The 72,089-nt window shown below is 42.4% G+C and overlaps 1 protein-coding gene across 1 annotated transcript; it reads left to right on the top strand.

Moving 5' to 3' along the window:
- The first annotated feature begins 47,805 nt into the window (after nt 1–47,805).
- On the top strand, nt 47,806–66,380 carry ASPH (aspartate beta-hydroxylase). Its single transcript, XM_034762990.1, is given in 6 exon segments — nt 47,806–48,220; nt 52,830–52,883; nt 52,886–52,978; nt 53,482–53,526; nt 55,094–55,162; nt 65,252–66,380. Coding segments are annotated over 6 exon segments (519 nt in total). The 5' UTR covers nt 47,806–48,204; the 3' UTR covers nt 65,494–66,380.
- The last annotated feature ends 5,709 nt before the right edge of the window (nt 66,381–72,089 follow it).

Raw genomic sequence — 72,089 nt, 5'->3', positions numbered from 1 at the left:
GGGATGGGGGGATAAAAATCTCCGATTAAAAGGAATTAAGGTCTTTTTATGCTGCTTGGTCTCTTAGGGGCAAAGATTCCTGAACACAAGCAAGAGGTCCCTAGCAGCTCTATCACCATCTGAAACCTAAGACTGCATGCTATTTGTGTGTGTTTGTCTGTTTTAACCTTGTAAATAACTCTTATTTCTTTTTCCTAGTTAATAAACCTTTAGTTAGTCTATTTGCTACAAGCATTGTCTTTGGTGTGAGATCTGAGGTGCAAATTGACCTGGGGTAAGTGACTAGTCTTATGGGACCAGAAGTAACCTGAATATTTTGTGATCTTTGGTGTAATGTGACCTTCTATCATAGAGTCAAGCTTACCTGGGTGTCAAGATAGACCAGAATGGTCAATGGGACTGTTTGCAGCTCCATGTTAAGGCTGAATAGTGCCTGAGAATTATACACTTGTTACTTGGTTGGTGAAATCTAGTTATAGAACTCACAACCAATTTGAGGTTTGTGCCCTGCTTCTTAACAGTCTGCTTTGAGGTTGATATTCTCATTTGTGAGCCACTCCAGTCAGCATGACAGGATACATTTACTGTAGGAGACAGAGTGAGCAGGTAAAGGAGAAGTGCCCCCACACTTGGACAGCATTGCCAGGAATGTAGCAAATTAAAATATTTTAATAGTGTGTTCAAGAGTAGAGAAAGCACTCAAAAAGATTCAGTCAGACTTGTACAAGACAGGAATGGCACATCAAACAGTAGTGATGACATCATGACTCTTTCCTTGAGTCTGAGAGCATATCAGGTTGGGGCTGTCCGAACAGGAAAGCAACAAGGGACAATAGCAAATTCGTGCATGCAATAGTGTTAACGGGGAAATGCCCTTTGTCATTTCAGCTGGATAGTGAGGCCTACAATGTCATACATTGAGGTGAATTGGACTTAAAGACAACCATTACAAGCAGCAGGCACAATGTACAATGAGGGTATAAAGCAGACCATAAGAAAATGTGACCTCGCGGTAATTAACTCCAAAAATAACAGAGGGTACAAACCAAAGTGTGTGTGTGTGTGTGGAGTGGGGGTGGTAAGCACCACTTGTGGATTACAGCCGTACAAACTATGGATCTGGTCAGGGTGCAGCATCAGAATTTCATAGCTACAGTGAAAGAAATAAGAGGGAGTCCCATGGCCAATGGAGACAATTTAAAAAGATATGGGATGTTTTCAAAGGCAATGGATGACTCGATGAAAACCTGTGACTGGAAGAACTCAAAGAGGAACCTGTGTGCTTACATGAAGGAAAATTCCAGTGGCAACACATAATCCAGTATGCAAGGAGCTCAAAAGTCTGAAGAACAAAGGTATCATAGCACCTGTAGAAGCCAGTACAACCTGTGTAAGCAGAATTGTGGTTAAAAAAAAAAATCTATCAGGCAAATTACATATCTGCCTATGCCCAAAGCCACTGAACTGGGCACTGAAAAGATGCCACCATCCACTGCCCACAATCTTGTCAGAAATTTTCAGCACTAGAATCTTTACAGTCTGTGAGGAACAGGTTTTGGCACAAACCCTGGATAAAAATCCAACACGTTGACAACCTTTGCAACACCGTTTGTTTGCTACAGATGGCTGTGAATGCTGATGGGCATAAGGCCAGCACCAAAGAAGATTCACCCAAGCATTGGAAGGACTGCCTGGGGTGAAAATAATTGCATTGTAGGTGAAGAGAGTGATGATACCGAAGCTGAATGAGACCATGACAGAAAACTACAAGCTTTTCTACAGTGATGCAGGGACAAGAACATAAAACTCAAGCCCGAAAAAATGTGACTCAGACAGCAGGAGAAGACATACATTAGACATATGCTCACAGCAGAGGGACTGAAAGCAGATCCCAACAAGATCAAGGCAGTCAGAGACATGCCAGCTCCAGTGGATGTGAAAGGAGTACAGTGCTGCATAGGAATGATAATTCTACAGAAACAGAATTCTGAAATTCAAACAGAAAAAGAATTTTTTTGGCTGTGATATTTGGAGTGGAGTATGCCCATGGCCACCCAGCAATAGTGCAATCAGATCACTAATTCTCAGAGACGATCATGACAAAACCCCTTCTTAATGCTCCAAAGAGACAGCAATGCATGTTGACAGCAAAGTAGAGCTACCAGGTAGAGATCAGATATTGTCCAGAATGACTAGTGATGTGAGTTGACATCCTGAGCAAGGCATATTTCCCCAGCATCAGAGAGCTGGGGGAAGAGGATCAGGACACTGAATCCATTAATACACTGCATTCTCTCCCAGTTTCAACAATGAAGCTGATAAGGCTGTGTGTATTATCATATAAACCCTGTGGAGATAAACACCACAGGAAGTACCATCTTGGAAGGTCAGACTGACATGTTCCCTCATTGGTTCAGGCACCCTATTTAAACTGAGAAGGAGTTCCAGGAAGTGTCCATGCAACAAGGTTATAAAGCCCCTGCCAGTTATAGTGATGCATCTGCCTTTTGGCTTGCTCTTGGATTCCTGACCTTGGCTTTAACTCCTGGTTCCTGGATCTGGCTTTGACCTTTGGAGCAGTTCCTCACCTTCTGATCGCCACTGCCCTGACCACTAGGCATGACCACCCAAGCCCTAGTCATGACATAGAGTGCCAAAGTTTGAGTTTATTATCATTCTCGTTATTGAGCTGGTAATAGACCAATGCTAGTCTTAGGGTCACAACCAGTGGATAAAGGCAGGGAGTGCCTGCAGTACCATCCTTGGCCTTATAGGGTGGTGCTACAGAGCAGCCCCACCTGCCACAACTAGCAACCTTAGGCTGAAGGGACACAGGTGGGACTCTGGGCATTAATTATTTGTTTTTAATGTTTATATATTAGAATGTTTGTTAAAAAGGGAAGATAACTAATGATCAGTGGGATTGGAATCAGAGGGCCCATGTTCCCTGGAGGGACTGCTAATGATGGGACAGTACGAAAACAGGGAATGTGGGTTAGGTTGGAGGCAGCTCAGTCACATGGACAGAGCAGTTCACTGGGTTTAATAAAGTTCCACTTGTTCAACTTAATCTGCATTCAAGCGTCACTCTTTGCAAATGAAATAATCATGGGATAGTATAATTATTTATAAACAAATTTCAGTATTGCTGTGACAAAGAATCTGGCTGGTGACCAGAACTGTCCTTTCATAGGACAGAACTAGAACCAGGCTTGACCAAATAAGACAGTTGGAAGGCATGTGTAAATGCAGACAGGGCCTAAGAGCATCACACAGTTTGTGTGCAAGCCTAGTGCTCACCCAAGTTCAAAGTAAATTATTAACATCAGGGCCGGTGCAAGGATATTTTGCACCCTAGGCGAAACTTCCACCTTGTACCCTTCCTCCCCTCCCTCTCCTCTGGAGCATCGCTTATTATAAACTTTCAACAATGAATACTGCATAATGTGGCATTGTTCATTAGAATTAATACAAGGGGGTCAGAGGAGATGATCACAATGGTCCCTTCTGGCCCGGGGGAACCTATGAGCAAGGAGGAGGCTGAGAATGTCCCCAGCTCACATGGTCTCTAAACGTTCCCAGGCTCTGAGTACTTCGCCCTCTGGGGGGACCCAGGGGCAAGGAGGGCAGAGCCGGGCTCTCCCAGGGAGCAGGTGAGGATCTCCCTGGGGATCAGGGCTGGCTCCCCACATGGGTGGGGGGGGGGGCGGTGTTTGGAAGCGGCACCTGCGCCAGCCCTTTCCCCTCTGTTGCGCTGCAGGGTTTAGTTTCACTTTCCCTTGCCCCAGGAGGCGGCTGTGCCCGGCCCCAGGTGCGTCACCTGAGCTCAGGACCGCGTCCTGCCTCCCCCAACGGCTTCGTCCCTCAGCCGCGCTGGTCGCCACGCCCGGCCGGCTGTCTCCTCCTTGCTCTGCCGCAGACTCCCACTGACCATCCTGCGCAGCGCCCCTCGCTGTGGGGGCAGATTTGTTATGGAGGCCTCGCTCCCTGCCCTGTCCCACTCACCTGACTCCCGTGATGCCGGACACCACTTTTTGGCGCCCCCAAATCTTGGCGCCCTAGGCGGCCGCCTAGTTCACCTAGTGGTTACACCGGCCCTGATTAACATTAAACATTATCTTTTGAATGTCACGCTTTACCCAGTAACTTATCAACTCTTATCTCTTTTAGAAGAGATCTCTTCTCTCCTCCCCTTACTTCTCTTATCAACTCTTATCTCTTTTAGAAGAGATCTCTTCTCTCCTCCCCTTACTTCTCACATAGTAACACCAGCAAACCACACTCAGCCCCAAAAAGACGTTTTCTCACGCTGTAGCAACTTTTCATATGGAAATTAGCTACAGAGGCACTTCAAAAACTATCTGCAAAAATTTGCAGCTAGAGCTAAGGTTTATGAAACATATTTCACCATTCACAAATCTCTTTAACAAGACTGGAAACTAAGCATTTTGCAAAACATTAATTACACGTTTAGAATTTTTGCCAGTTAAAGTACAAAACAATGCTGCCTTTCTGTCTGTTACTTGACTATGTTTCAAAGTCTGGACCTCATTATAGAATTGCTTCTTAGTGCTCATCAGTAAACAATTCTTTCTGACCAGGCCTTAGTCTGTTATTTAGGTCAGTAGCAAGTAGTATAGTAACGTTGAAAAGAGTTTCCTCCATTCTAGATTTCTTTTTCAATAGTTCATAATATTTACAAATATTTCTTTTGAACTGAAACTTCACATTCATGGTGTGATGCTGTATGGAATATGGTACACACTTTATGATATTGCTGATACCAAAATTAATAAATTGCAACAGATATGCTGTGTGAGGTATCTGCGAAAATGTTATAATTGGCCAAGTATGATGATCTTGTTCATATGTTTGTATCACCTTTGTATTATGAGTTATAGATACATAGGGTATATCTGTATTTCCAAACTTGTGCTGTGTTTCTGGGTGACACCCCCAGACAGATTGGCTTCAGCACTAAGCCTGCTTGAGGCCCCATCAAGGGACATCAACTCTACAATGAAGTTGAAAGGGCCAGGGACTACACCTTATGACTAAGGCTGCGAGTTTGTCATGGAAGTCACAGATTCCGTAATTTTTTTTTAACCTTTATGACTTCTGCAGCGGCTGGTATGCCTGGCTTATACCTATGGAGAGAATTCTAAGGTCTTTCAATGCCTGTGCTACAAGTTTGTGTTTGAAATAAAGGAAGTACCAGACACATGGCAAAAGGACTATAAAGGGCAGCTGTATCATCTCCATTTTCTCTTTAGTCCTGCTTGTCTTCATTCCTGCTTCTTATCTCTGTAGTAATCTTTCTACAAACAAAGCTTTGAACAAAAGACTGAATGACCCATCCAAGCTGTGGATGTGTTCCAGAGGGACTTTCTTCAAGCCAGCAAACCCACCAATACTGCTAAGAACCTGATATATGGACTTTGAAGTCTTTGTATGTACACCTCTACCCCGATATAACACGGTCCTCGGGAGCCAAAAAATCTCATCGCCTTATAGATGAGACCGCATTATACCGGGTATGGTCCGGTATGGCATACCAGCAAGAGCCGGTATGCCATGCTGGACTCGACCAGCTTCCCTGGTGGTGATTTAAAGGGCCTGGTGCTCCAGCTGCTGCAGGGAGCCCAGGCCGTTTAAATCCCTGCCGAAGCCCCGCTGCCTGAGCTCCGGCGGTGATTTAAAGGGCTGCGGGGAGCACCGGGCCCTTTAAATCCCCACCTGAGCCCCACTGCTGGAGCTCCGGCGGTGATTTAATGGGCCCAGGGCTCCCCACAGCGGCTGGAGCACCGGGCCCTTTAAATTTCCAGCAGCCGGGCTCGGGCGGTGATTTAAAGGGCCAGAGGCTCCAGCTGCTGCGGGGAGCCCGGGCCCTTTAAATCCCCACCCAAGCCCCACTGCCGGAGCTCCGGCGGTGATTTAAAGGGCCCCGGGCCCTTTAAATTTCCGGCAGCCGGGCTCAGGCAGTGATTTAAAGGGCCAGAGGCTCCGGCCCGTGGTTCCAACCGAATTTGGATATAACGCGGTAAAGCAGCGGAGCTTGGGCAGCGCTTTAAAGGGCCCGTGGCTTCCCACTGCTTTACCGCGTTATATCCAAATTCGTGTTATATCAGGTCGCGTTATATCAGGGTAGAGGTGTATGTGATTGCTTTACCATTTAACAACTCTCTACTTGTTCTTTCTTTTTTCTTTATAATAAACCTTTAGTTTTAGTCACTAAAGGATTGGGTGGCAGGGTGGTATTTTGGGTAAGATTCAAACCTATACTGACCTGGTAACATGGCTGACCCTTTCGGGTCAGAAGAACATTTTGTATATGTGAGCAGAGCATTTTGAATAACTTCTCACTTTACTGGACCTATGTGTTGACTGGGAGCCAGAGAACTCGAATGCAGTAAAGGGGCCTGTTTGATTTCTTTTTTTGCTTCTTGATAACCAGCGTGGGAGATCAGAAACACAGTTTGTGATTGGTTGGGGAGTTTAACTACAGTGTTACCTAGCAGTCTTGGGAGTATCTGCTCTCCCTTTTGCAGCCTGCCCTGACCTTGGCATTTCCAGTGAGAGCTGCCCTAGGCACACCGGGTCACACATGGTCTTAGCCCAAATAGGATTTTTTTTTTTTTTTGGATGGGTGAGTTCATTTGTTTTTATGCCAGTCTGTTCATAGGCACTGACTTCCCCTCTACCTGGTGGGTACTCGACACCGCTCCTCCGCCCAGTCCGCGCCCCCACTCCACCCCTTCCCTCAAGCCCCCACCCCACCTCTTCCTGCCCCTGCTCCGTTTGCACCCCGCCCCCACTCCACCCCTTCCCTCAAACCCTGCCCAGCTTCTCCCTGCCCCTGCCCTGCCTCTTTCCGTCCCCTCCCCTGAGCATGCTGCATTCTCCATGTGCTCTTCCCCCTCCCTCCCGGAGCTGACCTACACACCATGAAACAGCTGTTTCGCGGCAGGTGGGAGGCGCTGGGAGGAGCGATCAACAGGGACGCCGGCAGGGGAGAGGCGCTGGGGGGTGGGGGAGAGAGGGGGAGCTTGGCTGCTGGTGGGTGCTGAGCACCCGCTAATTTTTCTTCATGGGTGCTCCAACCCTGGAGCACCCATGGAGTTGGTGCCTATGAGTCTGTTATTCAAGTATGTTTTTCTCCAGATCAGTAACTGACCAAAAAGAAAATCTCACATTAAGACAAAGGAATTTCCATTAAAAAATACAGATTTATTTTATTACTGGCTACTGGAGGGATTTTTTTCTCCGCTGTTTGAATTACTTTTACAAACTATTTCAGAGTTAATTTGGGGATAGGTCAATACTTTAAAATGCTCCTTCACCCCAAAGGGTGTTATTTGATGGACTGCTTGTGGACTACTTGTCTCCCATAGTTTGGGGACTCCAATATCCCCAGCTAAGAGAGTAAATTAATAGCAAATTGGACAAACCAGTTTAAGAAACATAACAAAACACTTCAAACAAAATCCTAAGCACTTGAAGAATGTGTGTTTATAGCCTGCATTTAGCTGTCTTTTTTTGCATAAAAGGTCTATTTTTGTTCTCACTGAAGTCTATGATAAAATTTCCATTGACTTGGTGGGTTTAGGTTCATATCCAGAGTAATGAGGCCCCAAGGGAAAGAGCACTGAACTGAAACTCAGAAGTTCTATTCCCAGCTCGGCTACTGGCTTACTGGGTGACCTTGGGCACATCATGTTACCACCATGCCTCAGTAACCCTATCTGTAAAATGGGGGTATTGATACTGATATCCTTTGTAAAGGGCTTTGAGATCTACTGAAGAAAATGTCTGTATAATTTATTATTATTATATACTTACATAGGACATTTATAATGCTGCACAATCTTGTAATTTAAAAAGAAAAAAAATCATTATTTTCTATGCACATAATGTTGGATAACGGTGCGACATGTTCTATTAATATTTATTTCACGGAATCCAAAAATGTGCTTGGTGCCTCACAGTACAGATAAACAACATAAATCCCTGCACCGAAGAGCTGAAAATTAATGATTTGGTGCATAATTCTGTGGGCTGGGGGACAACTTTCTGGTGAGCTTCTCCGAATGTACCTCACTGACTGAAAAAGTGACAGATCAAAGGAAAGCTAATTACTTTCCGAGTATATCTGTGAAAAAGGAGCCTCTTTCCCCACTATACTCCAGGTCCCCACTGTGAAGTAAGAACTAATATTGTCACACATCTATGGCCGTTGCCCGGATCTTCACTATGCTGCATATCCTAGCCAGTGGCACAAGGAATGGCATTTTAGTCTCCTGCTCCAGTAGCACAAACTCCTACTACTTGCACATCCTCAGCGGGGAGGGGATTATAAGACACTAAAAACTTAAGTCAACTTATGTCGGTATATAGCTGCAGCAGCAATTACACTGCTTGTGCATATCTACACTTCGCTTCTTGTGTCAGCAGTGAGTATCCTCACCAGGAGCATTTGTGTCAGTTGCACTATCAGCATGGGGCAGCTTGTGAAAGTCAGTAACAGCAAGTAGGCATTTTAGCACTCAGGGTAAGCAAGCATATTTGCACCCCCTACCATTTTTTCCCATCATTTTCCTGCCCCACTTTTCCTCCCCCACAGCTTTGCACCTTGAGTAACTGCCCCACTTACCCCACCCTGGTTACAGCCCTGGACTTAAGCAACACAATGTCTACACTGACACTGTGTCAACCTAACTACATCGACCTTGACTCCACGCCACTTGTGGAGGTAGCGTTATTAAGTCAGGGTAATGGGGCAATTAGGTCAGCAAGAGCAAAATTTAAGCGTAGCTACTTCCTTAGTTAGTTCAATGTAAGCTACTTTGTATGGACCTAACTCTGTAGTGTACACCACACCTGGGTGTACAGTAGCAGACAGCATTAGCCAGTTCTAATACTTCTTATGGCATGATTGCAAGCTGCTTTTTGCACAGATAACTAAGCACTGTCCCTTTCCTATAAGTAGAGAAACGGAGGCACAGGGGTCACTCAGCAACCCAAGTAGGTGAGCATGCAGCTGAGATCAGGGTAACGCCGCAAGCTCTGGCTAAACAACCCTACACTGAGCACAGCCACAAGCGGCCACGCCAGGTCTGCAGCCCACCGCCCCTCCAAGCAGCCTTGCCCACGTGCCCCTCGCTAACAGCGCGCGCTTCTCCCACTGAGTCGGAAGCTGAATCCTCGCGAGAGCGCTCGCTCCATGTTGCCACGTTCCAAGCGGCCGGTTTCGGGGAGGTGAGGAGAGAAAAGCGCAACGTGTCCCGCCCAGTCCTCGTGTCTACACCAATAAGACACAAGTGATGTCCCTCCCATGCCGAGGAGAGCACTAGGATTGGCGGAGGTGGCTGTCAGTCGGTATCCGGGGCGCGTCCTGTGGCTGCAGCTGCTACACACGCAGGGTCAGGCAGCAGCCACTGCTGTATCCTCGCTCAGGCCCTGGGAGCCCGCTCCTCCCCCTCCATCCCCTGACAGACGGTGACATGGCTCCGCGCAGGAACCCCTCCAAAGGCGCCGGCAGCAGCCCCAGCCAGGGGGCCAGGAGAGGTCAGTGCTGCCCGCGAGCGGAGCTGGGGCAGGCCCGGCCCACCAGGTGCCCCACTCCTGCGCAGGGGCTGGGATCGTGCAACAAGCTGGGGCGGAGCCGACGGGGCGCGCCGGGCAAGGGGGTGGCGGGGGCCCGTCGAGCCAGTCGGCTGCCAGTTCCGCGCTGGGTGCCTGTAGGGGAGACGCTTTGCAGCAGTCTCGGCCCCTTGTTTCCGGGGGGACGGGTGTCCTGGGCCCCGGGTACCCCGCGGGAGGGGGCCGCCTGCTGCATTTCGAAGTTGCCGCGTTCTTGAGTTTGTGGCTCCCGTGGCGGGGCGCAGGGCGCGCCTCGCCGCACACCGGGCTCCTGCGGGGCAGGAGGTGAAGGCGGGGTAGTGGGTGCGGGGAAGCGCCCGGCAGCGGGTGTGTGTCTGCCTCCCTCTAGCTGCCTGGTCACCTTCAGCCTCCTCCTTGTGTTTACGTGTCAGCTCAGCTCTTGGAGGGCGGGGAGGTAGGAACAGATGGTTTAAATCTGTTACTCAAATTTCATTTATTCCCCTTTTTTTGCTAGAGTTGAAATGGAGGAAAAGCTTAGAGTCTGGCTGAGCAAACAGAGAGATTCTAAATTACAGAGGATTAATAATGAGTAGAGCTAGATGTATCCCTAGGTGTGCTTTGGCAACCAAGTTTATAATTACTGGCCTAAGAGAGGCTTGTAAATCCATGTGTGACTTAAATTCCCCTATAAAAAAAACAGTCTGATTTTTAAAAAGGTGCTGAGCATTGCAGTTACTGGAAAATATGTCAGTTTGGCACCTTTTTAAAATCAGACTGCTTTTAGTCAGCTGTCCAGATTTGGATTTGAGATTTGGATTTGAAGCAACCACCTTTGAAAACTCATTATTAATATGTAGGCTTCTTACTTAAATGTAAATGCAGTATGAAAAATGCAGATATAAAGGCAGACTTATTTTCAGAGAGTAAAACATATGAACAACTTGAAACTGGGTCAACGAACCTAATCATAGAAGTAAATTAATAAATGTTTACAGTAAACTGTAACACAACAAAGCTGATCTCAATGGATGGAAAGTACTTGTCAGGGGAAAGTACATGAACTCCTTTCTGGCAGTTGTATAACTGTACAGATTGTAAGGGTCTGATCTCTTTAGCTTTACAGTGAACAAGTTTTCTGCCTGTACATTGTTAGCTCTCTGGAATTTTAATTTCTCAGTTTCATTTAACATCACTGGCACAGATGTGATGTGGACCATGCATTTCATGTATGTGATATCACACATGTGCATAGTACTAGTAGAGCTCACAGTGCGCATCCCATATAGAATCTTGAATGCTACAGAGAACTCCAACATAGATAATACTTAATATTTCAAATTAAACAAAGCAAAACCTCTTGATCAGAGTTTGAAAAATCCATTTACCCATGATGAGTAAGAACCTTTCCCAGGAATGTACAGTGCCGATGAGAAGCAAAATCGGAAAGTAACTAAAATATTTCTCTGATGGATTATATCTACAAAGAGACAACCTATCCTAAATCCTCAATTACTGAGGGGCAATCTACACTCATTCCTATATTTGCTTTCAACAACCAACTTTGTCTATAACTTTTAATGAGTGATGTACCTGAGTATTCAGATTCCAATATCTAAACTGTATCATCAAATTTACTTCAATTTGGGTTATTGTAGATTATGTACTATATGTATTTTAAGAGTTTTTTTTTTAACAAACTTTGTATTTGTGGATAATCTAAGCACTGTACCCAGATGTACAAACACTCTTTTCGCAACCTGTGTATTATATAATTTTAACATTAGCTTTAACAAAATTTTTGACCTCTGCAAAATCTGTCCTTTTATTTTAAAAAGGTCTGGCCTCTTTGCTTGCACAGGGAACCTTCCAGTTGTGAACAGTGTAAACAGAAGCGGGACTGCCTAAATGAGCAGTACAATCCCAAGATGAAGCAGAGTAAATGATTGGGGAGGAAGGATAGCTCAGTGGTTGGTGCATTGGCCTGCTAAACGCAGTGTTGTGAGTTTAATCCTTGAGGAGGCCATTTAGGAATCTGGGGCAAAAATCTGTCTGGGGATTGGTCCTACTTTGAGCAGGGGGTTGGATTAAATGACCTCCTGAGGTCCCTTCCAACCCTGATATTCTATATGACCAAAGTATTGTCATTTACAGCGTTCTGATTAGGAGTAGTCAAAAGTGACAAATCTCAGGTCAGTTTCTTGCTGCTGCTTGAAAAAACCAAGAAGTAGCAGAGGCAGGCACTGGACAATAGCTGCTCAACAGGAATGAACGTGGAGACTCCTTACATTGCATTAGCAACTAGGTCTCTTTGGAGACAGAGTGAGAGAAAGCTCCTCACTCCAGCTCCCAGAAAAGAGAGGTGTGAAGTGGTGCGGAAATAAAGTTGTCATTTGCAACATGAGGGTATGAAAGATAGAGCCCTCTGGTTTGGGGCAACCCCTGGGAGAGATTCCAGCTATCCTTCCTTTTCTCAGCAGCTAATGGAGGAAGACTTGGCTTCCTACCTAGCATTGCCCATGGACAGTGGAGCCAATGAAGTCAGTAGGAACTGCAAGTACTGTTGAACATCAGGACATTTATTTAGGAACTTATGTTTAGGTACAAAGGTCTGACTGACCATTTGGCATTAGTCTCACAAGTAGATGAAATCTGAAACAGTCTGAGTTCCTGAAATTGTTAAACAGAAGTTGAAATTGGTATAGACTTTGAAATTTAAACCACAATTTAAAATTGACTTTAAATAGCATGTGCTTTTAAGACTACAAATAAAACTCTACCCATTTTATTCATTTTACTGTTCTGAAAATTCAGATGTTAAAGTATCTTTTAACGTAGTTGTAATGCGTTAGTTTTTTCTTTCATAAATATTTACAATTTGAGTTGCCTACAATTGTTGGTGGTGATCTTGCTGAAAAGTGACACTTAGGTTAGCATGGGTGCAAGTTTCTATGTAATTCAGTGCATTGGGGTGAAGTCAGGGCAGACCTTACCCCAAGCAGTTTTGGGGCTTAATCTCTCCTGGAACAGAATGGAGCAGCTTTTACTATCTTAAAACAAACAAAACAGTGTCTTATTTCCCACTACTAACTAATCGTCATTGCCAGGGGACCCATTGAGAAATGCATGCCTTTTGAAGAGGGACAAGGTGTATTTCCAAGTTTTACGTATAGGGTGTTGATTCATGATTTAAATCTAGCTATTTAACATTTGTATAAAGCATCATTGTGCATGATGCTTTAAGAAGAGAGACAGTGACTGCCCTGAGGAACTTAAATGAAGTTTGAGAAGCAATATAGCAGGGGTGGCCAGATTTACTGACCCTCTGAGCCGCATACAACAATCTTCAGAAGTTGGAGAGCAGGGGTGCACCTGCGGAAGTGTCTGGGCTTCAGCCCTGCTCCTGCTGAAGTCCTGAGCCCTGGCTGGAGCCCTGAGACCCCCTTCTCCGCTGGGCAGAAGCCCCTACTCCACCACCCTGCTGCAAGGCAGATGTCCCAAGCTCCCCGCTGCCCCCAGTCTGGTGGATGGAGAATGGGGAGGGGCATGAGAGGCTCTGCAAGCTGCACTTCAATGGTAAAAGAGTCAGGTGTGGCTTGTGAGCCACAGTTTGGCCATCCCTGCAATATAGTTACATGGTATGGGCAGAGGATAGGAAACAAGTAGGGGATGAAGAGGCTTATATAAATTAATCTGAGGTTGATTTGTTTTACGAGGGATTCATTAAGTGAGTTTCTTTGTCTGTACATTTTGGAATTGCCATAGGGGTCATTACTGACTGCTTCAGATCTTACTATGAAGTAACTGAATGCTATGTTTCTTACACTGAGAAATTACGGTGGCTTTCCCCCAAATTTTTGAAATTGAAAGTTGGTACAAATATATGCTGGTAGTATTCCATACAAACTTTCACTAGAGCAAGACTTAATTTTGCTCTTAATAGCTGATAGACTTTGTACTCTGTTATATATTTAAATACAGCCAGTAACTTAGTGAATAAAACAAAATGTTGTCTTAGATATGTAACTGATAACTTCAAATTGTTTTGGGCTCGCTAACTTCTACATTGTGAAACTGAATAGAAGTCTAACTCAACATTAATAGTAGTATGACACTATCCCTATAGATATTATCAAGTCACATTGTATATGTAAGTCAATTAGAAAGCTTTGACCTTGAAATGGAAAGGAAGACATACTGTAGTTATTCTTTTTTATTAAGAATGATGTTTGCCATGTCCAAAAGAAAATGCCACTTGTTATAAAAACTTTTGTATTAGCGATGCACTTCAGTAGTGAAATGCATTAGATATAGAAGATTTGCTGTAAAGGTTAGCATTTTCATTATGTCAGAATATACATATTGAGGGTTTGTGGTACATATACTAGGCCTGCTGTATCTCAGAGCAGAAAAATTATAGTGTCTATTTGTGAGTAGCCTGTTAGATATTTTATTTAAAAAAAAAAAATCTTTATCAAACATTTGCAGCTTTCCCTGAATTATAACTGTTGTCTTACTTATCAGAACAATATTCCATTTATTCCAGTATCCTGTGTGTGACAGTGGCTTTAGGAAAAAGGTTCAAGAACCTCCCTAATGGCCAGTTACATATAACCTGGGAAGTATCTTTCTAACCCATGTCAGTTGGTGGCTGGCTTAAACCCTTCACATTTCAGTGTATATATGCCTTATAAAACTTTGTTTAGTATGTGTCTACAGTAGAGCCCAGACTCCCCAATGAGAGATTGGTGCTCTATTTTTCTATGCACTGCGCGCACACACACAACAAAAGACAGTGTCTGCACCAAGTTACTTACAATTTAAGTATATTAGATAAGATCAGGGATATCCTGTTGCAAAAGTTCTGGGGGTTGCTGTTTGTGAGGAGGTTAATGGGTGGTTCCATCTTGGAGGAGGGTGAGGGGGTAGCATTTCAGTCCTGTCCTGGAGAATGTGTAGGTGGGGGTGGGAGGAGGGTGGGAGGCAGTGGTGGACAGGAGAGTGTCTTTCAATGATGGCTGGCCCAGGGCAGGGATTTGGGCCCGGTTAACTCTGTACTCAGCTCTTTTCTAGGCTGTGGCTGCTTCCTGCCCATCTGGGGGCAGAGGGGATGACGTTGACAGTGTGGTGATTAGGATCCCCTTCCCCCTACAGGCCTGGAGGAGACACTTGAGCATCTGCTGGCAAGGAGTTATGAAAAGTTTTGGGGTGGCCAACTCTAGGGGTGGGGGAAGCTACTCCCCTTTCTCATTGCAAATGATGCTCTTGGACAAGAGAGACCTATTTATTTGTGTGTGGATGTTCAATCATCTGCCTTTCAATAGTCCTCTGAAGATCAGAGGAGGATTCTCCAGTTACTTTGGAGTAGTGGAGTGATTAGTTTTGTCCTCTCTCTCTTTCTCTAGGACCCTGCAAAGTTCTTTTAAAGGCAAAATTGGGTCCAGCAGGAGACCTTTATCTTCTCTTTAATTTTATCTCTTATTGCAGAACTACAACCTGTATGTAGTATGTAAACTGTTGCTGAAGCAAGGCTCTGTACCAAATGACTGGAAGGTAGCTAATGTAACTCTGACTTAAAAAGGGCTCCAGAGGTGATCCTGGCTATTAGAGGTTGGTGAGCCTAATTTCAGTACCAGGCAACCTGGTATAAACTGTAGTAAAGAACAGAATTATCAGACACGCAGAGAAACACAATATGTTGCGGAAGAGTCAACATGGCTTTGGTAAAGGAAAGTCATGCCTCCCCAATCAATTAGAATTCTTTGAGGGTGTCAACAAATGTGGACAAGGGTGATCCAGTTGATATAGTGTACTTGGACTTTTAGAAAGCCTCTACAAGATTCCTCACCAAACACTCTTAAGGAAACTAAGTAGTCAAGGGATAACAGGGGTCCTGTCGTGGATCAATAACTGGCTAAAAGGGAGGAAACAAAGGGTAGGAGGAATAAAAGTTCAATTTTCACAATGGATAGAGGTAAACAGCAGGGTCTCACAAGCATCTGTTCTGAGACCTGTGGGTTCAACATATTCATTAATGATCTGGAAAAGGGAGTGAACAGTGAAGTGGCAAAGTTTGCAGGTGATACAAAATTATTTAAGGTACAGTTACAGAGGGATCTCACAAAAGTGAGTGACTGGGCAACTAAATGAGAGGTGAAATTCAATGTTGATAAATGCAAAGTAATGTACATTGGGAAAATAATCCCAGCTACGCATACATAATGATGGGGTCTGAATTAGCTGTTACTACTCAAGAAAGAGATCTTGGAGTCACTGTGTATAATCTTTTGAAAACTTCATCTCAGTGTGCAGCAGTGGTCAAAAATGCTAGCAGACTCTTAAGAACTATTAAGAAAGGGATAGAAAATGAGACAAAATATCATCATCCCACTATGCAAATCTATGGTATGCCCACACCTTGAATACTGTGTACGGGTCTGGTTGCCTCATCTCAGAAAGGACAAGGTTCAGAGAAAGGAAATGAAACAAAGATGACCAGTGGTATGGTATGGCTCCCATAGGAGGAGAGACTTAAAAAGATTAGGCCTGTTCGCCTTAGACAAGAGATGACTAAGGGATGATATAATAGAGGTCTATAAAATCATGAATGTTGCCAAAAAAGTGAATAGACACTTGTTTACCCTTTCCCACAATACAAATACCAGGGGTCACCAAGTGAAATTAAAAGAAGGGTTAATACAAACATGAGGAAGTACTTTTTCACACTATGCACAATTAACCTGTGGAACTTGTTGTCTTGGGATGTTGTCATAGATAAAACTATAACTGGGTTTTTAAAAAAACAAACTAGATAAATTCATGGATAATAGGTTCATCAATGGCTATTACTCAAGATTGTCAGGAACCATCCTAAACCTCTGACTGCTGAAAGCTGGGATGGGAAGAGGAGTAGATCACTCTAACTGCCCTGATCTGTGCACTTCCCTGAAGCTCATACAGGCCACTATCAAAGGCCGGATATTGGGTTTAGATGGGCCATTTGTCTTACCCAGTATGGCAGTTCTTATGTTCTCACTGTCCTCCTGTATTTTTCTGAGGTCTCCATGCTTCTCTCTATCTCAAATACTGTGATTTATCAACTCGGTTATTACTCTCATCCTCCTAATTTACCATAATCCCTCTTCATTTCCTCCTTATCAATTGCTCTCCTCTTCTCTTTCCTATCTGCATTCATGCTTATCTTGAAGAAATTCTGATCTATACATTTTTTTGTGCTGTTTTAACTATTTTGGTTAGGGTATTATTGCATGTCTCTTTTAACCAAACAATATTAAATCAATACAACTTTTTGTGTGGCTGCAGTTATACCAGTATAAAGGTGCCTTGTACTGGTACAGCTTTCCCCCTTAAATTTTTGGGACTAAGCTATCCTAAGAGAAGCACCTTCATACTATACTCCTGGGGGAATTCTGCTCCACTGTGTGCATGCTTAATTAACGAGCTGCACATTTTTAATTTTTTTTGCGCAGAAAAAAGCTTCTGCCTGAAAGTTGCAGCAGTTCTGCCTTCTGCCCACCAGAGGGCACTGTGATGATAGAACAGAGTAGCAGCTTCCGGCCAGGTAGAGAAGAGAGAGAGCCTGCCTTGTTCACAGCGCCTGTTGGGCCAGGTCAGGAGACGGGGGCTATGGGGAGACAGACAGCATGGGGCTCCTGGGGGGTCAGCTAGGGGCTCATACAGGCTACTGGGGGAGGAAAGACTGAGGCAGGAGCTGAATGGGAGTGGAAGTGCAGCGCCACATATGGACAGGAGAGTGGCTGAGTGGGGGCACAGACACATGGGGACGGGGAGGGGGTGCAGGGCCACATGGGGTGGAGGAGAGTGGGTGTCTGTGTGGGCATCTGTGTGGGGGTGGAGGGACACATAGGGACCGGGGGTTCAAGGACACGTGAGGTTGCAGGGATACATGGGGACAGGGGCAGATGTGCCTGATTAATGGGAGAGGCTAGGGGTCAGCCAGGGTTTGCATGGGGGATTATATACTTTTCCCACCCATGTTCAACAACCCTCCAAGTTCTAGGCTCCTTCCCTTTTCCTCAGCTCCTCCATTACCCCCATCTCTCTAAGCCTTTGCACTGCTTCTGAGGGGTGTGGGAAATACGGTTCTTTATTGTAGTTTAAATAAATTATTACTCAGAGTTCTGCATTATATGCCTAGTAAGGAATCTATTTGTCAAAAAACATCTCCTGAATCTTTTTGGTTGTCTGTATTGTTACAGACAGAATACTGACAGGTATTTTGAAATAAATTACCAAAAATAATTGAAACTGGTGTGATTATATTGTGTTTTGATAAATAAAATACGCAGATTTTTGCAGAATTTTTATTTTTTTGGCACAGAATTCCTCCAGGAGTAATACTAGTTTAGCTGCATCCATATTAGTATGATGTACTACCTTAATTATATCTATTTGAAACTGGCAATAAAGTGGTACAAAACTGTGCAAACAAGTCCGGTTTCTCTCTGCCTCAATTCCCTTTCCTGTTTTCTCCAAGGTCTTCAAAGAAGCTGAATTTTTCCAGTGCCTTTGACTTGCTCTTCCGTCAAACTCCTTGTCCTCTCCTCCAGTGCTTTGTGCGGGTCTGCCCCTGCCTACATCTTATCTGGCTTAGCCCCTTGATCTCAGTTGTGCTCTGCTCACCCTTTTCCTCTCATTTCCTCCTCCTAATCTCATCTAAATGCTCTTTCACTCTGCTCCCTGCTTCTGGAATGGCATCCTCCTTTTCTTTAAGCATCCTCATTCGTTCCTCCTTGAAATCCCTCCTGACGCCTGCTTTGTTGGCTTACTTTATATCACTGACTTAAACTCCTATACTGCATCGCCTCTTCTTTCCCTATTTTGATCCCTCTACACTTTCCTTTGTCGACTTTAAATTGTAAATTCTTGCAGGAAGGGATATTTTTTTTTAAGAACTCTGTAAAGTTAGTGCTATGTAAGTGTTTGGGACTTTAGATCAGTCCAAACACTTATTAGCAATGTGCCTCACCCTATTTCTAAATGTTGATGTGCCAGAATTAATTGTACTATTAAATTAAATCAGTTCTTTAATTTCACTTTTAGGTCAAGATGAAATCTCTGCTTCACAATTTCCAGTAGCAGTTATTCCAAAATATGCAGATCTTATTTTGCTTTCTTAGCACATTTTAGATAGATGTTACATGACCATGACAGAATACTTACTATTTGTACTTCACTAGTTGAACTACTCAGGCCTTTCCATGATACCAAACTGCATTATGGGAGTTTTGAAACATCGATTTTAAATTCTGCAAATTCTTGAGAGTGAAGAGATGGATACTGGATTAACAAGCTACTAGCTGGGCCTCTGATCAAATTGCCACTTAATGTGGGCCTCTAGCTATATTTTTAACACTACTAATTGATCAAAATACTTGGGTTTGGTGCAGGTAACCTTAAACTACCAAATATGCTTTTTGATTTTCAACATTGCCTTTCTAAACCAATTCATCCAAAAAGATAGATTGTAATTCGTCTGGCTGATGCTGACATGTTCTGCCTGGTTCTGAAAGTCAGTGACTTAGACATTACTAGCCACTGGTAAAGCAATGTGATTTGTGGAGCAGCTTGTCGCAGTGATAAAGGTCTGATTGTTTCTGCTACCTATACTCCAGTGTATGACTTTTAGCGTTTGAGGACTTCTGTACAAAAATTTTAAAGCAGAAAGCAAAATAATAAAACTCCTCACATAACAGGCCTCTCTATGGACTCACCATGGATGGCTGGGCTGGCTTCATGTCGTTCTTTGGGGTTAATTTTTAATCAAATTTACAGTTCAAGATCAAATTTACAGAGGACACTAGAAGTGGAGGGTGATCAAACTATACTGCAAAATAGCCAGAACAGTTTAGAGCAGAAACTGCTCCTCATCATCCTGCAGGTTAGTGACTGCAGTGTCACCACACATCCATGACCTGTAGGCTTTATTATTTAACACATTCTACTTCAGAATAAACTTGATGTTTTTTCTTGCTTTCTTTTCCTTCCTTTTTTTTAAGCAGCTAGTCAGATTTGCAGATCCAGAGTACATTACCACCACAATGTTTGCTTCTCTTCTTTGGCTTCTTGTATATGGTATCAGAGTCCATATTTCAGACCTCATCTTTGAATCCATGAGACTGTTCCAGGTTATTGAAGAGCCAGTCAGAGGCTCTCTCTCAGACTGCTGCCTGGGTCACCTGTGACCAATTGGAAAAAAATGAACTGTCAACCTAAAGTGTGGAATTTGTGTGTGTAAGAGATGGAGCTTTCTCAGCAACTAGCCCATGACTGGAACTCTCACCTGAAAGATATTGAAATAACCATGAACTTCTGTGCCTTCAGAACAAAGTGTAGCCTAACTTCCCCCAGTAACTGCACCAAAACCAGATATTAAAAAACAAAACTCCCTATGAAATGGAGAAGAGAGCTCATCTTGTTCTTAAGAGAGAGTGCAGTGATGGGTGTGGTGTAAGAATGTAGAACTAATAAATGTAGAGGATCCACAAACAGCTGTGAAATTGGGAAGTAACCAAGCAGCTGTACCCATTGTATTAAAGTTTTTCTCCTTAATACTGTCCTTCCTGTACTCCTTTTCTACTCTTGCAGTTAATGGGCTAATTAGCTCTACCAGACCAGGCTGATCTAGTAATTAGTCATTTCTTCCCTCAGGCCCTCTCTGAGGGAACTAATTGGATTTACAGTGATCAGAGTGCTGGTTCAGTTGCTTGTTCTCAGCACTCTGTCACAGTCGGACTGGATTTGCCCAAGCTCTAGATATTCCATAGACAGATCCTTTCAATTGAGGATTTATTTATGCTCAAGTAAATGTGTTAGTCTCTAAGGTGCCACAAGTACTCCTCGTTCTTTTTGCTGATACAGACTAACATGGCTACAACTCTGAAACCTATCAACTGAGAATGCTTTGTCCCCAGCTCTCATACTTCATCATGGTCTTTGTCTGAATTGTTCCAGAGGAGCACAACTATTTTGGCAGGTCATAAATAGAAATTCTATCCTTCATATAGCTTCTGTTTGATCCATTATTATTTTATTATTTCAGTACTTAAACAACTCAGGCAGGAACGTTGCCAGCCACCTACAAAATAGTTCCTTTCATCCCTTAATCATTCTGATAAACATACTCTCAGCGCTTTCCAAAAACCACATCCAATAATTGCTTTGTAGATTAGGACCCAAGGCCTCTAATTACAATTTGAAACTGACTGAGAGCCAGCAGAGGGACTTGAGCATGATTCTTGAGTTCTCTTGGAAGCCTAGATCACTGGCTCTCAATCTTTCCAGACAACTCTACTCCTTTCAGAAGTCTGATTTGTCTTGGGTACCCCAAGTTACACCTCACTTAAAAACTACTTACAAAATGAGACCCACAAATACACAAGTGTCACAGCAAACGATTACTGAAAAATTGCTTACTTTCTCATTTATATCATATAATAAAATCAATTGGAATATAAATATTGTACTTAAATTTTAGTGTATATAGAACAGTGTAAACAAGTCAATATCTGTATGAAATTTTAGTTTGTACTGACTTCGCTAGAGCTTTTTATGTAGGCTGTTGTAAAACTAGGCAAATGCTAGATGAGTTGATGTACCCCTGGGGGTACACATGCCACTGGCCTAGATTATGGAGGAGTTGGGCAACCATATTTGGAACCTTTGCATTGTCTTCACATTTTAGCTTCAGACACAAGTGAATTACAGCGTGAAGAGGACACGTGCATGGATCAGTATGGTTTGCTTCTCATCTAGGGGGAAAGAGTGAAGTTTCCTAGTGACCTGGAGATAAAGTTCTTTTTAAACACTGATACCTGGTTATCTAAGCTTAGTGTGGAGTTTCAAAGGATCCTGAGTAGAGCTGTACAAATACATGATTTTTTGATTCACAGGCAATTCTGAACATTTTTAAAGAAGTTGTTTTGTGTTGACCTAAAATTATTTTTTTGATGTTTTTGTGAATCTAAGTAAGAAAAATATTGTTTCAAGCACTTTTTAACACTTTTTTTTAATTGAAGGGCATTTCTAAATGAACCATTTTGATTCAGAATGGACACTTTTAAAATGAAGTATTTAAGTTTCTTTGGCATTTTTAGTGCTCCTGTCAAGGCTGCTTCCCCACTCTGAACTTTAGGGTACAAACGTGGGGGCCTGCATGAAAACTTCTAAGCTTAACTACCAGCTTAGATCTGGTCCGCTGCCACCACTCCCAAATGTGCTAATTCCCTTCCCTGGGTAGCCTTGAGAGACTCTTCACCAATTCCCTGGTGAATACAGATCCAACCCCCTTGGATCTAAAAACAAGGAGAAATCAATCAGGTTCTTAAAAAGAAGGCTTTTAATTAAAGAGAAAGGTAAAAATCATCTCTGTAAAATCAGGATGGAAACTAACTTTATAGGGTAATCAAACTTAAAGAGCCCAGAGGACCCCCCTTTAGCCTTAGGTTCAAAGTTACAGCAAACAGAGATAAACACTCTAGCAAAAAGGTACATTTACAAGGTGAGAAAACAAAGATAAAAACTAGCACGCCTTGCCTGGCTGTTTACTTACAAGTTGGAAATATGAGAGACTTGTTCAGAAAGATTTGGAGAGCCTGGATTGAGCTCTGGTCCCTCTCAGTCCCAAGAGCAAACAACCCCCAAAACAAAGAGCACAAACAAAAGCCTTCCCCCCACCAAGATTTGACAGTATCTTGTCCCCTTATTGGTCCTTTGGGTCAGATGTCAGCCAGGTTACCTGAGCTTCTTAACCCTTTACAGGGAAAAGGATTTTGGAGTCTCTGTCCAGGAGGGATTTTGTAGTACTGTACACAGGACAGCTGTTACCCTTCCCTTTATAGTTATGACAGCTCCAAACACGCCCCCCGCCATCTCCCCTAAAAAAGTGAAACTGACACATTTGCTCTGCCTTCTGTGATGTCTCAAAGTTCTTCAAAGCATTTTTATTGGCCAATAAGCATTACTTTGGTCTTTCCAGGGGTTCAACTTACCCCAGGTACTCTTCAGTCAGGTGTAATTTTTTTAGGCATTCTGACATGTTGTTAGTGGTAACAGAATAACTTTCATAAATCTCCTGTTAAGTCTCTTACCCAGAATAGACTCTAGGGAGCATCAGGAAATGAAGCCCATTTCTCCGCCTGGTACTTTAACTGATGGGCAGGGAGTTGGTCTGAAGATTCTGCTGAAGGTGCTGCTGTCACAGACTAGCCGATCTCCTGCTGGGAAGCTCTTCTGCCCCGTTACTAGTAAAGCAACTCAAGTCACTTTCAGTCACGAAGTAGAGGGTTTGGTGGTAGTTATTTAATTATTTCAAAGTGCATAAGTTACACTGCCATACTAATATCTCTCTGAAAGACTAGTTTTCGATACGAGAATGATATGGGGGCAGGATGGGAGGAAATACAGAAAATATAGAGGAAAAACATAAGGGGGAAAAGGGGTTAACTAGGCATATAACTTTCCATTATCTTTTTTTCCTAAAAATCCATTTGGTCCTATCTTAAGTAATATCACGCATGAAACTACTAATATCCAACTTTGTGGCACTGTACCAAATTCAGTTTGAGGCCAGACTTAATAAACTCTAGCTTGTGCACTTTAACAATGAGCCAGTTTTTTTATTACTTGGCTTACTGTAATGAAAATGAAGGAAATTGTCCTGATTTTTCTAGAGCAGCAGTTCTCGAACTATGGGTCGTGACACTCAAATGGGTCACGACCCCATTTTAATGGGGTTGCTAGGGCTGTCTTAAACTTGTTGGGGTCTGGGGCTGAAGCCTGAGCCGCACCACACTCGAGGGCTTCAGCCCTGAGCGGCAGGGCTCAGGTTACAGGCCCCCTGCCTGGGGCTGAAGCCCTTGGCATTTGGTTTTGGCCTCCTGGCCCAGAGTAGTGGGGCTTGGGTTAAGTGGTGGGACTCGGGCAGGGTCAGGCTTCAGTCCCCCCTCCTGGGGTTGTGTAGTAACTTTTGTTGTCAGAAGGGGGTTGCCGTGAAATGAAGTTTGAGAACCCCTGTTCTAGAGCAAAATTTTTTATACTCCAAATGCTGCTGTTTCAAGTCCAAGTCCTTTTTACAAGGATGAGTTTTAATGGTGTGTGTGGAGAAGAATTAAGGTAGATACTTTTAGATGATTGGTTTAAAAATTCTCAGGTTTGTTGAATGTAAGAGCTTGTCTACAAGGTGAAGTAGCTATTGCACAATAAGTACTTTGCATTAGCTCCATGTGTGGACACTTATTCAGTACTGGGATACTAGTGCAGAATAGAATAATAGAATATCAGGGTTGGAAGGGACCTCAGGAGGTCATCTAGCTCAAAGCAGGACCAATTCCCAACTAAATCATCCCAGACAGGGCTCTGTCAAGCCTGACCTTAACCTCTGAGGAAGGAGATTCCACCTCCCTAGGTAACCCATTGCAGTGCTTCACCACCCTCCTAGTGAAAAAGGTTTTCCTAATATTCAACCTAAACCTCCCCCACTGCAACTTAAGACCATTACTCCTTGTTCTGTCATCAGGTATCACTGAGAACAGTCTAGATCCATCCTCTTTGGAACCCCCTTTCAGGTAGTTGGAAGCAGCTATCAAATCCCCCCTCATTCTTCTCTTCTGCAGACTAAACAATCCCAGTTCCCTCAGCCTCTCCTCATAAGTCATGTGCTCCAGCCCCCTAATCATTTTTGTTGCCCTCCGCTGGACTTTTTCCAATTTTTCCACATCCTTCTTGTAGTGTGGGGCCCAAAACTGGACACAGTACTCCAGATGAGGCCTCACCAATGTCAAATAGAGGGGAATGATCACATCTCTCGATCTGCTGGCAATGCTCCTACTTATACAGCCCAAAATGCTGTTAGCCTTCTTGGCAGCAAGGGCACACTGACTCATATCCAGCTTCTCGTCCACTGTACCCCTTTTCTGCAGAACTGCTGCCTAGCCATTCGGTCCCTAGTCTGTAACAGTGAATTGGATTCTTCCGTCCTAGGTACAGGACTCTGCACTTGTCCTTGTTGAACCTCATCAGGTTTCTTTTGGCCCAATCCTCTAATTTGTCTAGGTCCCTCTGCATCCTATCCCTACCCTCCAGGGTATCTACCACTCCTCCCAGTTTAGTGTCATCTGCAAACTTGCTGAGAGTGCAGTGCACACTATCCTCCAGATCATTAATCATCTGCTTTCTTCTGAAGTAGACATGGAATGTCACATTCTTCAGAAGAGCAGCTTTGTGTTGCTCAAAAGTTTGTACTGTCCACCAACAGAAGTTGGTCCAATAAAACCTATCTAGTTTCTCTAGCAATAATTAGTCATACAGACAATTTGGTTAATGGAAGTGTGGGGCGGATGAAACTTTACTTGTCTTTTATCCTTACTGCCACACCATCTGGAACTGCTCCTTAAGGAAGATCCATTTTGCTATTTCAAGGACCCTCAATGTGGGATGTCACATTTGCTGTAGTCTCCATAATGAAGACAGAATCTTTGTTATAGAAAACCTGAGGCAATAACTTTTTCCACATTAGTCAGTCTAATTAATCTTAGATAAAATGAAAACAGCATTTATCAGCACTCTACATAACTGTTGAAAAGTTAGTTTGTTTCTAGAAGTATCTAGAATATCACATTTTGTCTTCTCAGTAAGGCAGAAGTTCTTCAGGTCCTCAGTGGAGAAGCATATTTGGTGATCGGGGAAATTATGGATCTTCGATGCAGCTTTTCTTCCACATGTTTGTCATGTGTTTGAATCAAATAGGTATTAGAGTGTCAAATGCTCTGAGTGTGTGTATGTTGGGGCAGAGCGGGATTATTACTATTAATTAGTTAATATCCTGTTACACAATGACTGACTTATGCTGCTGCTAGGTGCAAAGGCACCAATGCCATTAACCAGTTAGTGGTAATGCAGAATGTCCAGCATCCTGCAGTGCCACGGGTTTTTAAGGCCCAGCTTGACAAGGCCCTGGCTGGGATGATTTAATTGGGGTTGGTCCTGCTTTGAGCAGGGGGTTGGAGTAGATGACCTCCTGAGATCTCTTCCAACCCTAATATTCTATGATTCTAAAATGAAGGGAAAATGGTAAATTTGATCCCTGATGCAGGGGATTATGGGTTTAAGTAATAAATCCATAATGGAGAAGTACCCATATTTCCTGGGTATCCTACTGCTGTGTGACTCCAGAATAACTACCTAAGTGTGTCAGAATGGACTCCTGAAAATAAGGTCAGGTAGGATGCTAGGTTTATATATAAAGTTATATTGGACAAAGACAGACAGAAAAGTTGCTGTATGTTGACCTGTGTAATTGATTAAACTTACTGTGTCATAACTATCTACTAAATTACAGGTCCAGCTATAATGTATACAGAGCCATAATCAGGTTTCACATGTTTGGTATCCGTTAGTTCTCCAGGTGTACACATCAGCGATTTAAAAAATGTAGGCAGCATCTGAGGCCTGGTCTACACTAGGCGTTTATGTCGAAGTTAGCGCCATTACATCGAATTAACCCTGCACCCGTCCACACTGCGATGCTATTTAGTTCGACATAGAGGTCTCTTTAATTCGACTTCTGTACTCCTCCCCGACGAGGGGAGTAGTGCTAAATTCGACATGGCCATGTCGAATTAGGCTAGGTGTGGATGGAAATCGACGCTAATAGCTCCGGGAGCTATCCCACAGTGCACCACTCTGTTGACGCTCTGGACAGCAGTACGAGCTCGGATGCTCTGACCAGCCACACAGGAAAAGCCCCGGGAAAATTTGAATTTGAATTCCTTTTCCTGTCTGGCCAGTTTGAATCTCATTTCCTGTCTGGACATCGTGGCGATCACAGCAGCACTGGCAACGATGCAGAGCTCTCCAGCAGTGATGGCCGTGCAGTCTGTGAATAGAAAGAGGGCCCCAGCATGGACTGATCGGGAAGTATTGGATCTCATCGCTGTGTGGGGCGATGAGTCCGTGCTTTCTGAGCTGCGCTCCAAGAAACGGAATGCAAAGATCTATGAGAAGATCTCTAAAGACATGTCAGAGAGAGGATACAGCCGGGATGTAACGCAGTGCCGCGTGAAAATCAAGGAGCTGAGACAAGGCTACCAGAAGACCAAAGAGGCAAACGGACGCTCCGGATCCCATCCCCAGACATCCCGTTTCTATGAGGCACTGCATTCCATCCTCGGTGCGGCCGCCACCACTACCCCACCACTGACCGTGGACTCTGAGGATGGGATATTGTCCACGGCCGGTTCCTCGCACATGTTAGCGGACGGGGAAGATGAGGAAGGAGATAAGGAGGACGAGGCAGTCGGCAGCGCTCACAACGCTGATTTCCCCGACAGCCAGGATCTCTTCATCACCCTTACAGAGATCCCCTACCAACCCTCCCCAGCCGTTACCCCGGACACAGAATCTGGTGAAGGATCATCCAGTAAGTGTTGTAAACATCTAAACATTTATTTTTAACAGAACAGGAATATTAACAATTAAAAGAATGGGTTGTTCATGATTAGTTTGCCCTAGGCACTTAACGGTTCAGTCATGGGCAGTGCAAGTTTTGAAAAAAAATCTAGCAATGTCCGGTTTTCCGTGATTGTCCTGCCCAAGCCGCTCTACTGTTTAGTCCCTGCTACTGCAGCTAGAGTAAGATGCGGTCTATATGTGCAGGGATAGAGCAGTAATCCTCCCGGGACATCTCGATGAAGCTCTCCTGGAGGTAATTGGAAAGCCGTTGCATGAGGTTCCTGGGGAGAGCGGCCTTATTGGGTCCTCCGAAGTACGACACGTTGCCGCGCCACGAGACTAGCAAGTACTCGGGAATCATTGCTCTGCACAGCAGGGCGGCATACGGCCCTGGTCTTTGGAGGCTTTCCCGGAGCATTCTCTCTCTCTCGCTGTCAGAGATCCTCATCAGGGTGATGTCGCCCATGGTGACCTGCTTTGAATTAGGTAGGGGAATGTTAGTGTTGGGACTGCTTGCTCGTTCCTTTACAGAACTGTAACCGCTGGTTTGCAGCCACGCGGTGGAGGCGGGAGAGGGGCTGCCGAAAGGGATCGTTCCTGGGGACAGCCGCGAGGGGGTGGGACAGGGGCAGAGTTCCCGCTTGCCGGATTGCTGGCAGCAGGTACTGACATTGCTTTAAATGTGAAATGAGGCCAGTGGTAATATAAAAGTTTTAAACTGCCACAAGTCTACGGCTTACCATGTCTGCCTGCAACAGAAATTCCGTTGTGCTGCCCCGCTTCTCAAATGTGCTGTGGAAGACCCCAGGCACTGAATGCGAAGGCCGAGAATTCGACCTTGTGCTGAGTGCGCATGTGATAGGTGCTGTGCATGGTCTTGTTCACAGAGAAAGACTATGTTCTTTGTTCACAACTACATTTATCTTTCTGAGGAATTCACTCCCTTTTTCCCATTCCCACAGCCACATCTGCGACTGTCTCACAACCTAGCCTGGCATCACACTCCCAGAGGCTAGCGAAGATTAGGCATAGGAAGAAGAGGACACGGGAGGACATGTTCTCTGAACTTATGGCCTGTTCCCAAGCCCAGGCAGCACAGCAGACCCAGTGGCGGGAGAAATTGACCCAAATGCAGCAAGCAAACATGGATCGGGAGGAGAGGTGGCGGCAGGAAGACCAGCAGGCGACTCAAACGCTGCTTGGACTACTGAGGGAGCAAACAGACACGCTCCGGCGCCTTGTGGATGTTCTGCAGGAACGGAGGCAGGAGGACAGAGCCCCGCTGCAGTCCATCTCTAACCGCCCTCCCCCGCCACCAAGTCCCATACCCACCTCACCCAAAGTGCAAAGAAGGAGAGGCGGCAGAGTCCCTGCTAACTCTCACTCCACCCCTGCAGAGAGCTCTAGTAGCAGAAGGCTCTCATTCCCCAAAACTTGAAAAGTTCTTTCCTTCCCGCCTGACACAAGCCCCCGTCCAAGTTTCACCTCCCAGTTCCATGTGTAGTTGATAATAAAAAATACGTTCATGTTAACTACTGTTTCAATCATGTTCTTTTGGAGGAGGAGGGGAAAGGGGGTTGGTAATTGGACAGGACAGTCACCTTTGGCAGGGTACATAGGCGGGGGCAGGCACAGCAGCAGGGCACATACACAGTGCAGTGATGCAGTGACTAGTTACCCTGGTTAGTCTGGGAGGTTGTTTTCATGTTATGTGGTGGGGGGTGGGTTGCTCTGTGACTTTGTGGCGGGGGAGGGCAGTTACAGATCTTAAGCGGCAGTCCTTATGCAGGATCACAGAGCCATGCAGCAGGGGATCTGTAATCGTCCTCCCCCTGCCACAAAGTCACATAGCCCCCCCATACACACAGTCCCGATCAGGAGGGGTGACAGGCTCCGTTGAAAGAACCATCCCACCGCAGCGGAGCCCGTCAATCCTTGAGTTTAGAAGCTTCATTCGCGTCACTACACTACACCCGCTCCGCACCACAGTCTGCGTCCCAGTTTTAAAAAATTCCCGCGAAAACAGTATTAAAAAAAACGGTGTGCATTAACAAAGTAGAACTATTTTTATTTCGAAACGTGTGTTGGAAGGGGGTGAAGGGGGTATGTAACTGGGTAGGATAGTCAACATTAACTGGGTAAAGAAACGGGGGCAGGTTCAGCTTCTCTGTACACAAACTTAAAAGTCACAGGTTACCCTGCTCACTCAGGAACTTTGCTTTCAAAGCCTCCCGGATGCACAGCGCTTCCCGCAGGTCTCTTCTAATCGCCCGGCTGTCTGGCTGAGCGTAATCAGCAGCCAGGCTATTTTCATCAACCTCCCACCCCGCCATAAAGGTCTCCCCCTTGCTCTCACAGAGATTGTGGAGCACACAGCAAGCTGCTATAACAATGGGGATATTGGTTTCGCTGAGATCACAGCGAGTCAGTAAGCTTCTCCATCTCCCCTTGAGACGGCCAAAAGCACACTCCACCACCATTCTGCACTTGCTCAGCCGGTAGTTGAAGAGTTCTTTTTCAGTGTCCAGGGCGCCAGTATAGGGCTTCATGAGCCAGGGCATTAGCGGGTAGGCTGGGTCCCCGAGGATGACTATAGGCATCTCCACATCCCCAACAGTTATTTTGTGGTCCGGGAAGTAAATACCTTGTTGCAGCCGTCTAAACAGACCAGAGTTCCTGAAAACACGAGCGTCATGAACCTTGCCCGGCCATCCCACGTAGATGTTGGTAAAACGTCCCCTGTGGTCCACCAGTGCTTGCAGCACCATGGAAAAATAGCCCTTTCGGTTAATGTACTGGGTGGCTTGGTGGTCCGGTGCCAGAATAGGGATGTGAGTTCCATCTATGGCCCCACCGCAGTTTGGGAATCCCATCGCTGCGAAGCCATCTATGATCGCCTCCACGTTTCCCAGGGTCACTACCTTTGGCAGCAGTACATCAACGATTGCCTTGGCTACTTGCATCACAACAACCCCCACGGTAGATTTGCCCACCCCGAACTGGTTCGCGACTGACCGGTAGCTGTCTGGCGTTGCAAGCTTCCAGAGGGCTATGGCCACTCGCTTCTGTACACTCAGTGCAGCTCGCAACCGGGTGTCATTGCGCTTCAGGGCAGGGGACAGCAACTCACAAAGTTCCAGGAAAGTTCCCTTCCGCATGCGAAAGTTTCGCAGCCACTGGGATTCATCCCAGACCTGCAGCACTATGCGGTCCCACCACTCAGTGCTTGTTTCCCGTGCCCAGAATCGCCGTTCCACGGCATCAACATGACCCATTGCCATCGTGATGTCCTCGGCGCTGGGTCCCCTGCTTTCTGAGAGGTCTGTGCTACTCTCAGACTTCAGGACATCACCGCGGTGCCGTAGCCTCCTCGCCTGACTTTTCTGCATCTGCCTCAGGGAAAGGTGTATGATAAGCTGCGAGGCGTTGAGAGCGGCCACAACTGCAGCGATGGTCGCAGCGTGCTCCATGCTCGCAGTGCTGTGGCATCCGCGCTGTCAATGACTGGAAAAGTGCGCGAACTGATTTCCCGCCGGCGCTTTCAGGGAGGGAGGGCGGGAGTGATGGACGGATGACGACAGTTACCCAAAAGCACCCTCGACACATTTTGTTACCCAGAAGGCATTGCCGGCTACACCCAGAATTCCAATGGGCAGAGGGGACTGCGGGAACTGTGGGATAGCTGACCACAGTGCACTGCTTCGAATGTCGACGCTTTCACCGTTAGTGTGGACTCACAAAGTCGAATTACTGTCCTTAGTGTGGACACAGACGTTCGACTTTGCAATATCGATTCCAAAAATTCGATGCAAGTAAATTCGAACTACTCTCGTAGTGTAGACAAGGCCTGAATTTCTAAACTAAATTTCTAAAGTTAAAGCAGCTTTCTTAGCAAAACAAATTAGGGCACAGTCCTTTATTTTATTTCACCCTTTCTATGGGTCATCTTTGCTCTTCCCACATTCCCCAAAAATGAAACAAACAAACAAAAAAATCCTTGATTTTTACAAAAGAATTAAAAGGTATGAAAAGTAGATCCTGGAGTGCACAACTGGAGGTCAAGTTGTATAGGGTTAACTGCATAAGTTGAAGCTAATGTGAGTCACCTTATTATACAGGCATAACTTTGAAAATCTGAAGATGTGAAGTACAGAATCTTTGAATATTCAATTACTGCAATAAAACTTTGAAGTAATGTACAGTAGTAGTGCTACAAGACAAACTTGTGTAAGCTTATATTATGAAGTGACAGTTTAAGTGATACCATTTGCCCTTGCTGTTTCTGTAAACTGAAAGTAAAGCTTCTGTACACAGACTGTCACTAAAAGAATAGTTCAGTCTTTTAAAAAAAGCTTCAGTTTTTAAAAATCTGCACGGAAACACGGTACCTCTGCTTAATGCCCTTGTTAAAACTGTTTTGAAGCTAATTCTTTTATTGGATTCTTCATTGTAGAGAACTTATGCAGTGAAGTTCTGATTCTATCCAGGTGGTTCTTTCCTGATGAAGATCATAAACTGGTAATTTGTGTGGAGAGCATGCAGTGGTTGACTCTTTCTACCCCCCTCCCCCCGCCCCCTCCCCCAACTGCATCATATGGACTGACTTCCTGCATGGAGAGTTTTTTTGTGTGACTTCATTTGAAATGAAAAGTAAATCTTACCTGTATGAACTGTCTTGAAAACATTGCAATATAAAGTGATCAGATACACATATGCTGAAACTTGAGAGACTGTAATATTTGTACTGTTAAAACTCTTTTGTTTTATAGTGTTCACAATTAAAGATCCTAACTTGTGCTTTTGTACATAGTATAACTTATTTACTACTGCATAGTGCTGTTGGCGCATGATACCTAGTTATGACAAGTGTTTAATACCAAACTCTAAGAATGTTATTGAGTAAAGTCTTGTTATAAACTACCATATATACTAGTTCATTAGCCTGTTTGTTTATAAGCCAACCCCCCAAAATGGATAGGTAAAAATAGCAAAAACTGTCTGACCCTTTCATAAGCCGACCCTCTATTTCAGGGGTTGGAAAACTTTGGCTCCCAGCCTGTTAGGGTAGGGTTACCATACGTCCGGATTTTCCCGGACATGTCCGGCTTTTGGGGGCTCAAATCCCCGTCCGGGGGGAAATCCCCAAAAGCCGGGCATGTCCGGGAAAATCGGGAGGGCTGGGTGGTGCTCGGCCGGGGCCGGCGGTGCGGGGCCGGAGGCATGGTGCCGGGCCGGGAACCAGGGGCGCAGTGCCGGGCCGGGCGCGGGGCCGGACGGGGAGCCGGGGGCGCGGTGCCGGGCCGGGGTCCGGGCTGGGAGCCGGTCAGCCGGGCCCGCGGGGAGCCGGGCCGGCGGGGAGCCGGTCAGCCGGGCCCGCGGGGAGCCGGGCCGGGGGTGCGCCGGGGGCCGGCAGTGCTGGGCGGGCCGGGGGTGGTGGGCCGGGGCCGGCACCCCAGGGCCCGAGCCGACCCAGGCTGGAGCCGCCGGGGGGCCAGCCTGGGCTGCGCCTCCTCCCCCCACACCGCCCCTTACCTGCTACAGGCTTCCCGCGAATCAAATGTTCGCGGGAAGCAGGGGAGGGGGCGGAGACTTTGGGGAGGGGGAGGGGGAGGGGGTATGGGCGGGGCTGGGGGCGGGGCCGGGGGCCGTGGAGTGTCCTCCATTTGGAGGTACAGAATATGGTAACCCTATGTTAGGGTAAGCCGCTGGCGGGTCAGGACATTTTGTTTACTTGGACGTCTGTAGGCATGGGGAGCCCCTCAGCTCCCTGTGACAGCGTTTTGCCATTCCCAGCCAATGGGAGCTGCGGGTAGTGGCGCCACAGGGAGCTGAGGGGCTCCATGCCTGCAGACACTCCAGATAAACAAAATGACAATGTATTAAATATTCAATGATTCCATAGAGTTTAAAATCATCAAATTTTGGTGTAGACCTGTTTATAAGCCAACCCCTGCTCTTTGGTGCATCACTTTTTTACCAAAAATATTCAGCTTATGAACGAGTATATACGGGAAGTGCTTTTTTTAAATATAGAATGGTGATTTGCTTTGAGGGGAGAAGAAAGGAATTTGAGTTAACCAGAATTCGAGTTATTCAAAATTAGCATGATTACTGGTCCACAACTAGTTAGAAATCTACCATACCATCTCCCATGCTTAGTACTGTGAAAAGATGTGGACAGTAGTTGGAAAATCTGCTCATAGAAATTGTTTTCTACTAAATGAACTTTTAAGGATTAATGGAGAGAAGTGATACTTTCTATTATGGATCAGATAAATGCTTAAGGGTGTCATTTTAAAAGTTTGGATGCCTAAGTAGAGGCATTTGAAGCCAGATCTAGACTTCTAATTTGTGTAACTAGCTGAACTCAGTAAGAGCTTCAGGTGCTTAACGTTTTTGAGAATCAGATTGCTTTAATGAAGTGCCAAACTTGAAGTTCCTAACTTCAGAAATTTTGACACGAGCTTTTAGAACACTTTTTGAATGTCTCCATAATCTTAATAACCTTTTATGATTGCAAAATAGTACAGGGATAATTGAAGTGTAGCCATTAGAATGTCTTTTCATTTTAGGTAACTCTTTCAAACCATGGAAGAAATTCAGTCCAGCAAAAGAACATCTCAGCTAGCTGCTCTCCCATACTTTTAATTGGAACATATAGCTAAACATGATAATATGAAGTACACTACAGAGTAAGTGAATATAGAACAAGGAGGGAAATATTTTCTGTCGAAGAATCATGGTGTTAATTAATCAGAAATTGAAAACTTAAAATACTTGGTGACTAGAAATTGCCATTTAAGGTGCCCAGCGCACCCTCTACATTCAGATGAGGAACACTTCTATGCTTACAGTATCTTTTTATATTTAGTCTATGTACTTATATCACATCCATTCCCATGGCATCTTAATTATTTCCCCAGCGTGGGACTGAAGCCACATCACTAGAGCGAGTAGAAAAACGTCTACAGGAATGTGTCAGTTTTGTCAGCTCTTCTGATAGAAACCAGGCAGGTTTCTTGGCAGCCCTCCCTGGAGGGCTGCCACAGAGCTGAAATCCTGGAGACCTGTTTGAGCCATAGCAGTCAGGGCTTCTAGGTTCTACTCTCCAAGTCGGGGAGCCTGAAAGCAGGGCTTCAGAGTCTCCAGCCAGCTCAACGATCCTCTTCAACCTCATTTTGATATATGCATTTTTTTAAATTTCTTAATTCCTATTCCACTGGAAGATTTGAGATTTTGTTCTGATGCAGAAAGAATTAAAAAAAAAAAATTATCAGTATTTCCTGCTGAAGGGGAATGCCAGGTTCCAACCAACCCTACTCCTCACCTACATACAACCAGATATACATCATGACTACTACTTTGAGTAGATACAGCAGTGTATTCCACTTAGGAATGTGCATGACCAGCACACTAGAGCTGGAGAAATTTGCCTATAAGTAGAGGGGTGGCACTTGCACCTCATGGCCATATTCCCTTCCTGGCTCCATCAGGCAGCGCCACCCTCAGCTCCTTTTTACTGCTTGTGACTCGAGATGGAGTTCTGTGGTCTAAACCTCACAACTAGTTCAGTCCCCCCCCCCCCAATTGTGTATAGTTAGTAGTACCCTCAGTGTTAGAGTAGTGTTAATTGTAGTAGTTTTCCTTTGTGATGCCCTCACTGGGGTTTTGTTTGGGGGAGCAAACCCCACGTGCAATGCTTGCTCTGTTTTGGCGAGGCCCATGTGAAGGAGCTTAGCGTGATCTGAATATTGCTTAAGAAACAGACTCATGTGGCCTTGGGACCTTTATCTGAAGCAGCACCTGCTTGGATAGGCCATGCGGCCTGCTTCGGTACCAAAGCCCTCCTTGGTTTGGAGATTACCTTTGGGCTCTGAGAGTGCTGCTGCTTCACATTCTGGAGCAGGTGCCTCTCTGAATAAACAGGAGCTGTTTTCCTCAGCACAGTTGATGGAAAAAGTTGCATAAGACTCCTTTTGATCCTGGGGTGACTCTTCTGCTTCCCCAGAAAAGCATGGATGGGCATGGAGTTGGTGCTGGCGTGCAGGGTGTTGTGGGTATCTTTAACCCTTCACTGGTACCAAGTAGGGAGGTTAGAAACCCTGTACTACCGACTCTTGTTCCAGCTTCTGGACTCAATGGATGCCTGGTACTGATGAGGGACATGCCAGTACCAACTGTTTCCATATTTGGTGGTTTACCAGATAGCTACACACCTCTTCTGCCTTTTGGTTCTGATCGCTTTGGTTCAGGACTTTGCCTGGCTGCGTCAACTATAGCCCTGTGAATTGAACAAGCCACTGAACTATTGGGTATGTTCCCCTTCCTCAGGGGAACCCTGCAGCAGTCGGCACCACAAATGCTGCTGTGCTGACTTTCACCATCATCAATATTGGTACCACAGACACTCCGGTACCACTGTTCGCTTCAAGACCAATGCTGCTTCTGACATCAGCATACTCGGTACTGATGGTACTACTTCCATCAGCAGCACTGCTTACTGCCTCGTTTTGGATGACAGATAAGTCAGACCTGCTACACGCTCCCTCTGGTCTTTCTCCATCTTTCTCTCTGAGATCCCAAGACTTCTGTGTCTGAATTGGGGTTGTCATCCTCCCGCTCTCTATCGCCTGACCAGCATTGAGGGTTATTGATGGACCGTTACAGGTACCAGGATTGGCATGCATCTTGTGGTCAGGATGGAGGTCCTTGTCTGGTGTGTAGTGGCCACCAATACCGTATCCACATCAGTGGCCTCCATAGAATCTGTGGGACGCTCCTCAGTCGCAGGTGTCCCACTCTTCATGTTTCTGGAAGGTGAGATTGTCAGCCAGGTTTGCAGAGATGACCGATCTGCCACAAGCCCAGGCATGGAAGTGCTGCTCCCTGCAGAGTCTCCAGAGTTGTCCCATCTGAATCCATGAGCTCTGGAACAGAATCCAGCTTTGGTGCGGTTAAGATGATGTTGTGCTGCCTCTCTTGTCCTTCCCTTCAGTACTAGAGGCATACCAAGACCTATTGCAGCATGTAGCTGTTTTCCTCTGTATCCAGGTAAGGTTCTTGCACGAGAACATCCACAAATTGGTAGAGTTGCCTTCCCTATCAATGATGCACGTTGGCTTCAGTACCCCTTGCGGCTAAGTGCATGGAAAAGCACTGTTTCATTCCCATGCAGAATTTTGAAGAGTTTTACTGCTGTCTGACCTTAAATTTCCTAGGTTTAACTGCAGTGAATGATGGAGCCCAGCAGGGCAGGTTCATATGCACCCCCAAGGATAGGAACTCTGAATGATTGGACCTAATGGGGAGAAAGTTTTACAGCTCTTCCTTATAGATATGAATTGATAACCATCAAGCCTTGCTGTCCAAGTATGACTTCAACTGGATAGCTGGGTCAAAGTTTGCAGATCAGCTGCCCAAGGCTTTACAAGAGAGATTTTGGGCATTTGTCACTGAGGATTGCTTGGTAGCTAAGACATCTTTGCAGTCCATGCTAGACATCATGGCCTCTGCAGTTGTCATGACCGGGCTTCCTGTCTATGGAATTCAGGTATTGCCCCCAATGTCCAGCAAGTAATTGAGGATTTGCCCTTTGACATCCAAAAACGGCTCTCAGGTGAAACTTATGAGACTCTGCTCTCCTTTAAGGGCTATCATGTGGTCCTTGGGAGTGTATGTGCTGGTGGTGCAGAGGCACCACTATGATGTTCAACAGTGGCGGCAGCAATATCATCAGTGCATGGTTGGACAGCCTTTCCCTCCTCTGAGGCAATGTGACTACCCCAGAAAGAGTGATAGATCCCACAGAAGAAAGTAGTTGGGCTTGAGGTTTAGACAGTCCAAGCATCCATTTTGACTCCTTGGTCCAGAGCACTGTTGTAGTTTGTTGCTCCTCTCACCTCATCTATGGTCTTTGGGGAAAGGCTGGCCTGCTTTCACAATGCTTTGGGCTCCGTCACCACCAATAGCTGGATCCTAAGCACTGTCTTATCAGTTATGCCATCAATTTCCTCTTCACACCTCCTCCCCATCTTTCCTCCCGTCTCTCTTTAGGGACCCCTCTCATGAGATATTGCTCCTCAAGCAGGTCTGTTTTTTTTCTGGCTTTGGGAGCGGTGGGAAAGGTACTTCCCAGTATCCAAATGCAAGGGAGGCATAAGACCCATCCTCAACCTTTGCAGCCTCAACAAATGTATGGGAGGTTCTGAATGGTCACTCTATTGACTATCTTCCCTGCATGGTCTCAAAACAATGGGTTTGCTGCTCTGAATCCATACTTTTCATGTGGTGATTTTGCCTAGCCAGAGAGAGTTCCTTGAGTTTGTTGTGGTGGAATACCCCCAGAGTTTTTACTAAATGTGTGGTGGTTGTTATGGTGTATCTCACAAAGAGGGAAATTCACATCTTCCCAGATCTAGACGTCTGGTTATCTAGAAGCAGATCCAGAGGGGAATTTTTTGCTCATGATGGTACCACATTGAACTTGTTCAACCCATCAGGGTCTCATCCTAAACACCGGAAAGTCAATGTTGGCTCCCACTCAAAAAATTGAATTCATTGAGGCACTGTTAGATTTTTAGGGATGTAAAATGTTAAGCAGTAAGCATTAGTTTTACCAGTTAACCTGCCTTAACCGTTCACCCCAGAACTGTCCAGAGCAGCCCCGTGCTGGCTAGCTGGCTGGCTGACCCTTTAATCAGTTAACTGTTTCAATGAAATATTTTTTTAATAGTTTAAACAGTTAACTTTTAAAATGATATTATGGAATCTACTAGGGATGTAAATACCAAGAGCATTTCTGCTGACTGACCATTTTCAAACCATTCACCATCTTTGTCTCTGTTTGGAGCCTTCCACAACAGTTTAGACGTCTGAGGTTCTTGACAACATGTCGATTTGCACACAGGTGGTCCAGTTTACAAGGTTGTGCATTTGCTCCCTTCAAATATGGCTTAGGATAGTCTACTGTCCTACTGTTCATCCTCTAGACAGGCTGGTTCATCGCTGTTCGCAGGTCCTGGATGCCTTGCAATGGTGGATGCATCCAGAGAATGTTTACCAAGGTTCTGTTTGTCTGGCTCTTGCCAGCCAAGTTGATTATTACTGACTCTCCCTGATGGATTGGGGGGGGGGGGCACCTGGTGTCGCTGAAAGTACAAGGACGGGTTGCAGCAGGAGGCCTCACTACATATCAGCTTGCTGGAGCTTTGGATCATATACAGTACATGTCACGCTTTTTTCGGCACTGTGTCGGAGACTCAGTGGTTCACATACATCACGGTGGTATTCTCAGTGAGTATTATGTGAACGGGGGAGCACACTCCAGGTTGCTCTGCCTAGAGGAGAATATTACTCTGATAGCCATTCACTTACTGGGTTTCAGAATAATGTCGTGGACCATCTCACCTGGTATTTTTCCTGAAGTTACGGAAGGTCCTTGAAGACAAGTATCCTCTGGGACAACAAGAAATGTCATCTGTTCTGCTCTTGAGAGGGCCTCAGTCCAGGCTTCCAGTCCAAGGTTTTTTATCTCAGTTGGTTCTCCTGTAAACCTTCCCCCAATCCAGGTCCTTCTTTGGGCCATACTTAAACGCAAGGCTGGTTCATTCTTATTGACCCAGCCTCGCTGAGATAGTGGTGGTTCTCCGATTTTTCTCTTGCTGTCTATTCAGCCTCCCATACTGCTGCCTCTCCATCTCAACCTACTAATTTGGAATCATGGCTTCACTTTGCATCCTGAGCTCAGATCCCTATATTTCATGTCGTAGCTGCTGCACGGTTGAGTGAGCAGGAAGAGCAGTGTTTGGCAGTTCTTTGGGCCAAAGGAACTGAGGGAGGGTTGGGGCAGCACCGCCTCAGGTAGCCAGGGGAGGGAGTACAGGTAGGAGACGTGTGTGCCACCCCTTTTACTGTTAAGTAATATTTTTGGCTCTGGTGCGCTGGGTGTGCATACACCTAAGTGGAATACCCGGCTGTATCGCATCTTGAAGAACCAGTTATATTAAGTAACCATTTCTTCTATTAGAAAAATACTAACCATGAGTGACAAACCACCTTTTTTTTTTTTTTAGAAACATGATAGGCAGCTTATAACCTTAATGTTCTACCATGGAGAGCTTGTATGTGTACACACACAGTTTCTTACATTTTTGTTGTCCTATTCAAAAGTAGTTTAAATAGTATCTTAGATCTGTTTCTATTATGAAGCCGACTCTTACTGTAGGGTAAGACAATTAATTTAATTCTGCATTGTCATACTTATTTTTTGTAAATCTATCAACTTGACTTTGAATTTCCTGGCTTGCTGATACTAAAGATCTACAAATTTACTATTTCTGTCCCTTACGTATTTACAACTTTAAGTGATGCTTTAGGATTTAATTGTTTTGGTCTGTGAATTGAAAAGCAATTTTAAATGTACCTACTGTGTGTATGAGTGTGCACACTTGTTTAAAAAATTGATAGATATAACACTGTTAAGGTCCACCATTAATAATGAAGCAATTAGTGTGGATAAAAGTAAACTTAAAATTAGCAGATTTAAAAAAAATTAAATGCATATTTTAAAAAAGAAACATTAAAATTAAGTTTGAAGGTGATAGCTTATATTACTCTAAACTCACTATGATCTATTAAAATCATTTAAATTAAAAATTGCGGTCAGTGTACTACTTATTTGTTTAAAATTTTAAAGAAAGTCAAATCACTGAACTAATGGAAGTTGCTGTGTACACTCTGGGGACCAGAATTTGAAGTGCTAAACCAGCTTTTGACTGCACCAGCGTCTCCTCCAGGTGTGGAGAGAATATTTTCTTTATTTCAGTTTTTATTCTATGAGTTCAGTTCACTGACAAGTTCACTCAGAGTTAAGAAACTGATAGGTAATTGAAAAAACAGAAAAGGTATTTTTGCCTTCTAATCAATAAGTAAAAACTAGGTGTGAGAGCATGAGATCTACTAGTTTTAAAATCGTCATGGCTCTGGTGACCAGTAACTCAGTGCAGGGGAGAACATCTAAGGGGAAAAAGGAGCTGAGCACTGGCATCTTCTGAGATAATATTAAAGGCACAATTTCAAACTGTCTGAATTTGAAGGAAAGATGGGAAGAATAGTAAGGGGCCAATATGGCCTCATCAGGAACTCTTTAGGAACCTGAAAATCATATGGAATCTTACAAAAAGTGCAAACATGGACAGATTGCTGAGGAGGCTTACAAAGAAATAGCGCAAGCATGTAAGGAGAAAATCAGAAAGGCTAAGGCACAAAGTGAGTTGCACTTAGGAAGGGACAGTAAGAAGTTCTCTAAATAAATTAGAAGCAAGGGAAAAACACAGAAATTGTAGGTCCACTACTGAGCAAGGAAGGAGAGCTAATAATAATATCAAGAAGGCTGAGATGTTTAATTCCTGTTCTTTTCAGTGAAGACTGAAGTAAATTAATGCTGATCAGGTGTTCAACACAATATTAACAATGAGGTGGAAGGAACACAAGTTAGAATAAGGAATAGGTTTAAGAATATTTTGATAAGTTAGAGGTATTCATTTGAAATTTTAAATGTGCAACACAAGTTCTATCTTTTTGGAAAACCACCCCTCCTCCCCCGTTAACAAAGTTAATGCTGAAAGTCTAATGGTTAATACCCAAGAAAAAATACACCTCTACCTCGATATAACGCTGTCCTTGGGAGCCAAAAAATCTTACCGCATTATAGGTGAAACCGCGTTATATCAAACTTGCTTTGATCCGCCAGAGTGTGCAGCCCCGCCCCCCCTCCCCCCGGAACACTGCTTTACCGTGTTGTATCAGAATTAGTGTTGTATCGGGTCGCGTTATCGGGGTAGAGGTGTATTACACATTCTTGATGAAAATTCTACTTATTTTTTTTTTATAAACCTCTAACATTACAAAAATCTAGAAAGGAACAGCTTAAGGATGGAGCCTCCTCCATAGTGCCATATACTCTTGCACTGCTTACCCATGCATAACTTTCTGCTAGAGGAGAATGTTATCAACAGAGCCATGTTGGCACTCAACAAATCTCTGAAACTTCATTAGAAAAGTAAGAACTTAATACTGGTAGTTCAGTGACTGTATATGCAGGCAGTATCTGCTTTTGTGCTGTGTGTTTTTTTTTTTTTTAAATGTAAAATAAATTCCCTTGGGTAAATCTTCTAGAACTGTCCAACATCATATGATGAAAATAAGATTTTTTTAAACTGTTTGCTTCAGTGAAAAAGTATTACCTAATCCTCTTTTTATACTGACTTTCATCAATAGTCTTTTTTTTTTTTTTTTTTTTTTTTTTTTTTTTTTTTTTTTTTTTTTTGTAACTGAATTGACATCATAGTTTCTGTAACAAGATATATACATTTTAGTGGGAAGAAAAAGAGAAACCTGTTTGTTCAACATTAACTAGTCTGGACTGATCACTGATTTATTTTTTAAAACCTAGAAAGATAATGGAAGTTGTAATAAATGATCTTCACTTATCCTAAACTTAAGTTAATGGTCTCATTCTATGTAATTATTGGAAACCAATCTCCCATTGGAAACAGGTAATCAGTACCAATCTTAAATCTGTCCACTCAGCTCAAACACTTGTCCAAGTCTTCATATCACTTTTGGATTACCATATCCTCCTTACTGATTTCTGTGATACCACATTCCCCCTTGCAAAATACAACATTAATGATTATCTTCCTTGTACATTCTGAATGTCATTTCTCATTTGCCATAGCTCCTTCTGCACCATTTAATCAAATTCAGACTTCCACTTTCATCTTCAGGGTCTTTTGCTGGCCTCCCTTAACTGCCCTTTGTGTGTGTTTACAGACTGGATGCAAAAGTGAGTGTAAATTAGACTTTAGGGTAGTGATTATTTTTCTGCTGTTTGTACAGCTTCTCATATGACATGGTCTCAATCTTAGTTTTGGGTAGAGCTGGTTGAAATCTGGAATTTCCATTCTGCAGGAAGTTCCAAAATTCTGAAAGGGGGCGGGCCAGAACCCTGCTCAGAACAAAAAGTATAAGTTCAGAAATTTTCTGCAGAAGGCAATTTTTTTTTAAATAATTGAAATATTTCAGTTTGAAAACTTTAGAAATATAATTGAGCCTTGGAGAACCAAGGGCTTTCAGGCTCCGTGCTGCAAAGCAGAGAGCCTAGACTTTCTTGGCCCCTCTCCCATCACTGGATTCACCCTGCCAACCCCTAGCCCTGGCTTACCCCAATATCCGTTTCCTATACTCCTGTTCTCATGCTGCACAGCGTCTCTGACAAAAAAATCCCTTGAGCAGGTTGACTTCTTCCATTACACATTTATTCTTTTGATTCTACCATTTTTAAGCTAAACAACTCTACTTCTGTAACTTAATTGAATCTCATGCCTGCAATCCCAACTGCCTTTTTGCCACCTCTAATGGACTCCTCAAAATCTCCCCTCCTCTTGCCTCTACTTCTCTCCCTGTAGAGATTTTACCAATTACTTTCAAGAGAAAACTGATCATATATGGTGTAACCTTTCCCTTTCCTCCTCCACCGTTTCCTTCTCTCTGGTCACAGATGCAGAATTTTTTTTTTCCTCGCCTTCACTAACTCCTCACGGTGACACCATCCCATCTTCTGACGTCCCTTGTGCCTGCTGTCATCCCCTACCTTATTCTTCTCCTTAACTTCTCGCTCACCTCTGGCTCCTTCCTCTCACAGTAAAAACCTGTTTACTCTCTCCCATCTTAAGAAAACCCACCCCGGAGAGCACTTGCTTCTCTAACTAAACCCCCATGTGCTTTTTTATACTTGTTGTCTTGAGTTCCTCTCCTCCTTTTCCATCCTTGACCCTCTCTGGTCTGGCTTTCACCCTTATACTCAACTGAAACTGTTCTTGCCAAAGTCTGCCCTTAGCTCTTCTTAGCCACGTCTCAGAACCAGTACTCCATCCTCATCCTCCTTGACCTGTCAGCTGCCTTCAGTGGAGTTGACCATGCTGTTCTTGAAATCTTGTTCTTTCTTGGCTTCTGTGATTGTCCTCTCCTGATTCTCTTCCTACCTCTGATTGCTCCTTCAGAGGATCCTCCTCATTCCCCTTCAGCTTCCTGTGGGGGTTCCACAGGGTTTTGTCCTGGATCCCTTTCTTTGCTCTCTCTCTACCTTATCTCTGCGTAGTCTCATCCTCAGACACAAATTCAACTACCGTCTCTGGCTCAGTTTCTATGGCCATTTGGGCCTTGGCACCTCTGTTGAGACTGCCAACATAGAAAAGGACATAGGAGGGAAGAGTTGGCCTGTCTTTGGTAGAGCCCTCTTGTTGGAAGAGTGAGGAACTTCTGCCTTTATTTAGGGATCCTTACCAAAAGTGGGCTTATTAACAGTTTTCAGCAACATCAGAAGTCCTAGCATCAGTCAAATCTATTCTAAGATTGAGGTCAAGAAACCCCTGCCGTGCTTGCTGTTGAGCTAAGCTGAGTACATTTCAAACAGCAGAATGCAAGGACTTGCAAGGCAATGAATTTCTCATGGGACTAACCACAATTATGTATCCCTGTTGAGGTGCAGTTGCATCAAGGTGGCTAGCTGAATATTTTGTTTGTTTTTCGCTCAAACTTTATCCCAGCCATCTACAGAAATGTCATAGAAATGCTCATTTAGTAAATCTTAATCTGGGAAAACATTTCCTTGGCACTTTGTTAGCTAACTACCCTCTCCAATCTCTGAGACGGCTTGGATAGCCATATGGGAAAATAAGATAGCAGTGTCTTACAAACATCCACTTGCTTTTCAGAACAATTCCTTTTTCTCTATGGTTGGGATCTTCATCAAAGGTCTATCGGCCAAAGGTTTGGTTGCCTGTGACAGTTGCTGAATAGGCTCAGAGCACAACTGAAGCCCTATGGCTGCTGCTGTTCAAGGTCTTGAAGACAATCTAGACCCACCAGACTAGTTGTGGGCTAGCTCCAAAAGTGCTTCTCAAAGATGTTTCATTTTGCAATATAGAATGCAGCCAGGGACTTTGCAGATGCCCATGGTGCTGGGGAATTGAGAGGAGTGGTCAAACTTGCCTTTTGTAATGCAGGATTTGTATAGTACTGAAGGTAGTATTTCCGTCAAAACATTAAGAGATACCTGTTGCAGGTCAGCTTTCATCATTTCCTTTATGCATTTTTTTTCTCTCTCTTCCTTTCATTTCCACTTCACCTGGGTCCATCTAATCCTGGTTTATCCTCTGAATAAAGTACAGTAACTCCTCGCTTAATGTTGTAATTGTGTTCCTGAAAAATGCGACTCTAAGCAAAATGATGTTAAACGAATCCATTTTCCCCATAAGAATTAATGTAAATGGGGGGGGGGGGAGTAGGCTCCAGGGGAAAAATTTGCACCAGACAAAAGGGGTGTGTGTGTGTGTGATATATATATACACACACAAACACACTATAAGTTTTAAACAAACAATTTAATACTGTACACAGCAATGATGATTGTGGAGCTTGGTTGAGGTGGTGAAGTCAGAGGATGGAAGAGGGAGGGATATTTCCCAGGGAATGCCTTACTGCTAAACGATGATCTAGCACTCGGCTGAGCCCTCAAGGGTTAACACGTTGTTAATGTAGCCTCATATTCTACAAGGCAGCACAAATGGAGGGAGGGGAGACAGCATGGCAGACAGAGACAGACACACACACCCTGTGTGTGTGTGTGTGAGAGAGAGAGATGCGCATTGCCCCTTTAAGTACTGACACCACTCTAAGTACATTGCCTTTTTAAGTAGATCAGCAAGTTGAGACAGCAGCTGCTACCAGCAAGCTCCCTCTGTCCTGAGCCCTGTTCTGTGTCCTCCTTGCTCTCTGGAGATGGGGTAAGCAGGGGGGAAGAAGTGGGGAGGAGGGACACCCTGACATTAGCACCGCTCTTCACCCCACCTCTGCACAGCAAGCAGTAGGCTCCCAGGAGCAGCACCTGGCAGTGGGGGGAGGGACAGCTGAACTGCTGGCAATTGATAGTCTGCTGGGTGACTGCCGCACAGGGAACTTATGGGAGTGGGGAGCTGATAAGGGGGCTACCGGCCCACCCTGGTTCCAAGCCCCCACCAGCTAGCTCCCAACGGGCTGCTCTTTCTGAAAGCAGTGGCCAAAGCAGGCGGCTGCCAAACAACGTTATAAGGGAGCATTGCGCAACTTTAAACAAGCATGTTCCCTAATTGGTCAGAAACGAAACAATGTTAACTGGGATGACTTTAAGTGAGGAGTTACTGTACTGTTTGTCAGACCCATACTAGCAGTACAGTGTATTTTGCTCATGAAAAATGTTTTTTTTTTCTCTGGTGTGTTTTTCTTAACATACACGACGAATACCCCACTATGCATAGGAATTGAGTGAAGTGATTGGTATTAGCATAGAGCAGGCTAACCCTTTCTTTGAGTTTAGGAAATTCTCAGTTTGTGTGTTTGTAGGGAGAAGACCCTGGCCTGTGACAAATAGCACACGTCCCATAGTCCTGTATTAATATTGCCACGTTATAGTAAGTGATTGATTAGTAAATTATTTATAGTAAGTATACGAGTAAGACTTAAATTTTTTTTAAATAACCTACCTAGTTATAATTAAAAGATATTGATAGTGATCTAGCACTCCCAAGATTATCACAGCTTTACAATGGCAAGGAAGCATTCTAGCTAAGAATGGCTAAAGTATGACTAAGGGACGTCATTTTCTTGTGTATATACACAGAAAATAACTAAAATTAATATACTGGTGCAAAACAGTAATCCAGCAGAGCAGGATGAAAGATTCAGACATGGGACAAAAAAAGTTGGTAGAAAGAGTAGGATGCTGTTGGTCTACCAAAGTCTTCAATTATGAAGACTAGGTAGATGAAGTTTGTGTAAAAGTTGTCAGTTGCTTTGGTAACTGTCTGAATATTGGAGACCATATATCTCTGAAATTGCTCTCCCATCTGCTAACTATCATTTTTCATAGGAACGTCTTTAATAGAAAATCTACTTGAAAGTCAAATAAGAGAGGAATGAGCTTTCTTTAGTTACCTTTTCTGCATACCACTGTTATCTAATCTAACTAGGTTCTATACGTCCACCTTCTCTGAGCCCCTGATTAACCTTGTATGATAGCAGACCGAAAGCTTTATACAAAACCACATAGTTCACAGGGGTTCTTGCAACAAAAAATTTGGTGGCTTCAGAGTGCAGCCACCAAGTTTTGCTGTGGCCGCTCTGACAATTTTTCCTAAAATACTTAATTAACTTTAGGAAAAACAAATAAATATGTACATATACAGGTCCAGATCAGTGTAATTTATTTATGTAGGGTTTTTTGCCGACTCAATAATAAAAATAACATACAGTTGTCTGCATTTTTTACTGGATCTAAACAGAATTGAAACACAAATGCAGTGCTTTGCATGTTCTCTGTTTTTTGCTTGCTTTTTTTTTAGTGACTTGCCAGCTAGTAAGTCTGTTTCTATTAAAGGTGATATTTGTATCTTAATATCACTTTTCATAGCAGCAATCTTGCTAGCTAGGAGGCAGTGAAAAGTGATATTAACAAACATGTGAAAAGTGATATTTGTAACAGACTTATTCAGCCCTGGTAAGCTGGAGGACAAATTAAGCCTTGGATTGGGAGGTGGGTAGGGAGGCAGAGTGGGCCAGGGGCAGCAGCAGGGGCTAGAGGCGATGGGGTGGTGACCCTAGACAAGGCCAGAGCCTGCAGCCATAGGATGGAGCCTGTTGCCGTGTGGCCGGAGAACAGAGCCCACCACCCCAGAGCTGAAGCCAGAAGCTTGAACCTCACCACTCCTGGGAAGGTGGGGAACTCTCACAGGCGTTTGTGGCTCTGCTGCTTCCCCCCTGCACCCCTCAATCACTACCCAGGAGGCTGTGGCCACAAGAAAAGCCCCTGGTGGCCGCATTTGAGAAACAAGTGTATGCTTATCGTTGTCAAAACAGCATTTTCAGATATCCGTGTGTGATAGACTATACATAGTAATTACCTTAACTGGCCCCCATTATATGGCTACTGTCTCCACCACCTATTCTGTGTCTTTTCCCTATTATTAGAATTCACTTCCTATTTTATTGTACTTGAATCACAAGTTATATTCGCTGAGCACTGCCAAGTCAGAGTAGTGCAGGTTTTCAGAACAGAAAAGGAGGTGAAGGATGTCCCTATATTTGATTGTGCTACATTATTTTAGAAATGTTAGGCTTCTAGAGAGATGATGTGATTACTCTTGGTAAAATCAATATGGGCTTTGTAGGAAAATGCTTATTTAATAAGTAAAAAAACTGTGTGTGTGTTTATGCTGCGGAGTTTGAGAAGTCATTTTGGGACTGAAACCGATTTTCATTCCTTCTTGCTAATGCAAAATGGCCAATAGCCCTGACCCAAATTAAGAATACTAGAGGTGAAGCTGAGGTGCAGTTGAAATATCTGGAAGTTACTCTGAGAATAAATATGAATTCCTGGAGGTTCTTAGTAGTCATGTTTAAGAGAATTTTTCATTTGTAGTTATTTAGCTGTGTTTTATCCTTAATGTGGACAGCAACAAGTTTCAAATAAACTATTTACTAAGGATGTTAGGAAAAAGTGCATGTGCCAACGCAAGTTTCTTGGGTGAAGGCTAGCTTGAAAAATGCTACATAGACAAACTCTGGGTCCAGACTTTTGTTTTAGTTTATGCTGCTGGATCTAATGCCCTTACAACTCAGGCATTGAGGCATGGCTTATTACAAAAAATACAGCAGCACAGTTTGTTCTCTTTCATTTGCCTGGTATGTTTGGTGTTCAGGGATTAAGGGAGGAGAAAGGACCAGCTATCCAGAATGCTTTGTTAAGAGGAGGGAGTAAATTTGATTGTCGTCAGCACTGGATTTCCATATGAGTGCTTAAAAGCCTGTAGCTTGTGAAGATGATTGCTCTAAAAATAGCTTCAGAGAGAGTTTGCAGTCAGGTCCAGTTTCAGGTTCTAGCTGAGTTAGCTTTATTAAACTTTCTTTTTTTAACCACTGTTGCAAGACTAGATTGAGGGTAACTCGTTCCTTGTTCCACTTGGATGTTGATTTTGGACTCCAATATACTTATTTTATCCATGGATAAGGGACAGTAATGCCATGGCTGAAGATTCAGGTATAATTCTAACCTTTGGCAGAAACTAACCAAAAAAATGCATGATTTGTGATTTGGCTGTCTGTTTTTTGTGCTCAACAGAATAACCAGCTTATTGTAGTATGTGGGTGCTTTGGATTCAGTTTACTATTTTGCTCTGCATCACAAACTGTTTTATTTTTGCTATTTAAATGAATTCTGAAGTAGAGATCTTTTTTCCTAGGTTTTATGGCAGGTGGTCAGTCATACTCAACATAGTTTTTTAGCAATATATTCCTATTGAAATGGGAGGAATATTTTTTTACATGTGAAGGTTTCACTTGAACATGCTGTTGGTTTGTTTGTTTACTTTATTTATTTATTTAAGGTAGAGCAAATTTCCGAACATATTAAGAACCGTAGGTAAATGAACAAATTTGTTCCCATATAACCTCTTTATTCATAGAAACCAGTCCTAGCCAGTAGGTTAACATTTGTTATTGAAGAGTATTATGCAGTTCAAGACACTTATGACATCTGTATAAAGACATATGGCAGGGTAAGCAAAGGCTTACCAGATATGGAAACTGACCTACTTTCTGCATAGCTGATATGTGCAGAGAAAGGACTTCAAAGTTGAATTAACTCCCTGGAATGAGTTCAAATCCAGAGTTAGTATTCCTTAATGGTTAGCTAGCTTTTAGGTCTGACTCTGTATATGTATGTTTGCCTCTGCAAATGATGAATGAATCTTATGATGACAAATTTAACATTTGCTTTTAAAAAAAATTGTTGCAAGTTAGAGCAGATCTGTTTTGTTTGAGTTCTGTATAGCAAAATTGTTCAAAGCACTTAGAGGCTGGGAGTCAAAGCTTGCAAATGGAAGCTACACTTGTAACAGATGTTTGTGTTGTAGGATCTGATTCTGCGAGACTTGGATACAACTGTTTTTTAGAAGTGGAAGTGTGCAGCAGTAATATTAGGTTACTTATTTAATTAAAAAAACTATTATTTAGATGTCCTGTCTTGTTGTCTGTGGTACATAGTCCTTTTTCCAGAGACACATAGTGGTAAAGAAAGTGCCACGAGAGAAAAGAGTATAGAAAAATGGAAGTGTAAAATAGAATCCTGCTATATTTGCTTATGCAAATACAAATAGTTTTCTTTAATGATACGATATACGATCTTTGTCACAGACTTCTTTTAAAACGCCCATTTAATATAAACTGTTCTTATGAAACATAATTGTGATTATGTACTTGTAAGAGTTGGATGTGTGGTGGTTTAGCTTATAAAATGGCATATTTATCTATGCTCTCTGTAAACATTCAGTAACTTCTTAGCCAGGGAATTTTTTTTTTTATTCCTCATTTTTTTTTAATGTGATTTGTAATATTTGCTGAATATTACAACACATTGTTTATCTTTGCCTGCAACCTTCCCTTGTGAATTTAACCAGTAATCATTAGTGTATTGAACTATACTCACATGTCCAAGCATGAGGTTAAACCGTCCTAATCTTTTTCTAAAGATTATTGGAAACCCCATACTAGGGGAACGTTATGGTTAGAATGTCAAAGAAACAGAATTCTATACTTCTTTTCTGTTCTTATAATCTGTGCTTCTAGGACCAATATTAAATAGAATTTTTTTCCACTATAAATATTGCATCAGTAACAACTGAGCTAAGGCAGCTGTTTTTGTGACTCTTTACTCTGCATATGATGCAATGGATATGGTGAAAGGTTAGCTTAGTATGTCTGTGATCCTGACAACAAGGAGGAACTGGAAGCCCTTCTGCGCTGACTTCCCCTCCCTCCCCTGTCCCTCTCTCATGTAAGTCAGCTAAAGAGGCCACCACTGTCCCTGCTTCCTCTAGCCTTATCTAGGGCTAGTACCTTATAGTGTGCTTTTTTTTTTTTTTACTTTTGATCATTTAGGTCTAGTTTTGCCTAATTAATCCTACTAGAGATGGCAAACAAATATTTGATTAGACTTAATATGATAATACTGACATTAAACACAAATCTTAATCACAGTACATTAATGATGCTTAAATAATCTTTGTATTTGAAAAACGTATAACATATCTTTTTAATTAGGTAAAGATTTGGCCTAAACTATTTGGGTTAACTCCATTGTCTGGCAACCTTTGAAAAGTTGAGCCATTACAGTAACTTAGCGGCTGTATTGTTTGATTATAATACCCTTTTGTAAAGTTTTTACTTTTCCCCGGTGGGTTTGAAGTGCATGAACGTTACACATCTAAATAATCACTAGTTCCTTTTCCTTCTCATTAATTGTATTGGCCGACTCCCTTCACCTGTGAGAAAATCCAGGAAAAAACTTGATTATTCTGTTCTTCATTTTATTTACGTTTATAACGTGGTGTGTGTTCTTTTAAAAAATGTGGCTAATGTTTTTTGGTATTTTTACTTTTATTTTTAAAATAATTCATGAGCTTTCTTATTTTTAGCTGTATTTTTTCATTGTAACTTTAAATGTAAATTTAATATCTCCAAGAAACATCTTGAAGGTTTAAGAGATTCTCCAGATGCATCAAGAGCATTGATGAATTCTGTGCTTTCAGGACCATAGTTCAGATGAATGAGAGCTGTTAATGGATGTTGCTTCAAAAAGGGACTTAACTATTAGTTAATAAAGTTAACCAGTTAAACAATTAAAATTTAGTTCGTTTAACCAGTTAGCCGTTAACCAAGGTCCCTCCAGCCTGCCTGGCGCAGCGGGGATCGGGGGTCCCTCCGGCTGACCTGGTGCAGTGGAAGCAGAGGTTAACGGTTAAAGTCAGTTAATGGTAAGCTATTGCTTACCTGTTAACCGTTTAACCTTTTACATGTCTAGCTTCAGATTATCATTTTTCTGGAGTTGTTTTGAGGAGTCTGCTAGCTGTGCTTTCTGTTCCACAGAAAAATTGAACTTTGGTTAGTCAGTATTTGGAGTTCCTCCTCAGTACTTTTTCCAGGTTGATTTCCCCTCCCCCCCGAATGCTTGACTTTTAACCATTTTCAGTAGACATTGAGTCCTTGAACGGGGTGATCTGTGCTTCAGGGAATGTAGATTGATTCAAAGTAGGATCTTGGGTTGCTGCGTGGCACTTTTTATGAAGCCTTCCAAAAGGGTTTAAGTCTGTGCTTTAAGGCATATTCAATTTTAGGAGGTTCTAGCTTCCTTTATGGAAGTGGCCTACTCCTTCCATTAATTTATGCCTAAATTATTTCTGCTTAGCATGTTAGCTGAAATACTGTCTTCAGTTTGTTTTCAGGGAACAGTTCCCAAAGATTTGTGCTCTGGATACATTAAGGTCTGTAATTACTCTTTAAACATTATGGGCTGTATTAACCAAGTCTTAACTCAGCAATGCAAGGAGTAGGTTGTTCTCCTGCTTAGATTATGACTGTCTGCAAGATTAAGACTGGAGAGCAGGGACTACCTGTCTAATTCTTCTGTGAGAAGTGGGTGGGGAGTAGGAATAGCACTGGGTCTGCCATCACTTGCCAGCAAGAATTGTTGGCTAGGTACACAGCAGGGAGTAAACTGCTGTATGAAAATGTTTGAAGTAACCTTTTCCCTAGAGCAAGGGGGAAGCAGGGGAGAAATTTTGATGCTCTGAGTCACATTTCTTTCTCTGCCCTTAATAAAGGGAAGCTCGTACCAGATTGTAATTTTACAGTTTAGCTCTTTGAATTGGGTACATAATACACTAACTCTGTTTGTTTTTAACATGAAGGCTTTAGAAACTTTTGGCAAATGGATAAAATCCATCATTTGCCTCATCCTTTTTGAGTAGTAGAGAAGGGAACAACAAGGTGTCTGAGTTCCAGATCAAAACCTGTAATGTGTTCTAGCATTTGAGCTCTGTCTACATACGTGACAATGGTGTGGTTTTTTAAAATGAGTTACCTCAGTCAATTTATCTTAACTAGATTGAAAATCCCCTTTAAACCAGTGTAGATCTGATTTAACACCTCTTAGATCCTTTGATCTGGTCATATTGTCACTTTGGTGGGAGCCTAGGAAACAATACAACCAATTTAAACCATCTAAAAGGAGTTAAACTGTGTATATACTGGCATTAAGGAGGTGGATGTTCAATCACATTAGCTTCACTCATTTAAAAAACACATTTTTTGCCATGTACGCAAACCCTGGAAGTCTATTACAATTACTACTACTAATAAAGGAGATAATAGTAGTGAAAGTAACTTAAACCTGATCGAAAACTTACACTGGTCTAAAACTTGTCAAACTATCTATGTCACTTGGGGTCAACACGACTTAAGCCCTGGTACTGAGCCCAGAAAACTGCTAGGTCAACAGATGAATTTTTCCGTCAACCTAGCTACTGCCTTTCCAGGGGGTGGATTTACAACAGTGATTGGGAAAAACCCTTTCTATTGTTGTAGCAAATGTCTACACTTTAATGCTATAGTGGTATAGCTGCAGTTGTGCCACTGTAGTGCTTGTAGTGTAAACAGCCTTACAAAAGTTATTGAGCACTTCGTATTACTGAAACATTATTCTAGAATACTTTTACTTGCACAATTTGTAAAAACATGCATACTTTTATAATAAAATATTATGCCTTCTAATAGTAATCCAGTTTCCATGTTTACACATCTTACTTTAACAGAGACAAAGCATGGAGGAAACAAGAATGGGAAGAAAGAAGGCCTCTCTGGAAGCTCATTTTCACCTGGTTTATGGTAATAGCACTGCTGGGAGTTTGGACATCAGTAGCAGTTGTCTGGTTTGAACTTGTAGATTATGAAGAAGTTCTAGGTAAGAACTTTGTCTTAATATGTATAATTTAGTATGTCAGAAAATGTGCTACGTGTATCTTCATTCATTGAAGAAGCATTTTCCGATTTTCAGGAAGAAAGACTGAAGATTTAATCTTGCCTTCAGATAGAAATTCACCAATTTGTAAATTAACTACTGCACATATATTTTCAAGTGTATTATTTTTACAAGATAAATATGTCAGTGGACTCCATCCTATGATAGGATGCATACTGTGCTTTGTGTATCATGCTTAAAATTCACAATTCCAATAGTGTTTAAAAAAAAAAAAACTTCATATTTGTTAGGCGCTAAGAAATCTGTCCAGTGTTCACCTGACATTACACATGCAGATGCTTTGTTAGTTTGTCCTTGATCTTTGATGCAGGTGAAGCTAGGAGAATATTTTATACTTGAACTGTAAGGTTCAAGCATCTGATTTAAAATCTGATCAGGGTCTGATGATGCAAATAATGGTTTTTGTATTTTTACCATGCATGCAGCCAAAGCAAAGGACTTCCGTTATAACTTGTCAGAGGTACTTCAAGGTAGGCTATTGGGAAACAAACTTCCTTCACTCTTCCTGGGATTAAAATCTTATGCTAATCATATTCTGCTTTACTCTTTATTTTAACTTTTAAAAAATTGTTTCTTTCCTTCAGTCATTATTCAAATGAAAGACTCCGGCATTCTATTATTTCTGACTTTTCTTCCTATTCTTGGAGAAAATGCAATTCTTCTTTACTAGCTGAATGTTACAGAATTTCTAACTATGTACTTTAACCTGAAAATCAACAGCAATAATTTAGATTTCATTGTTGCAACAGAATAGTGATGGCTTACTTTGTCTACTCTGGACCTGTTCCTGGAATTCAGCTTCCACCAAACTGTGTGTGTTATTTTCTAAACTATATTTTAGTTTATTAAAATATTTTCTGTAGGATTATTTTTTGTGGACAAGAACAGGAAAATAGTGGTTACTTTTTGTGTTTTTTGTTTTTTGTAGAAATTCTGCCACGGTTTTAGTGGTTGGTGACAGTTCTTTCCTAAAGGAAAAAAGCAATGGCATGCTCACGATAAACTGATAAGCTGTGATAACCTCTAAATTTTACAACTCCTCCCCATGATCTTACAGCATTGTGAGTCAGGCTTGAGTTTTGCCATGATATTGAGATTATCAAAAACTAATTAAGTATTAAATGACCTACTAATTCATTTGTTGATCCCAGGAAACATCTACTTTTAGATGACATAGTTTTAGGTAATACTTTATTTTCTAAAAGAGACTATGTTCCCCGGAGTGTTAACTCAATGGCTGCTAGAGCTACTGTGGCCGAAATAAAAGAAAAGCAAGACCTCTAATGTTTTGATCATGTATTAAAAATCCTTACTAGATTTTACTGATTAAGTCAGCTACCATTTATGACATGTTGCTTTTGCTTAGCCATGTATACCAGGGCTCATGACTAGTGGTGGTGATATGGCCTGGATGATGATTAGTTTCTTAGCTATAGTAAACATATGTAGCCATTGGTGATATATCTGTGAATTCTTTCCCACTTTTTGTGGGATATGGGCTGCTTCTGTTCCATTAACCCAATACGGAAACCAGTCACCATAATTTTAACTGTCCGATTAACATTTTTATATATGGGAAGTGTCTAGAATAGCAGTCAGTAATTAGAAAGAAAAAAGAGATGGTGATTATATGATTGCATAAATTTGGTTGATTACACCCTTTCAGATTGCTCGTTTTTACACTGCTAGCTTTGAATTCAATACATTCAGATAAAGTGCACAATTTCTAATTGAATTATATACTTGCTATTGTGAGTGACAGACTAAAGAAATTATGCATTGAAATAGATATCGACCATACTCCAGTAAGAATCACATTTAGAGAATGTGTTGTACTCAGTATGGTTTTGCAGTTTTACGCATGACCTAAAATTGAGTTAAGCAGAGAGAGGCTAAATTGTTAATGTTAATAATAATATATTAAAATATAAAAAATATATACAACCAACTGTATATAATGAACACATGTTGAACATATTACTTTGGAAGCATTTTACTCAAGTCCTTCATCCTTATCCCTTCTTTTTTGCATTTTAGGCAAGCTTGGGATATATGATGCTGATGGAGATGGAGATTTTGATGTGGAAGATGCCAAAGTTTTGCTAGGCAAGTACACACAGAACTTTTTGGATTACAATCTGAAGGCTATGTTAAATAGACTTCAGTATTTCATATGGCTTGATTTGTCTTAGTTTATGATATTAAGTGATTAAATCGGGAAATAGAGAAATACCTTAAGAATATAATTCTTTGCATGAAAATTGTAGGAACTCTTTTTTTTCCTCCTAGTATCTTTACAAAATAGGTAGAATTATTTAGTACCTCACATTGCTTGACTTTAAGATCCTCAGGCCTCAAAGTATTCACTTATCACTATACCAAGATATTTTTAATTGATTATTTTATGTAAGATGGACCAGTACTTCAAATGCTCATAGTATTACAGCATTGTTCAAACAAACATATGTCAGATCTATTGTAAATCAGGTTGTAGCAGAAATAATTAAATATTCTATAAATGCTTTCAATACATTAAAAGTATGAGAATTTTGCATTTATTTTCTGTTGTCAGAGGGGTCATGAAAGCTCCAAAGATCACTGTTTGCTTCCTTTGCCCTTCAAAGGTCTTGCATAACATTGATTATCCCTTTGACATAGAAAAAGCCTAGTGTAGGCTTCCTCTGGAGCACACCAACATTAGTCCATTTGTGCCTACAGAATATCTTTTCTTGTACTCACCTGGAATTTTAGGGGAGATATTTCTAAAACATAAACTTCAGATACTACTCATGTCAATGCACTACAGCAGATTCATTAAGACCTCTGGACCACCATGTCTCAAACTTGGATCAAGACTTGCACAGTTATTTCATATGTAGCTGAAAATAAGTTCCATGTTGGGTTTTGACTTCAGTTTTTTTTCTTTTGTTCTTTTGTTCAAATTAACCCATTCAGAGTTCTGGGGACATATATAAATGTTACCAATAAAAAAAAATACATATACTGTTTGGACTGATGTCCAAACTAAATCTTTCTGAATCTCTCCCACAATTCCCTTCCACTCTATTATAACAACATTGATCATTACAGTCTTTAAAAAAAAAAAGTGAACAGGGATCCTGAATAGAGGGAAATAAGGAGCAATATATTGATATCAAAACTCACCTCACTGTTGAAACTAAAGAGAAAATAATTTGTGTTTTTGTTGATTAGAAAACTTTGAAAAATTGTTACTCAGTGTACAAAGCTGGTGAAATACTTTGTCATCAAATGGAATTAGAGTAACTATTTACCTTCACTGTTTGCATCTTGATGGTGCATCATTGCAAAATATTACATAAGAACAGCCATACTGGATCAGCTCAAAGGTCCATCTAGCTCAGTATACTGACTTGCGACAATGGCTAACGTAACATGCTTCAGAGGGAATGAACAGAATAGGCAATCATCAAGTGATCCATCCCATGTTGCCCATTCCCAGCTTCTGGCAAACAGAGGCTACGGACACCATCCCTACCCACCCTGGCTAATAGCCATTGATGGACCTATTCTCCATGAAATTGTCTAATTCTTTTTTGAACCCAGTTATAGTCTTGGTTTTCACAACATCCTCTGGCAAAGAATTCCACAGGTTGACTATGTTGTGTGAAGAAATACTTCCTTTTGTTTGGTTTTTAAACCTGCTGCCTATTAATTTCATTTGGTGACCCCTACTTCTTGTGTTGTGTTGGTGCCACACTTCAGTGCAAACTTCCAGTATAGAATCAGGACGTTGTGCATGCTCTCTGAATGGCCATTTAGTGCTACCCTCCCCGATTTTTGTCTGAAGAGAGAGGCAAGAATCTTTGTTCTTCAGTCCATTTGTTTAGCTCTTCTGTGTAGGGAGAGAACTCCTGAGATCAGAACTATACTCAGTCTACTGAAGATCAGGTAGAGCAAGAAGAATTCTAATCAAACCTATGACTATGGGTGCTCTGTGTGTCTGTAGAGCTACAGATTGGGAGCTGTCACTGAACATTACACATGCTTGTATTTTATCTTGTTTTCTGTCAGCTTATGATGAACTCTAACAGATTTTTTTTTTCCTGTAATCATTCTGCAAATCTGAATTTTCTCATGGTGTATATAAATAGGACAGTACTCTGACTATTGCTTTTCATGCCAGTCTCATTCTGGCTGCAAAGCTGGAAGCAAGATACTGTGTTGCTCTTCGATACATCTCCACTTTTACAGAACTTGATATGATTGGGGATTCTGCCAGTTATGTGACACTGTTTCTATAATAAACTCACCTTCCCATGTGCATAAAACATAAATACAGTCTCCTTTAAATATGTTAGAAAAGGTCACAGATTAGTTACTCCCCCCTCTCCCCCCAAATACCAGTTTTGGAATATAATTTTATTGTTACATCAATATGTTCTGGAGGATGGGAAAAAATAATTTGGTGGTTTTAAGAAGTTCTGTTGCAGATTAATACACAAACTTTAGGAATTAAAAAGTAAAACTTGTCAAGTGATGAGTCCATAGTATGATTTAATTGCAGGTCACATTTTAGGAAAGAAAGCGATAGTAACCAAGGGGCTTGGTTCTGTTTATTATCTATTTATACAAGGTTACTGGCTGTATAGTACCATATATATTCATCGTGCTCTTAAGGCCAGTAAAAGACATGACCCTGCCCTGAGAAACGTGCCGTCTAAAATTAAATCTGTGAAGCTAATGAAGAAACACGTATATTAATAAGGCTACTTCATCTGCTTGTGTGTAACTATCCAAGTACTTGCCTGTTGTGACTATTTTATTATGTATCTTGTGTGACTTTGATTAGAATTTTTTTTTTCTTTTTGTCAAAGGATATCTTTTGTGGTGCCTATATCTGTGGGAGTACAATATTAAGAGATTATTTCTGTGCTAATTTAATACAGTATTAATAATGAGAAGATCTTTACTGAATAATATTTAATGCTAATAAACAATTTTTTTTCCTGCTCTTTAACTGGCCTTTAAAGCAGGAGAGAAACCACTGATCTTTAAATTCCCAGACATCAACTTCCAATAATGCTGTAGCTGCTAGCAGGAGGTTTAAAATGTTGTTTTAGTTAACAACTTAATTACAAATGCAATTTACATTTTCTAAATAGTGAAAAGTGTTTCTCACCAAGGTGCTTTCAAGAGGAACAAAAGGAGTGTAGGTTTTTATTGCAGGGGTGTGATAAGTAGTTGATTTAATATACCGTGTGCTACAATATTTATGTACCCTGGAACATGAGGAGATTGCAGTATCAACCTTAAATTTATTTTGTATTGATTTTGGATGCTATTGCTCTTCCTGTTGAAGTGATTGACTTCAGTGGGAGCAAGGTTGGGTGTTTGGGTAGTACTCTTCATATATTTGAAGCAGTAGTGTGTGGGTGGGCAGAGAACTTTTATCTTTCTGCCCAAACAGAACAGTTATCTGGGTTTTTAAGTTCAGTCCCTGAACTGTATATACTTCTCTGATGCCATCAGTTGTAGGCCCTTATTTTCAGGCTGAATTGATTTAAGTTTTGGGGGATCTTTGGAAGATGCATAAAAAGACATTGGGGATGGCCTACAACTACTGCATGAAGCATTGAAGTTGCACTGGTGTAAATGAGGGCAGAATTTTGGTCCAACTTTAAGCAACTATAAGGTTCCTGCATTATTTTGGCTGGAGTAAATAAATGTGTGGCTAATTTAAATCTATATTGGTTTTCTCCATATGTGTTATAATTTTGTTTTTAAAAATTAGTGCAAAGCATCATGTTTTAAGTTGCCAAACCATGCAGTAAACAAAGTAATCAAGAATAGATATTAGCTTTTTTAATCCTGCTGTTCTTTCTTTGCTGTGTTACGCACCCTTTTATAAAAATAAAATAAAAATCTATTCCCCTTTTTGGTCTAAGACAGACACTTTAGGATTTCTCTAGGATGGTTTTCATATAGGCAATGTATATTAGCTTGGGTTTTGGATTTTTTTTTTTTTTTTTAAAGACTAAAAAAAGTGCTTTTGGCAGTCTTTTTCAAGTTCACCACTAACTGCCTGTTAATTGGCTGGTTATCTGTTGTGTTCTTCCTATATTGTTGGAACATATTGATTGCTGGCTACTTTCTAGTAGTACAGAGCCAGAGCAGTGGTTTCTATATACAAAAAAATGTAAAATCATTGTTTGTATTATTGCTCCCAGAGACCCCACTTAAATCAAGCTCCTGTTGTGCATAAAACTGTGCAAACATAATAAGTATTCACCTCAAAAGAGTTTATAGTCTGTACACTTGTAATTTTGATTTCTTTTAGTAGCTCTCCACTGCTCTGCCAGCCCCAGCTCATCCTGTTTTTGTTTTAAAATGAATAAATATACTTTTTTGACATAATTCAGCCTGCGGATCAGATCATGTCTTGTGTTGTATCCTCAGCATGCCAGCAGGGGGAATTGTCAAGCAAGTACAAAAAAAATTATACTATGGTGCTATAGAAAACTGAGGTAGAAAGGATAGAAAACTCTTGATACCCACCTCTATATATAAGCTGGAATGAGCAGAATAACTCCAGCAGCACTTGATCAGGCCAATGGATATTGACTACGAGCAAATTTTACCCTTTACTTGTGACAAACTTTTTTTTGTTTAAAATCACAGTTGTTAAACTAAACATTGTTCTCGGATGTTGTCATAGAGATTTAATAATTGTGAGCTCTACAGTTTAATTACCTTAAATTGGATTTGACCATTCTAAGCAGAGATGCTTAGTTTCTTCTTTGAGCGCTTACTCATGTCAATTCCATGTTAGGTCTGTGCATGCCCATGTGCACAGCTGCCAGAGAATTTTCCCCAATAGTATTCGTAGTGCTGGGCGTAGTGCCCCCTGGAATCCTGTGCTCCTGCATTGTTATAAGGGACAGTGCCATCCCCACACCCTCTCAGTTCCTTCTTACTGCCCATTGCTGGACAGGTCTTACTGCCAGTTGCTGGAATGTCCTTCTCTCTTGCACTTGCAAGTGTTCCTAGTGGTTTTTGGTCTCCGTTTCTTGTATATAGTTACCTATTAGTTCTTAGTTGTTAGATTAATTAGTATAGATAGTGGTCCCAACATGGAACATGATCCTAGGGCGCTCCCCCATACTGAAGAAGGATAAGAAAGCAGTGGTGGGAGCTAGAGCCAGGACCCATGCTGCGCCACTTGTCCTCTCCTGAGCTGCACGCGGGAGTATCTCATGGCTCCGAGCCCAGTGTGGGAACCACCACCAAAATCTGGGAGCATTCGGGACTTGCACCTGCGAGCCCCTTTGACACCGGCCACATTTCAGGCGGCAAGGGACCTGATGGCCCTCCCCATGCTGCTCACATTGCAAGACTAACCTTTGAACTCGAAGTCAGTGAAGGTGGCTTCCTCCGGAGGAAAACCCCTCATGCGCCCACCTGATGCCAGGACCCCACTCCCATCAGTCATCCACATCTGAGAAGCGAGCCCCAGCGCCGCCTGTGCAGTTGCGGTTGTCTGACTCGGACTCCAATGCCAGTACTGAGGCTCCAGCAACGATTCCAGAGGCAACTACCCCAGTTACAGGGGAGGTTCCAGCCCCTCCCATAGCATTAGCATTGTCCTCATCTCCCCAGATGATGTGGAGGCTGATCCTGCCCACCTGCTCCTATTGGACGACTTTCAGGCTCACCAAGAGCTCCTTAAACTGGTCATCTCGAATTTGGAGCTAGAAGTGGAGCTGAAGGAGCCCACAGACAGCCTCTTGGGTATTCCGGCTGCAGCGCCCCCTCTAAGGTTTCGCTACCAGTCCATGAAGGAGTGCTGAAACTAGTCAAAGCACTCTGGCAGACCACGTCATCTCTGCTCCCAACGTCGAAAAGGGCAGAGAAAAAGTATCCTGTCCTGACCCAGCGTTATGAATACATGTACTTTCACCCACCGCCCGGGTCCCTGCTGGTGCCCGCTGTAAATAAGTGGGAGAGATGGGGTCAAGCGAGCACCACACATAAAAATATGGACACAAGAAGGCTGGACTTGTTTGGAAGAAAAACTTATTCAACCGCCAGCCTCCAACTTGGGATCTCCAACCAGCAGGCATTGCTGGGGAGATATAGATATAATATCTGGGACTCCGTGATGAAATTTAAAGACTCCTTACCTCAGGATTCGAGGCAAGAATTCCTGGCCATCGTAGTTGCCTTGGATGAGGCTGACTCAGTGGCCAGGTCAATGGCCTCGGCAGTGTCCATGTAGCACAGCTCATGGCTGCAGTGCTCTCTTTTCTCCAGAAGTGCAGCAGTCGGTCTAAGACCTCCCTGTCAAGGGCAATGCCCTGTTCTCCGAGCTGACATTGCCAATCTGTATGGGCTGAAAGACTCAAGGGCCTCGCTGCGATCTTTGGGCCTATACGTGCCCCTGGCCTCCAGAAAAGGCTTCCGGCCGCAACCACTCACAAGTTCTGAGGACTTCTTAGGCACGAGCCCTTCAAGAAGAAAGGAAAGGGCTATAAACGAAGACAGCCTGCACCTTCCACCTCGGCCTACCCAGCTGGCCCTAAATAGGTCTTTTTGAAGGCGTGCCTGAGGGCGGCGTACCAGACTTAGCCCAGGATCCAACCCTCTGACCTTTTTGTTTTTGACCGTTTATTTCCATTCCATAATTCATGGTCCCAAATAACTTTGGACCAATGGGTGCTCTCCACCTGGACACTTGGATGAAAATTGCAGAATGTATCCATCCCTCCCTCTCATCTCCCAGTCCTGTCCCTCTTCAGACACCCTTCTCACAAGCATCTCCTCGTCCAGGAGATTGGCCCTCACATGCAGGAGAGGCTTAGAGGTAGTTCCTCCATGCAGAACTTCTTGACATATTTGCTGAGGAGATGCAGGTCACTTTAGGATGGGCCTGAAGTCTCCCAATATTTCCTAATCCCAAAGGCGACCTCAGGCCCATCCTAAAGTGACCTGCATCTCCTCAGCAAACATGTCAAGAAGTTCTGCATGGTCTCCCTGTCCTCCATCATTACCTCCCTGGATCCGGGAGATTGGTACTCCGCCCTCACTCCAAAAGACGCTTATTTCCAGATCTCCATCTTCTGTGGACACAGAAGGGTCCTTCGATTCATGGTGGGCCAGCGCCACTACCAATTCACCACACCATCTTCGGACTTTCATCAGCCCCAAGGATTTTTACAAAGTGTATGGCGGTAGTTGCGGTTCACTTGAGACATCGAGGCATACAGCTCTATCCAGGCCTTGACAACTGGTTAGCCAAGGGCCATTTGCAAATTCAGGTTCAGCACAGGTCACTTGTCTAGGGCTGGGTCTGTTGATAAAGAAGCAGATAGCCACTCTGATCCCAGTACAGAGGATAGTGTGTGGTGTGTTTTTTTTTGTTTTTGTTTTTTTTTTTAAATAGGAGCAATGCTCGACTCTGGTCAGGCCAGAGCCTACATGCCAGAAGTCCAGTTCCCCCATGTCAGATCTCACCCGCTCAGGACCCCTCGGGTATGTTTTGAGATTGCTGGGGCAAATGGCAGCATGCACAGTATGCGTGGCTGCACTTCAGACCTCAACTCCTCCAGCAAACACCACCTGGAATTATTCCTCACAATCTCGTCTGCCGTTCTCACATCATTGACGTGGTGGGCAGATCCGTGATCAGTAATGACCAGGAGTCCCTTTGCCACTCTGTGCCCGTCAGTGACATTGGTATCAGATGCATCAGACCTGGAGTAGGGAGCCCACGTTGGCAATTGCAGTACCCAAAATCTCTGGTCACAGGAGGATCTCTCCCTCACCATGAATATCAGGGAACTGAGGTAGATTGGCTTGGCTTGCCAGGTGTTTCTTCCTTACCTCTTGGGCAAGATGGTGCAGATACTGACGGACAATATAGCCTTGATGTTCTATAATAAACAAGGAGGGGCTCGTTCCTCAGCCCTGTGTCAGGAGGCGTTACGGTTGTCGGACTTCTTCGTCCAACATGTTCACCTCAAGACAGTGCACCTTTCAGGGGACTGGAATATGCTAGTGGATTGCCTTAGCAGGTCCTTTTCCTCTCGCCACGAATGGTCTCTCCACCCTGAGGTAGTCAGCGCCGTCTTCCAGAAGTGGTGGAATTTCCGAATGGACCCATTCGTCACCAGGCAGAACAGGAAATGCTAGCAGTTCTGCTCAATGTGAGGGCTCAGCAAGTGCTCCCTGTCCAATGCCTTTCTGCTCCCATCGTCTGGGGGGGGGGGGGTCTGCTGTACGCCTTTCCATCGATACTGTTGGTTCACAAGGGCCTCTTAAAGATCAAGAGAGACAAAGCAAAGATAATCCTAATCGCCCCCAGCATTGGTATAGCATACTTCTGGAACTTTTGGTAGCAGCTGGATTAGAGCTCATGATGTGCCTGGACTTGATCTCCCAGAACCAAGGCTGTTTACTCCATCTGAACCTCGCATCCCTGCACCTGGCGGCGTGACTGCTGTGTGGCTGAACTGGGAGGAACGAGCCTGATTGAAGCAGGTCCAGCAGGTTTTACTAGGTAGCAGAAAACCCTCCATCAGAAAGACCTACTTGGCCAAGTGAAAGCACTTCACCTATTTGGGCAGCTGATCAGAGTCTTGCCCCGACATAGTCATCTCTATAGACCATCTTGGACTACCTGCTCCACCTGAAGCACCATGGTCTGGCTCTATCCTTGGTCAGGGTCCATTTGGTGACCATTTTGACCTTCCATCCTCCAGTCCAGGGCAGGTCAGTATTCTCTATGAGATGACAGTCTGGTTCCTCAAGGGCTTAGAGAACCTATACCCAACAGGTCCACGTCCCGGTCCCTGTGGGACCCAAATCTGATTCTGTCCAGGCTTACGCAGCTCCATTTCAAGCTAATGGGTTCTTGTTCGCTGCTGTTCTCCTGGAACATTGCCTTCCTAGTGGCAATCATGTCGGTTAGAAGGGTCTCCAAAATCGGAGCCCTGACTTCAAACCCCCTTACATAGTGTTCTTTAAATAAAAGGTCCATCTGCACCCCCATTTGGCCTTCTTGCTAAAGGTGGCATCACAGTTCCACTACAGCCAGGTTTTTTTCTGCCTGTCTTATTCCCGAAGCCCCACGGTTTGGATGAGGAATATGGTCTGCATGCATTAGGCGTGCCTTGGCCTTCTACATTGAAAGGACTAGACTCTTTCGCAAGTCAACACAGCTCTTCGTGGCAGACAGGCGCTCTGCCCATGTCATCCCAGAGAATCTCGTCCTGGATAACCTCTTGCATCAGGTTTTGCTATGAGCAGGCAAAGGTTCCGCTGCCAGCCATCTTGACGGCCTCTTCACTGAGAGTTCAAGATTCGTCAGTGGTCTTCCTCGCACAAGTTCTGATCCCAGACATCTGCAGAGCCGTGACATGGTCATCTATTCATACCTTTGCATCCCACTACACTATCACCCAGCAGGCCTGGGACGACGCACGCTTTGGGAGAACAGGGCTGCAATCAGCATGCCTGTGAACTCTGAGCCCACCTCCAGGGATACTGCTTCTGAGTCACCGAACATGGAATCAACATGAGCAAGCACTCGAAGAAAAAAATGGTTACCTACCTTTCGTATCTGTTGTTGGTTTTTTGAGATGCGTTGCTCATGTCCATTCCATGACCTCCCACCCTTCCTGTCAGAGTTGCCGCAAGAAGGAATTGAGAGGGCACGGGGCCATTGATGCCCCTGCCCTATCGATACCACGAGGGGAAAAATCTCCAGCAGCTGCGCACGTGGGTGCGCAAACACCTAACACGGAATGGAAATGAGCAACACATCTCGAAGAACAGTTAGAAAAGTCAGAGGGGAAAAACAAACAAAAAAAGAAGTTACCTAAGACAGCTCCTGCTTTTTAATATTAAGTGCCACAAGAGACAAGATGAATATGATCATTATTCAGTTTGTTTACAGGGAGGAAGGTGTGAAAGAGGAACCAGATTTGCCATGTTGCCTGAAACAGTGACATGGTGCATGTATTGTCCAAATTTGAATCTCTACTTCTTTGCAGGGTGACACTTTTTGTAACCTCTCTTCTGTTTCTAATTAGCATTCCTGTAAAAACTGCTGTCTGGCATGAGATGTCTTTCATAGATCCTCCTTCTTCAGTTTCCTTTTTCCACCTAACTGCTGTCCTTTTTTTCTCTTTCTCTCTTTCCTCTATTCTTGTGTAGGCTTGACCAAAGATGGCAGTAATGAAAATATTGATTCCCTTGAGGAAGTCCTTAATATTTTAGCAGAGGAAAGTTCTGATTGGTTTTATGGCTTCCTCTCATTTCTCTATGATGTAATGACTCCTTTTGAAATACTAGAAGAAGAAGAGAGCGAAGCTGCAGATGATGTTGATGGTACGTCACAGAATGAAGGGGTTCAGGGAAAAAAGACTTGCGTTATTTTGGATTTACAGAACCAGTGACTGATTCAGGGGCTAATTTTATTGGCTTGTGAAAATGTCCATGCAATCAATCTTAATATAAGGCTTTATGGCAGTGGGTGGATTAAAAAACAAACCAAACCTTTAATGAACATTCTAAATATGAGCTAAAATCAGCCAGCCATGTGATATAGTTTCACTTCTTGAAAAGCCTTTCAGTGACTTTCTCCATTTTGTGACAGGGAGATAAACATTTACACAAATGTGTAATTATGCCTAGGATAAAATAACTAAATAAAAAGTGTCTGCAATTATGTAGTTGGCTTCTGTATGGTTTTGCTTCAACAATTTGTGCATTTTGTGCACTAAAATTGGCAAACTAACTATAGTAAGCTGTACCGTTACCCCTTATAAACATTTGTCTTTCTAACAAGCATTAATTGAGGCATTTTGTAATGGGCTTGATTACAAGATATTCTGGCATGATTAATATGTTATGTAAATATATATTTATATGTTAATCCTTACTAATATAGCTATTATACAAATGAGTGCTCTTATGAAATACCATATGATAAATTATTCATACCTTAAATTTAAAATTAATTTTCTGATTCACTGATTTCTCAGATACATGCTTTTTACCCCTTTAATTAGAAGCACTGTATTAATAGTGCTTGTAAATGTATTAAAAATTATTTTATTCTAGGTTAGTTAACATACTGTATTTAGGAAATAGCATGTCAATATGTTTGTCTAATTTGAAAGAGTTTTCAGTCTAATTTTTTGTATAATAATCACACCCTAAGGGCTGTTCTGATCTGTTTTCAAGGGATTTTTTTAGTGGGCATTTTATGAAAGTGGGGAATTGTGAATATGTATTTCTTATGTAATGATGAAATATATTAAAGATTACTCCACACAAAGTAGAATTTAATGTCTTCTATTTTTTGCCAAATTCAACAAACCTGATTCCATTTTTTCAAGGGTTAATCTGTTAAATTGTTTAATGCATGTTTCCAAAGTCTATTTTGGCATATGTGGATTTGTTGATTATGGCAGTTACTTTCACTGAGAAGCAGGTATTCAGTGATGTTCAATCAGCTTCAGTTCTTATCTAGTTCAGAAACCCTGAACTGAGATCTAATTTTAATATACAAATATGGTATATTCATATAATTAATTCTTTGATATAATTTTAATGTTGACAATACCATAAGCATTTTGTTAATGATGCCGGTTAACTTTGCTATGCTTACGTTTTGTAAAAAATTTCGATTATGAAACTCCTATCTCAGGGTTTTAATTTGTGATATCCACGCTGAAACTTAATGTGCTTTATTTTAAATGAATTTTGAATTGACGTGGCAGTTTTAAAGATATATAAATAGTATTGTAGCTCGGACAGCATTGATACATAATTCAAAATGAAACTAAGTGTAGTTGGCTTCTTGAACTGCAAGTAAATTGGGGAGTGAGGTACAGAATTTGTCTAGAAATATTAGGGAACTGCAAACACCCAGAATGGGCAATAATTACTTAGAGTGGGGTATAACCCAAAGAAACAAGATAAAGTGAAGGGAGGGAAAGGTCTGGTTGAGTGTCATGAACATTCTCAACAATAAGACACATTAAGAATGTAAGGGTGTTCTCCAAGGAAAATGGTGGAAGCAACCTGAGAACATATCCAGAGTCACCAGTTGGCTTCTTATGGGACATAGCCACCATATTTCCACTACTGTTCTTCACTAGCCTGATTACAGCTAGTGTGGGTATTCCTAACTGTGCTACAATTACAACTTAATATGAGGTGTAGATGTACCCAAAATCCCATTGACCTCAGTGGGAGCAGTGTTAAGTCAATGCTGAGCAATTGTGAAATCCCACTCTGAAAATCTATGATAAAAACTTAGTTTCATTGCACTGAAATATGTTAATTGTTATCTAACGATGTGAGGGACTTCTGTCTTGGAGGTCCTAATACAAGTTTAGTGAGTTTTAATTTTACTTTAGTGTTTTTAAAAAATTAAAATAAGTTTATCGTTGGGATTCCCTCCAAGACCTTTTCCATTCAGCTTATCCAGAACACCTTCTCTGGTTCTGGGAGAACACTTCATCTGGTTCTCCGAGATCCAGAAACTCAGTCAACTCCACTTTTAATCACTCAGGTTCCTTTATTTGGCAAACAGGAAAGCTAAGCTGAGTAGATCAGACTCAAGCGTAGGGGCTGGGTATAGGGCATACCACATATCCAAAGTTACATAGAAAAGAAGAGGTTTTATATACATTTAAATATATGTTTGACATTGCATCACATGTTTTTGAATTGGCTTGATTACTTTTCAGGAATCTATCCCTGTACAGCCTGCTCTTCCCATGTGCTGCTCAGATAGAACTTGATCTTTACATTCCATATTTATCTTGTCCATTGTACCTAGCATTGGGGTATTCCGGCTTATCTTAACTAGCATAGACATCACGACTTCAACGTACTGCTTGTTCAGCCCCTATTTACAGTCTAACTTTCCATTCACTTTCCTAATCATGCTCATTAAGAAATGGTGCAAGTTACCTATGTCAAGTCAGGCCTACAGTTATATTCATGTAAGCAAGGGAATAGTTAGAACTGAAACTCAATTCCATCTTGTCTAAGTACAAACAATATGCTTGAGCCTTACATAGTTTGTTCTGAAATGCCCATGTAACAAAATCGTGGGCTAAAGCCTAAACTTAGGGTTACCATATTTCAGGTTCCTAAAAAGAGGACACTACCAATGGAAGGACCTGGGAGGAGGAGAGGAGATGCCTGCAGCAGGGGTACTCACTGGAGGTGGGGGCAGTATCGCTGTCTGTCACCGTGGCAGAGCGTCTGGCCCAAGCTCAGGATGCAGTGATATCCATTAGTCAGTGCCTCGCTGTGGAACCTCTTGCCCAGGGCTGAGAGCCAGGACCTGGGTGGGTGGGATCCAGCACCCATGGCTTGCTAGACCAGTTAGCTGCAGGTTAGGGATCAGTTGGGAAGCGGCTCAATTGGGGGGTCTTTCTGAGCTGTAGATTGTCTGCTCTGCAAAAATGTAGGACATTTCCTATTATATAATCCCCCTTGGATAGAGAAGAGAGAGACCCAAAAAGAGGCTTTGGCCGGGAAAATCTGAACATATGGTTGTCCTTTGTGACTTAATTCACTTTTTAAATACATTGGGTATATTAAAATATTCTACAAAAGCCAAAGAAATGTGTAAAATGTGCAAAATTTCATTGACTTCCGCATACATTGATATGATCTAAAATATGTTCAGAAAAGAGAGCCGGGTTACATATAACAGTTGAAGTTAAGTGATGATCCATATTTTAATGGAATGTGTATATACATCATAAATGATAAATTCGCAGTTTATTTTGTAGTCCTAAATGAAAATACTGTTCTGTGAGGTCTTGTTAATGTGACATGAACTAAACTTACATCCTATACCATATTATTAATTTTGCTGTGAAGATTTATGACTAAATATTTGCCCTTGGGATACATTTATGATGGTCTTCATCTTTCTCAAAAGGTTAATTTTAATAAAGTGTATGGAGTTGCATCAAATAAGTGTCCTGTTGCTTTAAAAAAGCTGCAGTTAATGATTCACTCCACCTCTCCAGAATTTTTATGAACAGTATTTCTGGATGCCTTTCTCTGTTCTGCTCCCTTATGCTTTCCAAGTCCTATAGATGGAAAATTTCAAAATGCAACCAGTTATCAAAATTAAAGTCCACAACCTACAAACAGGATATTATATGACACATTGCATTTGTAAAATTGTTAGGTTTTCCAGAGAGCTCAGAAAAGCATTGGGCTAAATAACGTGACACTTCAAAAACTAGGTAGGCTGACCCTTAGCTGAATGGGTTAAAATAAAATAAAAAATATATGGAGATAGGTATATTTCATAGTACTGGAAGGGACCCCGAAAGGTCATTGAGTCCAGCCCCCTGCCTTCACTAGCAGGACCAAGTACTGAGTTTTGCCCCCGATCCCTAAGTGGCCCCCTCAAGGATTGAACTCACAACCCTTTACAATCTTAATTGTAAATATGAAATATGATTCTTCTAACTTGTGCAATCTACTATCATTTTATTCTAGAAGAGAAAATCAGGGTAATTCTGTGTTTATCATTTTTATTTTCTACACAATGGTTAGGGGAAGTGCTGTTAAACTGATCAGATGTTAAGTTTTTTATTAAAAATACTATTTAGTGAGCTGAGCTAATGGATGCTGGGAAGTCATTAATGTTTCTGCATAATCTCTCGCTTGCTTTGCTGTGATACTAATAAAAATGAGTTACATGAAAGTTATAGTTCTGTTCCACCCACAAAAATTGTAATGGCTGATAATATATTTAAAGGCTGAACCCCTGATTTCTGTGACATCTTCAACAGTATTTAATGTGAAAGTGTAAGCAATTCTTTTTAAGGGACAATGTTTAGAATGACTGGAATCAGTTATATTAAAGTTAATAAAATGAACCCAAGAAATGTTTATATCTCTTTTGAGATTACTATTGCATATATTTTGGAGCTTTTTTTTTATAAAAAAAAGTATCTTTAAAACTTTCACTCTTAAACTTTTTCAAGGGCAGTTGGTTATAAGACTGCTCATTCTTAGGTAACATATTTCATAATTTTGTATCGTTAGTCAGTCTCGAGTGACTTACCTTAGAAGAAATTAAAATTTTATGAATTATTCATTTAGGTTATGTGGGGGTGGGGGGGGGAGGAAAGGAAGGGAAGGTGTTGAATGGTTAGGGAAGATTTTTATTGCAGCTTCTGTTAGTAAAAATAGTAGGATAGAACAAATCCATTTTTTAAAAACATTTTTTGCTTAATACTTTGAGGTCAAAGTCTCACTGTGGTTCGTTCAGTCAGTCTGCACTGATGTGTTTTCCCAACTCCACAGCCATCCAGCAAGGTAGCTTTCTATAGTAATTAATGAATTTCATGCTGCTGCACCACTACCAAGGGGTTTTTCAATCAGTTTTCATAGTTGTGTTGCACCTACTGAGGCTAACAAAGACAAAAGATTTCTTGGACTTTTGTTTCTACTTTGCAAACAAGATGCAATACTCATACATCTGTGATTTTTATCGTCTCAAAAAAATCAACTTTTTTAAAGCCCAATTCTTTCTATTCAGAGAGAAAGATAGATAATCTGAGTTATGAATCTCCTCTAACAACATACATTCCGTCCCAGATATTCTTGGGATCCATACAATTGAGGGAAGTGTTTAACAGATTTTAGGTCAACATCCTTCAGCTCAAATGTACCATGGCTATGACTCAGTTCTTCCTTTCATAGTTAAATGAGCAGAGAAGCTTACTCTGAATGACTTGACAGCAGTTTCTGCAATCCTTTGTTATGCTAGCTGTGTAAACTGCAAAGCTCTCTTGTATTTGGGAGTGTGGGAAGAACATCTTTCCAAGCTCTGATTTGCCTGGTTACCTGAAGGACACATTAAACTTGGTAGCAAATAGAATCCAACTTAAGGTAAGTGATAGCCTTTTATAAGCAAACTATTTTGGTTGAGCAGAAGGCCATAAAATAGTACGTTGCAGAAGTAAAAAAAAATGACATGGACAAGACCAAAAAAAGCATAAATTAATTTTCTCTTGTGATTCTTCTATGGAGTATAGATAGATGTGTAAATTCACTGATCTTGAACACCTGATTTTATAATATAAAGATTAACTTCTTGTTTGGAAACTTACTTTTGTGTTCTTAGTTCCACAATTTAAATATCTTCCTTTGTTAATCTTCTGCTAGAGATAAACTTTTTGTATGCAAGCTAAAGATAGCTAGTTTGGGAAACTGCTTGGTGGTGGCCTGACATGAAACTCTTTTCTTTCTGCTACTCTGTTGTACCTGATGAAACTTTCTGGGGTATGGCAACAAATCTGCTCAGACTGAATGTGAACTACAAAAGTTATTTCTAAGTATGAAAATGTAGCCTTTGATGTTTACTTACAGTTCTTGTAAATGTGCTTTACATTTATAGAACAAGTATAGTAACAAATAATGTCAATGTCAGTAATGGATTTGAGGTAATTTAACTCTTTAAAATTTTATTAAACAATTGTACTATAGCTTTAATATTATTAAGTTCAGCATTGAGACTCCTGGAAAAACAGGACCTTCTTTTGTTAAAAACTAGCTCAGAAATATTTACATTTTACCTTAAAAAAAATCCACTTAGGAGTTGTAAACTGATGAGGGAATGTCCTCCGGAGGTATAAGACCAAATCATGCTGTCAGTATTCAAACAATTCCCCATCAACTGGGAATACTGCTTAAAAATCGGTGACATTTTATGAGCATTTTCATGTGCATTTTTTAAAAAAAAAAGAAAGTTACCATTTTATTTATTTATTTTGAACAAACCAAACCAGCATAGCATCAGCAGTTCTCTCAATATACACATCTACCTCGGTATAACGCTGTCCTCGGGAGCCCAAAAATCTTATCGCATTATAGGTGAAACCCCATTTTATCAAACTTGCTTTGATCCGCCGGAGTGCACAGCCCCGCCCCCCCGGAGCGCTGCTTTACCGTGTTATATCTGGGTAGAGGTGTATGTTGACCTCAGTTAATGAAACTG

This window comes from Trachemys scripta, chromosome 2 (assembly GCF_013100865.1).
Source record: "Trachemys scripta elegans isolate TJP31775 chromosome 2, CAS_Tse_1.0, whole genome shotgun sequence".
Lineage (NCBI taxonomy): Eukaryota > Metazoa > Chordata > Testudines > Emydidae > Trachemys > Trachemys scripta.
This window is presented reverse-complemented; position numbering and strand designations above follow the sequence as displayed.